This window comes from Echiichthys vipera, assembly GCF_963691815.1.
Source record: "Echiichthys vipera genome assembly, chromosome: 17".
Lineage (NCBI taxonomy): Eukaryota > Metazoa > Chordata > Actinopteri > Perciformes > Trachinidae > Echiichthys > Echiichthys vipera.
In genome coordinates this window covers 19,982,918-20,055,006 of record NC_139842.1, presented here as the reverse complement: position 1 = coordinate 20,055,006, position 72,089 = coordinate 19,982,918, and the positions used below count along the sequence as shown (strand labels likewise).

Genomic DNA, 72,089 nt, shown 5'->3' with positions numbered 1-72,089 from the left:
AATATTCGCAGGTGAGCATTTTGCATTTTTGTGTTGTTTATGTGTCAGCCCCATGGTGTAAAGAACTTTCCTGATAACAAAGAGGCCAAAAAAAGAGCTATAAGGAGAGTCCATGGTGGACTTGTATCAAAAAACATGAGTCCAGATGTATAGTTTTGCTAGTTTGAGCAGCTGGAGCAAGAGATCTTTATGTGTTTGCAATGAATCAATTACAAAAATTGCTGTTGGTTATTTTTCTGTCAATTATCTATTGATGAAATGAGTGTTTCATTGATTTAGTTGTTCCTTTCCCAGGACTTGTCTCAGTCTATTCTCTTTGTCTCGTTTGGGTTTTGATTAAACTGATAAGTACGCTCTGTGTTTTGTAACAACAATGCATGCACACTCAGCAATAATATAGACTTGCTTATGCAGGACTATAAGGCAGTGAGTGTGAATGAAACTGTACCTCACCAGGCACCAGGCTGTGAATTGTTTTGATTGCTGCTGTCCTGTACAGCACAGCCACTGACCGGTTCCTCACCCCCGTCCCCTGGGGGGATAATGAGAACTAATACCTGTAAGCGGCGCCTTGATGCCAGCCTGGGAGGAGGCGACGGGGGGCACCAGGCCTCTTAAACCAATTTCAAGCCCTTCAATTAGGCTGGTTATTTGTGTTGGACAGAAATGACTCTGACACTGCCATTCCAAGCCCACATCCCCTCTCTAGACACACACACACACACACACACACACACACACACACACACACACACACACACACACACACACACACACACACACACACACACACACTGTTCCCCCTCTATCCCACAATCCTTAGGGACCTCAAAGAGGCATTGATTGGTTGAGCTGTTCACCCCTCAGACAGATCGATAATCACTGTGTTCTCCCGGCGCTGTGCTGGAGGAGTGAGGGGGAGACGCTCATTTGCCAGTTCCCATGGGTACTGCACCGAGTCCCATCGGATGTGGCACTTTGAAAGACCTCCTTGACTTTTTCCTCAAAGTTTCTGTTTTGGGAAGTTTTACCAAATCAACCTTTGAGGAAAGTTAATATTGTGTCAAATGGTAAACGCTTTAATCGGAACAAAAAATTGGTGTCCGCGTTCGAGGCTATCTTGGTTATTATTGGTTCTTTTTCCTAAGACAGATGAGAGCGGCGTGTGCGTGTGTGTGTATGATACGGTAAAATAATGAATTTCTCTTGATTAAAAATTCTCTGGGAGAGCGAGCGCTGAAACCCTATTGATTTCCATTAAAAGTAATCAAACTTTTCATGCTACTAGATGGGTGTGGGAATCTTTTTTTTTCATTGTGAAAAAGTGTTTGACTTCTGCTTTTAAAATGACCACCAATCTCTCACAGAAGAGTTTGAATCTTCACCTTCATCAATCAGCTCTCTCCTGCCTCGCTCCAATATTAGCCGTTAATAGTCTGAACCCTGAACTTGGGAAAGTATTGGCAGGGTATCGCCGAAGCCGTGAAAAGCTTGCAAAGTTTAGGGCTACATCTTCTGATTCATCAATCTCTAAACCAATAGCTCGGAGTTGTCTCAGGCATGAATCTCCCCTCACTACCAGCACTGAATCGTTCGAACCATCAATTTCCCCTCTATTAGACTTGCACTGTCTGCTCCATGGCCATGTCTTCTCATTGGAGTTATGGGTGGATCGGAGATGAGGGGGGAGGACTGTCGGCGGATGATAGAGACATGCAGGGGAGGGGCGGTGTGGGCAGAGGTTGGAGCAGGCTGAGATATGCTTGGTATTTAAGCAGAGATACATGAGGAATGGCTGTATCTGTCACTTCCTGCCCTCCCGTCTCCGCCCGGTGGTCCCTGTCGCTCCGTCCGTCCATGCTCATAAAGAGTCCCGAGCAGCCCTATGTTCAGGTCGTAAAACCGAATTAAAATATTAAATCTGTCATGGCCTGTCCTCGTAAATAAAGCCATATATTACTCCTCCATCTATAAAAGTGAAAAAGGGTCGAGGCGTTTTATGGGGAGGAGGAGAGGAGCAGGGCTATTTCAGGTCTGATCACAAAAAGCCGTCTCATCACTGCCTTCACCTGTGAACTGAGCTAATTATTCACCTTGCAGAGTGATGGAAAGTAAAGGAGGGATCGATGGAGAGTACAAGGCGGGGCGGCAGAAAGAAAGACTCAGGGACAATGTAACTGTTTCTGTATCACTGACTTGGAGTGAAAAAAAACGGCCATAAAATCTCAGTGAAATATTTGCACGTCTGCGGCACATTTTTCACAAATAATAGCCCGCGTTTATGTGAAGAAATGTCCCCTTTTCTTGTGTCTGTCCTGACTGATATAACAACTTATAACCAGTTCATGAAAGGTTCCGCGTTTGCTCTACACAGTGTCTCAAAGAATAGTCTAACCACGGTGAACGTGATATTAACCTACCGGGCATTTACAACAATTATTTGTTTAGAAGGAATACATATACTGAAATACAGAAAAATATGGAGCTCCTTGAAAATTATGAAAAAACAAAATAACTAGGGCTTTCATTGTTTTTGCAGCAGAAAGTTAGGGCTTTTTTATTTTGCGTTGTACTCTCTTGATGATGTCATCACGATATCTGGCGGTGCAAAACCTCGGTTTCAGTTGCAACAATCATGAAACATTTTTCTCAAAAACTAAAAAATAGACCTTCATTATAAAGTCTTGATAAATATTTTGTTCATCGAGAAGTATTTTGGACCAGTATGTTTGTGTTTATTTAGTAACATTTGATAACAAAAGTGGCATAACTGACATACTTTTTTTTAGATTAGGTTTTACAGATTTTAAGGATATGAAGCATTTAAAGAAACTCCATACAATTACAAATTACGTAACAATAAGCAAAATGACATTACATATTACAAATATTATTAATGTAGGCACTAGACTAAAAGACTAAAAATGTGAAAATGTTCAAAGCATATTAGTACGAGTCTATAAGTATAATATTCAGGTGTGCATCAAATGTAAAACAGGATGTTTTCTGTTAGCAAACAGTTAACTAGTAAAAAAACACAAGGAAACACAAGTTCAAGTGCGTAAATGTGTCTTCTGCGTTATTTTCTGGTATTCTGATTAATGTCAAATTGTTTGATAAGTTAGGTATTAGTTAGTGTAAAAGGGGACAATGCAATTTCATAAAAACACATGATTACATGTGGTTAAAAAAGCCAGAATTAGCCAGAAGTCTGGTTTTCATATGTAGTCCCCTGGCCATGATGTGAGAAGGCAATAAAAGTTACAATTTAAAAAAGAAGAAAAAAGAACACAATACATGTACAATATAATTCAAAATACATATGCAAACACTTACTATACAATTAAGAAAAAATACAACATCACAACATAACATTTTATCATAACATCAAAACATCACATCAGTCTTATCAGTTGCATCAGTGATGTACAATATAAACTGAATTTTGGTCAGGTTCTTCTGCAACTTTAATAATCATTTTAACATTTCAGTTGCTATTGTGTTTACAGTGTGCATATTAAGTAAGTGTATGGTAATCACACTTTTGCAACTGGGGCCACCTGGTGGGTTCTTCCAGGGAATATACTGTACATCCAAACTATTTCCTTTTTCCAGAGTTATATGATAAAAAAATTGGAAAAACTAGTTAGGTTCTACCAAATACATACAAAATATATGTGTCACTACAGAAATCCGTAGGTCATTTAGTTCTTAATGCTAACAGACCCTCTCAGCTTTAAAGTATAAAGCCACATTGCTTGCTTTAACAAAGTTTAATTGTTTATACAATGAAAAATTGTAATTTTTTTGCCTCAGTAATTATTAATCTAGCTAAATATGACATTAACCCATTGGGAACCAATCGATTTATGCATATTTATACGGTAAAATGAGTTAATTTCACTTGATTCTGCTCCCGGGGACAGAAAATGTGTAATTTTTGGAAAATATAACAAAATGTCATGTTAGGTAACAGACACATAACAAACAATTACCAAACAGCATTGACAATACAAAGTGACAGCAGGCAGTTAAAATGACGGTACACGCTGTCTTATTAACATCCCCACTAGGAGGCTCTACTGTGCCTCAGAGATTTTAATCCACAGATGACCCGCCTCTCTTGGCGGTCCACTCCAGCGGGCCCTGAGATCATAGCCATTAGCATTAGCAAGTGGTCAGGATGTTGGAATGGACGTCCACCTGCTACCGGCCAGCTGCTTCTGCCCGCTCAGCTAATTGGCTGGCAGGTGGCCGGGGACAACGCAAGTGTGTCTCGGCCAGGAAGAAGAAGAAGAAGAAGAAGAGCGATGACATCAAGTCTCCTGGTATCCTGGACCAAAGATGAAAAGGCTTCTGCAGAATGAAAACAAGTCATGCCCACTCTCTCTCTTACACACACACACACAGACACACACACACACTGTACATACATCCTACTTCCAATTACAAACAAACTGTATACATATACTCACACGTCTTGCAGCATTTGCTCTCAACACACAAAGACCCAAAATAACCAGCATGCTCACAGTATTTCCCTCTCTACTATTTCATATTTCATTTTGTCTAATACACACACACACACACACACACACACACACACACACACAAACACACAAACACACACGCGCACACACACACACACACACAGTCTTTGAGCTTTGCAGAATAACCTTGGCACCAGCATGGTGCCTGCTTCGCCAGTCTGGTAGATAGATGGTCCTCGACGCAGGCTGGCACAGGCTTTTCATTATGTTCACAACCAAACCATAGGAACTGACTTTTGGATTTCTGCCCTCTTTCTTCTTTCTCATTTGCTCCTGGCTTCCAGTTTACTCGACTGTACCTGTGTTGCTCTTTTTCCGCATTCATTCTTTTCTTTTATCTATTGTGTTTTCTCCCCTCCTCTCCTCTCCTCTCCTCTCCTCTTCTGGCTTAATTAGGATGTGAGGGAGCTGGCTGTCGGTTGAGTAAGCTCAGTATCAGATGATTAATTGCTGGAGGGAGGTACAGCAGCCGAGGGGCAGCATGGCCGGGGGAAACACAAGGTTACAGGATGGTATAACCCCCACTTTTCTCCATCCCATCCTCCTTCCGTTTCCTCTCTCCTTCTCTCTCTTTCTGTCTCCTTCAGCAAATTCTCTTCATCTCTGTCTCATTTACCCTCTCCCGCTTCCCTCTCTCCTTGTTGATCTCTTGTAAAGCAAATTCCCAACGTCTCCCCGCCTGACCTACGCATGTTGCCGGTGAGTGCCGGCCGGGGCCGTCTCGGAGTTGGGAACATCACTGCACATATGTGTGCCGTTAATTAAGATAAAAGGGCCAACAGCAGACGAACGGCAAAACAAGCCAGCTGTTCATCGCAGCAATGATCATTAGCACCATGTATTTCATTAACGAGCCTGATTTCATTTGATTCAGGTGGTCAAAATATTCAGCCCAACACAATCTCCCACTGTTTTATGCAGGAATTCTTGCATCATGTCTGTGTACGGTGGTGAGGAGACCACTGACCTTGGCTGCCAGCAGGTTGAGAGTGTCAGACTGTGGCTATGATTAGTTTGCAGATAGTGGACCTTGTCTTCAGTCGGCCAGAGGGCAGAAAATCTATTATGTGATTGGTTGGTCGGCACAACACTCGGTAGCGGCAGCATCAAGCGGGAGTCTAGACTCTAAATTTAGATTAATGAAAGGGTAGCTAGCTAAGTTTGTAATTAATAGCAGTGACCTGCAGAGGCTACATGCATTACTAAAGCCTGAACAGAGCTGGACACCTCCCTGACCCACACACCTTGCACACTTTGTCACAGCAAATGGCGACCTCATCTATTTTTCTCTGAGTCCCTCTTTTTTTATTTATAGCTTGTTATGACTTCACTGCTACTCGCAAAAAATGTTGTTCGACAGCCAGTATGCGTTTGGTTTATTGTGCAGAGTCACAACAATTTCTGTAACGTTTCAGACTGTGCCTGCGAAAGGGATGGGATGGCAGCCCACCTTGAACAAAGCAGATTCAACAAGACAAAATGCTGCTTCAGCTCTTTGCACGTTGTACCAACGTTCTCTGGCCGTGACTGGATCTTTCTGCTGCATTCTGACCCTTTATTCTCATTCTCTCCTCCTTTATTTCTCTGCATTTTCACTTTCCCTCCCTCCCCTGCCTGACGCCAACTCTCTCTCTCCTTCCATCATATCGAGCTGTCCGTCAGTGTGGGGCCTCGTGTCTCTTGGTCTTTGATGGATGGGGAACACGTGGGAGGAGCAGCCCTCCTTAATAGACACGGCGGATTGAAACGCTGGGGAAGTAAATGTTAAGGGCCTCATAAAACATCCACTTCCCCGCCCTCGTCCTATGCTGCCTTTCCCCACATCACCCACACACCTCCCTCCCGCAATCTTCCTCCTTAAATCTCCACCCACACACCACAGCTGACTTTTCAGTCGCCTGCAAGTGTCTCTGATTATTGTGTCTCTCTCTTTCTTAACACCCAGATATCTTAATGGAGAGATGTGGAGGCATTTGTATTTATGGGCATCAAATTTGCCCCTCCACATCCCTCCTGTGGTGTAGTCGTGGTGATGGATGGGGTCAGAGGAGAAAGGACCACCTTCCACCTCAATCAGACGTCTGTGAGAGCCGTAGATCAGATTGCATGGCAGCTTCCAGCAGTGATATGTCACTGCGTGTATATACAGTGACCGTGACGGCCCTTTGCCCCTGACCCCGGGTAACCACCTGCTCCTACTGGCTTGTTGAGATGTAGGAGGGGATTAGGAAGACACTGGTATTGTTGATTTATTTCCTCACGCCCCAGGCAGGGACAAAAGAACCATGTTAAAGCGCCTCCATCAATAAGCCAGGGCCCTGGCTACCATGTTTGCGAGAGGCGGTAAGGTCAGCTTTTAAAGTTATGGCTGCAGGGCGATAGCTGAATAACTCAATTCTCCACAAGGTGGAAGGGTCAAGAGGAGTCAAGGACAGTGGCGAGGCGAGGGGTGGGTGGAAAGTGAATTTAGCAGGAGAGGGGAGACTTGCTGTTTCATCTGGAGCATTGACCCTGGTCATAATTCCAATTGCCTGACTTGTTTGATGCAGAAAGAAATCCCTCAGTGTGAAAGGAATTGCCTTCCCCCAGCAGCTCCATAGTGTGTGTATATATGTGTGTGTGTGTGTGTGTGTATGTGTGTGTGTGTGTGTGTGTGTGTGTGTGTGTGTGTGTGGGGGGGGGGGTTCTGACCGTGATTTAGATCTTCAAAAACAGACCCAGAATTGGAAGAATCTCGCTACAGAAAACATTTGAGGCAGTTTTATATGTATGTGTCTGAAAGAGACAACCTGAAGCCGATTCCAGGGCTCTGCAGATTCAGCCATTAATCATCATAATGCAGGAGGCATCCAGCGATGAATTAGAACCCCTGGCCCATGCAACCTCAATAATCCAATTATTTAAAAGCCAAAATAGAAGTTATATAAGTATGGTAAAATCTTTAAGGTGAAGGTCGACACATTACAGCATAGTAAGGCAAATGGCATCAGCTCCCCGGCGGGGCTGTTATTCCCCTGTGGCGGTAATTCATAGCTAATATCAAGACCTGCACAGCGAGCTCTCGACGAGGTCGTGTTTGGGGCTCAGGACGGCGCAGCGAATGAAGTCACGGGTATAACATCAAGAGACATTCAGGAGGATTTTAGGGCCGATTTGGGTTTAGAGTTGTAATCCTGTTTTACACTTAGATGGAGGTCTGAGGAGAAGGTGCATGCAAGCAGACACAAGCTGACGTTATTCTGCAGGTAATGAGCAGGAAACTGTTTGCTGAATAGAGATATGTCTCATTGAAGTGAGCAGGGTGTCAGCACATTACGGAGAACACTCTTAGGTGGACAGTGGTGAAAACTGCCTCAGCTGTAAATACTCCAAATAACAAGTGTTCATGCATGTAGAGGTAGTATCTGTGCACATTCTGCTGATTGAGTTCATTATTTACTCTTTGTAACTATGGATTCGTTCTTTTTACATAATGTCCTTCGGGATGAAACCAGACGGCTGGTATAATTAAAATATGAATTATCATTTAAACTGTTTTTGATCATGATCTGTTTAAAGACAGAACACACTAGTGGACATTATCAGACAAGGTAACAGTGGAGTATATGTGTGAGACAGTTGGAGGTCCACTTGAGCTGGTGCTCCCTCTGGGGCTCTCTCTCTCTCTCTCTCTCTCTCTCTCTCTCTCTCTCTCTCTCTCTCTCTCTCTCTCTCTCTCTCTCTCTCTCTCTCTCTCTATCTCTCTCTCTCTCTCTCTCTCTATCTGTCTCACCCTATTTATCACTTCTTGCTACTTGAAGAACAATGCAATATCTGCTGTCTTTCTCTACACCTATGCAAAGTGCAGAATATATCAATTGTAACATCATGATAAAGATTCCCAGCAAAGTTTACTAAATAAATATGTTTAGGAAAGTGTCTCTGTAGCCAATCCAAACAAGTTAGTAACAGTAATAGGTTTACATCTTGCAATAAATGAGTGTGTTTGTCATAACTCTGTTTTTCATTAAATTAAAACTGAATGCATTAACATACACTAATGAACAGTAAGGAAACACCCGCACTAACACTAGGTTGTGCAGAAATATTGTGTCCAATTTAGCTGATAAAAATTATTCAAAATATAATTTTAAACTTAAACTGATTCGACTCCTGAACATTTAACTTAGCTTTTGCATGACGCATAAACAAGTTAGCTCATGCTCACTGCCTTTGAATATTCTCATTTGTGCAGGTCACTGTCCAGGCTTTTGAATTAAATTTCTTTGGGGATACTCATGCTAACTGTAAGCTGTTTCTTTCTTCCTGGCATGCTAGGGGCTGTAAACCTACAGTCACGGATGGATCTTCCTTCTGATATTGTCAGCTTACCTGTAATCATTTGTGGGTTTACTTGACTTTAAATAGCGATGAACCGATTCTTTTCACAGAATCCTTCAGTGATGTATATGTAGTTCATGTAAATTTAGTTTTCCACTGCAGATAAATACCCTCTCATGGTGGTAATTCTTACCTGAATGCCATAGCGACTCTGGAAAACTGAAGAATGGCATACAGTAAGCCACCGTTTGCTAATGCCGCTAACGTTTGTGTGACAATATCAAAGTTGCAACTTGCTAATAATTGAATATTTTTGACATTTTGCTGCTTTGACTTCAGTAAAGAATCTAAATACTTCTCCCACAACAGTCTGCAGATCATTCACAGCTGTCTGAAGCCGCACAGGTGCCGTTAGGGTGTTGCCCTTTTTTTGGCCCAACATTTTCCTTTCAACACTATGTGTGAAATAATGAATCAACACCAGGCTGTGATCCTCTTATAATTTGCTAAAATGTAAGACTGAGACTTAGTGCATGACCGTCCATTGTCATTGAGCGGTCACATTAAAGTCTAGTTTTCCAATTACCTTCCTGCCGTGAACCTGTTTTCCGTCTGAGCTTTCCCATTTTATTGTGTTGTAAACGGGAAAGCCTATCCACTGTTTTCACTTCATTCAGAGCAATAAAAGGAGGTCTTTGCAGCACATTTATTCAGACCTTTTACACAGGGACCATGGCCAGACTTTTTCATTTCATATGAAGAAACTGTGATAGTATTTGTTGCTACGTCTGTGGAGGAAAAACTCCTGAGGTGAGTCAACTGTTTGTCCATCAAATGCATTTTAGTGTTATGCGAGGGGAGCATCCACTGATGTTCCATTTGCAGTGAGGGCCTGTAAGATGATGTGCTGCTGTTAGGTGACTGTTTTTCCACTGCCTGCGGCTGGTTTTTGGAGAACCTCTTGGCCCAGCATGACACAGGCTTCAGACATTTTTCACAATCATCTTTTTGAGCAAATTTGAACTGTTTGCTATGAGGGGAGAAGGAGCAAAATGAAGCTTCTCAACTGACAGATCTCTGCATGGATGGATTACTGAACGGGCATTCTGGGCCCAGGGGCACATGTATTTTTTCAGGAGCTTGCAATTGTTTGAGTCAAGCCCCCTGACCCACAAAATATTGCTGAGAAATACAGAAAAAGATCTAAAAGAGATGCTTAATGGCAAAAATAATACAAAAATGCCAACTAATGACCCAAAATGATTCACAAAGAGAAACTAAATGACTTAAAATAAACGCAAAACTGTAAAATAACTGTACACATAATGACTACAAAGGACCAGAAATTACTTCCAAGGGATACAAAACAGTAGAGGTAAAAAAAATTGAGACTGACAATTGACATAAAACTGTTTAAAAAAAATGAAGTGCACGTGATGACTACAAATGACCACTTAGAAAAGTAAAATGAGTAAAAATAGAAGAAAAATACAAGAAAACTAAAAAACAAAGCTACAAAACGTCTACAAAGGGACACAAATAGACTAAAAGTAGACTCTTTGCATTGTGGTGTCTTGTTCCTATGAAGACATGGTGGGGGGCCCATTAAATGTCTGTGCCCAGGGGCCTTTTGTCTTGTAATCTGCCTGTGGCTTTCTGTTTCTTCTTCCCCCAAATAAGCAGATAAGTGAGTAAATATGACACGGAAGAAGGGGCAAATGAAGACTGATTGAGGTGTTGTGCGAATGTCTGCAGCTGAGTCTGCACATTGTTGGGTTTTGATGAACTCATGCAGGAGTGCTGATAACGGCGTGAGCCCAACACGCTCCCATGACGAGCCTGGGGTGGGAAGATTGCTCTCACCAGTTCCCTGTGTACAGCCCCAAAGATAATGAGAAGCGCCAGGAACCTCAGACTCTGCCTTTGACTTATAAAGCAACAGCCCCACAGTACTGAGGACTGAACTGTCAGCAAAAACAAACCTGCAGAAATGTGTGTGTTTGTGTTTGTGTTTGTGTTTGTGCATGTGCGTGTGTTGGGGCTACTTGGTAACTTAGGGGCAATAGAGGGAGCTTGAGGGATGTGGAGCATTGCCAGGAGGAAAGCACTGGTGGGGAAAGATATAGAAGCAAAACAAGGGCCAAAAAAATCCATCAGGCTGCAGTTTTTGAAGGACAGTTTCCCGGTGAGAGTCTCATCCTGTCAGCCCCTGGGCTGGGCTTCAGTCTGGCCTCGGCAGGAGAGAGAGCTCCTCCCCCTGATATCACGCCGCTCCTGCTTGAAGGTTATGAAAGAGAAGAGGGAAAAAAATGGACAGGAGGAGAGAACAAACTGGCGAGAGACAGTGATGGAGAGGCGGAGAGCTAACCTTTAGCAGCTCTTGTTTTATGTCTTCCTCTCTCTTTCTTCTCACGTTTATCACCTGAGATGGGCCCTCGGCTGAGCTCCCTTTCTGTCCTCTGATGAGTTTGGCATAAACACTTCTCAGTTACATGAAAAGAGGAAAAACCGTAACATTTCACGCCTCTCTCGCTGCCTCCCGCTTCACTCATACACACACACCCACGCGCACACACACACACACACACACAGGTGCCAACACACTCACACATGATCACACATCCGCACCTGATCCTCTTCTGTGGGAGTGAATAATTACTTTGCCAAAGGCCACAACTGTGATCCCTGGCTGGTATTTAAAGCCTTGTCACTGAATTTAAATTACCCCTCCTCTCCATCGCTCCCTTTTGTTAAGTGGAAATGTCCTCTTTTTTTCGGGCTAATACAGAGATCACAACCTTAATGTCTTCATCATGGCCTCCAGCTAATAATGCCACGTTGCATGACACAGACACCCGGCTTGAATTTCCACAGTGGCGTCGACGTGTGAAGCTTTTTGCTATCGCCAGCCCGCCGCAATCCAAACTCCACTTTTTCCTGTTGTTGTGTTACAAGATGCACCGAAGCCTCAAACCCTGAGCAAAGTCTTGTTTTCTGTGAGTGAGAATGATTTATAGATAAAACATATTTTTCAAACCGAGGTAGGGGGTGCTGACTTGATGGAGGTGTATGAAATTCTGCCCCCCTAATTAGTTCATTCAGTTATTCTTTGCTCTTCCCACCATGTTGTAGCCCTAGGCCATCTGTGCTTTCTTTTGCAGCAAGCTCTCGCTGCTTCCACCGCCCTCCCGCTGTTTCCTCAACCTCTCCACTGCACTATAATTTCCCAGCCTCTCTCACGGCCTTCAGCGAGCATGTGTGCCCTGCGTCGTGTGTCCAGCCCGTGTAGAAATACAATGATAGGGGCTGGAGTGCTCCATCATGAAAGGAGCTGCGGGGGTTGCGAGGCTGATCCTGTATTTGTCCTTGTCTGATGTAACCCGTCTCCCATGATGCTCTGTGGCTTGAGACTTGGCCCACCTGCTTGTCCATTCTACGCCGGGGTACATGATTGGCATGGCGGGGCAGAGAGAGACTATTAGAATGCTGAAGCATGAAGCCACTTGTGTGTTTGTGCGTCTGCGTGTGCGTGTGCGTGTGCGTGTGTGTGTGTGTGTGTGTGTGTGTGTGTGCGCGTGAGTTTGAGTGTGTGTGTGTGTGTGTGTCTGTGTGTGTGTCTGTGTGTGTATGGGCAGTGAGTGCATGTATATTATATATTTGCTTTAACACGTTTGTGTCCATAGTGGGAGCGTGACCATGACCACCCTGACGCACAATCCAGAATATCAAAGAACATCAAGTGTATTTGAAGTCAACGAGAGTGCAGCGTGGTACGGTGGGATCATAGATTGCATCTGGATGGAGATGGTATCCAGGTAACAAAGGCTCTAATCGGCTTCTATAGGATCTGCATCCCTGTGTGCAACATGATGGAGAAAGATTACAGACACTCTTAGTTGTCGATGAAGTTTTGTTTTTTTTGTCACACAAATATAGTTTGTTTTTATTAAACATATGTAAGACTCATGGCAATATGCCTCTGAAACCGAATTTACACCGTAATGAGACACCCAAATCTCTGAAACCCCAGACTAATGAAATTTTCAATTGGGTTGGCAGGCTGACCCAACACCTATTTAATATAAAAAGAGATTTGGAGATATATTAGTCATTTGAATGAAGAAATCATTTACAAAAAATAGATTAAAAAACAGAATTATGCGACGAAGATTATCCTTATTTCAGGGTTTGCAGGCTGACAGAGAAACCTGTATCATATTAGTTACAGATGACTGATGAAATCTGATTTTTAATAAGAGCTCGGTATCACTGCGGTTCTGTATATCATCAAGCTGCTGTACCAGCCTAATCCTCGTCCGTGATTTCAAAGTGTGAAGAAATGAGAGCGCCGCAGTTGAGCTTTGACTTTGTCAACACTGTTAGCGAGGGGATGACGCTGCAGAGTGCAATATCCATCGCCAGAGCAATATTACACTTTTGGGTGAAACATGTGGTGGAGGAAAGTGACGCATAACTCTTATCCTGCAGGATAAAATTGCAAATCTGATATAATATTAATAATAATAATAAGAGCTTTATTAAAGGTGCCATATTCTGCTCATTTTCAGGTTCATTCCTGTATTTTGGTTTTCTACTACAACATGTTTAATGTTTTAAAAACCAGTTATTTTCCTCATCCTGTCCGTCTGAAATGCTCCATTTTAGCGCCTGTACCTTTAAGACGAGCCTGCTCTGATTCGTCAGCTTTTCCAGGTCTTCTGCATCTGCGCTCTCTGTATCTCTGTGTCGTCTTTGAAGTCGAGGAATGACTGTAACAGCACTGTAGCAACTCTTTCTACTCATACAGTATATGGTATAGTTGTGACATCACACCGTACAGGAAGTCCTAACGGCTCGTTTAAAGACAGTTTCTGAATACGGGCTGTGTGCGTTTCTCTGTGGATTGAATGTTTTGATACTTTCACATTATTTATTTAACACCTCCCCCTGCTTTATAATTAAATAGTAAAAAGACATCTCCGTTTTTACACTAAGGGTCCTTTAAGGGCACATAAATGTCCATATGATAGCCTTGTTATCGAAAACAAAGTGCTAACAATCAGTATTCTCCATCCCGTCTGTCTACTCTCACTCTCCTTGTTTCTTGTTAAACATTTTGTGTAGTTTTCCCAGACACACGTTTTCATACCTCAAGGTTATTTTTCTGAATGTCTATTTGTCATTTTAAGCTTTGCATGCCTTCTCCCGCCTCTTCATGCCATGACTAGTTATTTTCTCAATTGACTATCGTCCAGCTTCCCATTACTCATGCTGAAATGCCCTTTCCTGGCTGAGAAGCTCACACTCTTGAATTGTTTTCCCTGTTCCTGGACCACCAAAAGCCTCTGCACTTCTTGTAAACCCTTATCTCCATTATCAATGATTGCTACTGATTGTGATTGTGCATGTGTTGCAGTATGTGTGTCCATGTGCATGTTTGACCCATTATGCTGCTCTCACAGATTCTCACATTAACCTCAATCCTGCTTTCTTCCAAATTAGATTTCTATTCTTCAGTCTCAGTGTTGACTTATTTGCCTCCCTTTCATCATCTCCGGCAAGGTTATCCTGAGGCAAGCAGCACTTTTTATGGGAACAAGGGGGCGTAGAGGAGGGGTGGAGGGCCTGGCTTCGCCGCCAGCCATGCCTTAATCGATTTTGTTTAAAGGGATTTTGTGAGCTGAATGTTTGAACCCATCCCCTCGTTAACAGTTTTCTGGGATTTAATTAAGAAGTAGAATGAATTTAATGTCAATTACGTCTCAAAATGAATGGGGAGTGTGAAGATGCACAACAAAGAAACAAAGAAGTGAGGGAGAGAGAGGAGGCTAATTAGGGGATGGAGTTGTGTTCATGCATCATTCCAGTCGAAACATTTCCTCCCTCTCCATCTCAACCCCATTTCCCTCTCTGCTCCTTATTCCCCTTCTACTTCTCTTTCTCTCTCTCTCTCTCTCTCTCTCTCTCTCTCTCTGCATGTATATCTGCAAGAGCCCTCAGCAAAAAACTGTTGTCACATCTTTTCTTTGCCGTCGGCACACAGTATGGGTATGCAAATATGAGAAAATAGAGACTTCAGCATTGTTGACACACTCTTCCTACACATGAAGCACAGAAGATATAATACCGGAGTCTGTCTCTCTACAACTGAAGTGGTTTAAGTACTTCTGTGTACTTCTTTATTGATTTTAAGAATGTTGAAAAGCACAATAGATGCCATCATATCATCCATACAGTATATCATCCACATGACAGAGAAACAAAAGCATGAGGAACAAAAAAAGATAAAACAGACGACCTCCACTGCATGACCCACATTTAAATACAACTTTATTCAGATCTGTGGACTCTTAGCTTTTATATATATATTTAAATATATATATGTATATGTATATTTATGTTTTTGACAGTCTGTTACTATTCTTTGCTGAGTGGACAAGTGTTGTCCTGCAGTCTCTAAGGCCAAATATCCACGTCTGCTGGCATTAGATGGGTCAACAGTAAGGCTGCTGCTGTAACAACACCATCCGTCTCACAGCAATGAATGTGTCTTAATCTTCTTCTTCAACCCGCCCCTGGAGACAGGCGGAGAGGGTGGAGTCTCTGTGAGAGTATTGCTGTAGATCTGAGAGGATTGGAAAGGAGCAGAGTGAGGGGCTTCTTCCACAGCATGTCACCCAAGTTGTGTCCTCCACGTGAGTTCAGTGTTGTGGGCTCCAGTTGCCCAGCTTTGATTCCAACGTGTGTGTGTGTGTGTGTGTGTGTGTGTGTGTGTGTGTGTGTGTGTGTGTGTGTGTGTGTGTGTGTGTGTGTGTGTGTGTGTGTGTGTGTGTGTGTGTGTGTGTGTGTCCAGCTTCTCTCCGGACGCACTGCAGGAGGTGGGGGAGAGGAGTGTTGAGGTTACTAGGGCGTATCTGTGTCGGGGCACTCCGTTGGCATGCTCTCGAGGAGATATCATGTCCTCACAATCCAGGGGGCTTATGTAAGATGCTTTGAACGGGAGAGAGGAAAATACCTAAACCAGCACATCTTAAGACTGTGCGCACACGCATTTGTTTGATGGGATATAGATATAGAGAGAAATAGATAGATAGAGAAGGAGAGAGGGGAGTTCTCACTGCTGATGTTCCGTTAGCTCGGCATTAAGCTCACAGAGATTAGCCAGCTCAGCTCAACGCTGTGCTCAGGAGGGCGGGTGGGGCAGCATTGAGAAACTACCCACAGCAGGGTTCAACGCCAGGGTAAGGGAGGTAGAGAGGGAATGGAGGCTTGGGCCAGTCAGATGGGTCACACACAAGGAGAGAACGACAGCGTGAAAACGGCAGGGCACATAGAGAAGTAACATGGGACGTCTGGAGGGGAAAGGGGGCGGAGAGAGAGATGGAGGAAATGAATGAACGGAGCAAGATGCAGTGATTCATTCACACTGGTTCGTATGCATTTTACAAGCGTATCTCATCCAGCAGACAGGACCTACATCTATATTGCATGTTCCACTGAGACTCTTTATGTATGCTTTCAAATAAATACTGCATTACTGTGTGTGATGTGGGAAGAATCCGAATCTGCTTACAGGCTTTCTTATAACTGGCTCCCTGATTGATGGTAGTGTCTCATCTGTGAGGATTCTTGATTGTGACACACTTCCAGTAAGAGACACGGATAGATTTGTCAGCGCATATGTGAAATATCTGTTCCGATTAAACAATCACACGCAAGAGGACACAGGGGTTTGACTTATGTATCACTCCCGTGATCTCGATCATTTGGTGGAAGGTGGTCATATAACTCTAAGCTGTTTTAAGTCGTTTTCTCATCCTCACGTTCCAATAAAATCAAGCGTATTTAATATTATCATGCATTTTTAGGCTGGGGCCGTGTGAATAGAAAGTTCAACGACATGAACAGTGTCATCAACCAACAGGTGTGAACACTCCACCACTAAACAGGAAGCGGCCAACCGGGTAGCAGTCAACGTGGAGGGAACAAGTCTGAAAATGATGGAAAAGGAGGAGAAACTAGTGGAGTTATGAAACTGTGTTTAACTTGTGTATCTGATCCACAAACCAGCACCTCCTCCATCACCAAGCTCCTCCACGCTCTCCACGAGTGCTCGTCAGTGCCCGTCTCTTCTCTCATCAATTAACGCCACGGAGTACATGCTACACAGAGGTAGGCTGGCTAACTTGCAACTGTTAATGTAATTTAGCGTATGCCTGGCTTGAGGCGTGTGCCTGCGATATTGTAACATGCGCGAACAAGAAGGGGAGATCTGTGGCGTGTGCACGAACTGTGACTGACCTGCAATGAGTGGACAGGATGACACGGGCGCTGTGGATTTTTGCCAAACAAACAACAGGCTCTAAGTGCAGTAAGAGGAACCTTTTTTCTAAAACCGGATGATATCATTAAGCAATTGTTGCCGACTGCACGTTTAGGTGAGAAATCTTCAATTTTGAAATAGCTTGCCTCTCATTGGTTTCCTGGTCTGATCTCACAGTAGCAAGTTGAGGTAAAAATTTCCAAAAGAGTTCTAAAGTTATGTGTTTTTTGAAGCCACATAAAGAATGGTTAATACTTCATATATTTTAAAGAGAGTTTGGCGTAATATTTTCCACCGGGAGCAGGATGTGAAATAATCTCAGAAGGAATCAAAATGTAGTCACTGCAGGGTCACTATCTGCAGAATCGAATAATCTGTAACTAAAAACTCACATTTAGATGTAAAATGGGGTTTTAAAAGTCTTCTTCCAAGTCTTCTGGTGTACGGTAGTCATTAGCCAGATGAACAGCCTTTATCACTGCAGCGGGTGGTGTAGCTGTCTGTCCCCTGCAGACCTCCTCGTGCACTGCTGCCATTTGCTCTGAGCCACAAGTTGATGAGGTCGCATACAGAAGTAGCTACCCCCCTCTTTAAGAGCGAATTAAAAAACCCAGAGCTTTGATGTGGCAGATTAACAGGTCTTTGTCACTATCTTTAGATCTATCTGTGTTTCCCCTCCTCCTCCTCCTCCTCCTGCTCCTCATTCTCATACAGAGCAGCCAAGACGATACATTTACGTCTGCTCCCTCCACACAGGAGGATGGCTTCATGGTGTCCGCTCACAGCTGCGCGGGCCCACCTGGGATTTGGCTCCGCAGTTCCAGCCAAGCGTACGCAGATCTGGGCTAAATCCTTAACATCACAGCACATTAGCATCAAAGCCATTCACCCGATCTCACCGTTTAATGACTTTTCACATCTTTCTTTGTGACAGTTCACCGTAAAAAGTCCTTGTGCACTCTCACCAACTAAATGTCAGGCTACCACTGCTCCACAGTGCACTTCTCTCCGCTGATATTGTTTGTAAGAGAAACATGAGATGGGCCAGCCAGTGGCCATTTATCTTAATGAGAGCAGTTAACTCTGGGCTGCGCTTTGGCTGCCGGCTCCACGCTTAAAACATCCCCACAGCCGTCCTCTTGTCCTCCTACTACCTCGACTTGATTTTTAGGAATACATTTCACCCTCTCGTTGAAACCTTAATTAGTTCTAAAGGAGATTCAATTATATGTAATTATTATGATAATATTTTCATTTATTCAAGATAACGGGACAACTTTAGAGAACACAGTATTCGTCGGGAGAGAGCAGTCTGCCTCACACTGTCAAAGTTATCAAGGCGTGAAATCAGGAATCCTGACGGCAACAAAATGTAATCTTTTTCATACAGAGGGGACAATAGAAGGAGCTGCACACTCTTAGTCTCCTTCTCCACTTTAATTAAAACAGCTCACAGAAAATCTCCCTCTCTCACTCCCCCCTCCTCTCTCTCTCTCTCTCTCTCTGTTAAGTGTGGAGGACCAATTCTATCTCTATACAGAATCTAGTTATTTCCTTTGCACTGAACTTGTCTTAAGCCCTAGCCCTGAATCTTTATGGAGCAATTGTATTTTCTTTAGCAAATTGTATTATGCCCCCCCACATTCACACACACACACACACACACATTAATTGAAATGAAGGTGACATTACTGAGAATTAGGGCACACTCACACTGCCCATCCGTACCGTGCCCCGTGCTTTAGGGTACTTGTCCCCCCGACCCCCTCTCCCCGCTCCCCAGGCCCGTTTGTACTCATACTACCTGGACCTTGCGCGAATGTTTCTTGCCTGCCTATACGTCATCACGCCATAACACGTCACATGCATTGATGACGTCATCGCGGCGCGTCACTTTGTTTACAAATCTTTCCATAGACCTCGGAGTTTTTGTGCGTCTTGTCCGACTGTTTTTGAATATTTTCATCCGACCAAATCTGCAGTAAACACTCCACCTCCGCATCACACCAACGTGAACCTTTCGCCACCATTGTTTTAAATGTCTGCGCATGGTCCGTGGATCTAGACCTTAGCCGTAAAACGTGCTTGGGCACGATACGGATGGACAGTGTCAGTGCGCCCTTACATTGTGGTTAGATCTGGCAGGTTGTAAACTACACAGTGACAATGCCATGGTGGGCTGCCTATACAGAGGGTGTGGACACCGGGGTGAGAAGATGAGTTAGAAGGGGAACGGATGGAGGGAACGTTCGCCCCAAAATCAAAAATAAATGTTTTAATATGAAGTGTATTAGTCTGGCTGTCCACTAGTGTCTAGAGTTCCCTAGACTCCCACATTGGCTGCTTTTGTTTGGGTTGTCTGTATTGTTTGTTCCTGTATTGTGTCTATGTATTGTTTGATTTCCTGCTTTGTAATGCCAAAAGTCTGTTTTGTTTTTCTTGTTTTTTTAAAAACACATTTTCCCTCTTATCGGAAGTGCTTTTTATCAGTTTTGATTAATTTGGAGATGTCTCGTGAATATAATGAAACTAGATGGTACTAAATAAAAACATTTGAAAACATCAACAAGCATGTCTCTTTCCAAAAATCATGACCGGTTACTCAAGACAATTCACAGACTTGACTGTGAGCAGTTAGGAACTAAACATTAATGGCGTCCTCCTTGGCTGAGCAGTAACATTATCTAGCTCAAGTGAGTATCAAACTATTAGTTACGAGCCACGAGTAAATGTACGCTTTCTTCTGTGCAGGTGAGACGGTCGTTGGGTGTAGTTCGGGAGAAAGAAAATAGTTCCCACATGAAACTGCCTTTCAACTGTTTTGTGGTTTATCTTGAGTAAGCAGGTCATGATTTCTGGAAAAAGACATTGCTGTTGAGTTGTTCAATTTTTTAGGACCACAAACATCTCCATTGTATTCGAGAGAAGGCAGACATCTCTGCGGCCGATATCCCCTAGACTTGGTAACGCACACCAAAACTATAATAAATAGCACTGCAGTTAAGAGTTAAAAATACGTACTTTTGATTTTGGGATTAGCTGTCCCTTTAAAGTTGCCCTTTGAAAAAGACTCAGAGTGTAACCTAATTGTCCTGTAGTTGGTTACACTTTACATTTATCTGCTTTTTGTGAAAAAAACAATGCTTTGCATTCCCTCTGGTAAATAATTCACAGTGTGCGATGTTAAACACTGCATGTAATAAAGCCTGCATTTGTAATCGACTCTCCAGTCAATCGTATCACAGCATTTAAATGCTTTCACAGAAAAAATGCTATCTTGTGACTTTGCAAATATATATATATATATATATATATATATATATATATATATATATATATATATATATATATATATATAGTAAGGGGTGATGAAAAGGACATTCAGACAACATTCACAAATGACTTAATGGAAGAGAGAATTAGCTGGCGAGGAGTTGGCATTTGGAAACTGGATTGAGGTAAGAATGTGCATGTTTGATTTTCACTTCCAGTCCAGTTAATGAATGCTGCAGTTATGCATCTCAAATGCCTCATTATCTGCATACTGTAGTTTTTGCTTTGCATATATGTCTTTACATCTTACAATAGTCAGGCTACCGAGAGGTTTTTTTTAAGGTGCCGTAATGACATTGAGGACAATTCACAGCCCTGGTTTCCTCCTTATGTGCTCCAGTCACTCCTACTCACCCCCTTTCTTCCTCTCCCCTCCCACCTCTCCTCCCCTCTACAAGTCTTCTAGCCCGAGGGCAGGTAGGGCATCTCGTTATGGTAGTTGTAGTCCGGGCATACCTTCTGGACCAGACGGTAGTCCGTACTGTAGAAGGAAATGTAGATACAGATGACCTTGAAAGGCTTGGAGCAAATCCAGGACACGTGGCTCTGAATCTGCTCCTGGAAGCAGGTCTTGGACGGGTCGTAGTTGCACAGCGAGGTGCGCTTGCTGCGATCCACCTTCTCATAGTCCACGCGGCAGTTGAAGATCTTTGAGTCCTTGGGGTAGACCACGCTCTGGCGCTCCAGGTCAAACTCCACCGCTTTGACAGGTGGCACCAGGCTGACGGAGATGTTGCCCTGGCCCGTGGAGTTGTGGCGGAAGTAGACGCTGAATGTGCCGTTACCGTGGTCCACAATCTTTCCGGTGATCAGCAGGTTAAGCCTCACCGTCTTTATGTTGGAATAGAAGTCTCCCCAGCCAAACATCTTCTTGAACTTGCCGGTCTTGACGATGGGCCGCCTTTTGACCCTGGAGCTTGAGGCGTCGGGTTTGAGCAGGTCGCTACCCAACATCTCCCAGAACTCCTGTTTAGAAAACTCCTGCTTTGAGAAAGGGACCGGGGAGCGGTAGGGCAGCTCCAGAGAGGTGGTGTTAGCAGCTCGGCTCTTACTGTGAAGCATCCAGCGGCTCAGGGGCGAGAGGGGTGCCTGACCGCTCAGGAGGCCCACCGTCTTGGAGGAGACGTCTGAAGAGCTCTTGGGGCTGGAGGAGTCGTCTTCTTGACTCAGGACCACCTAGAGAGATGAGGTTGAGATGGGGATCGAAGAAGAAAATGGAGAGAAGAAAATAGACAGTTATCAGCTAGAAATAAACGTGAACAGAAAACAAATTAAAGGCTTAATCAATACTTAATTTACCGTTCATACCTCTAGTGGTAGTAACTGTGACATTCTATCAATGTTATATATATAAATATCTGCTTGAAATTTCGCAGGTATTGCTGTTATTACATTCTGTTGTTTACCCCAGCCCTGAGAGAGAATGCTCCTTTATGTGTAGTTTTTGCAGAGCTGATGTAATTCCCTAAGCTCCCTCGTAATGGGCTCATATGCCTCCTTCGAGCTACTGCAGGCCAGAGGGATCAAAACACTGATTCACAGAGAACATTCACACCAAAAGTGAATTCACATAAAGTGTATTAGCCCTGTGGGAAGTTTAATCAATATTGTGAGGGTGGACAACATTAAAGTGATGTCATTAAGAAATTCTGTTTCTCTGACAAAAGAGGAGGGGGGTTGATGTATGTACTTATAAAGTGTCTGGACGCACCAAGAGAAGGAGGACAGCGTCACGTACGGACTTTGTCAGGACCCCCTTGGTGTCAGTTGTCGATGCACTGGGTAGCCCTGTGCGTCAAACTGCAGGTTAGCGTTGTGAATTCAAACAAAACTACTTGGTAATGTTAAGGCATCAAAAAAAACAATTGGGGGCTTGGGACAAGTTTGCATGTGAGGTTAAAACAATAAGTCTCCTGGGTGAAAGTCCCGTTATGTCTTTGTTCTTTTTTCTTCTGGAGCACTAGCTCTGAGCATCTAATACTGCTGCAGATTTGTTTACAGTCGAAAGACCAATTAGTTTCATACAGATGCTCAAGGGTGCCTTGTGCGGCAACATCAGACGCAGAGGGCGAGTGACAAAGCGTTGGTATTTGACACCCTGGGAGTGTGACTGGACTGGCAGGATTCATGCCGGTTTCACAGTATACTGTGGTATTAAACTGTGATGCTTAAAATATTGTGTACATGTGCTTATGTATGGTATTGAAGAAAAAAATCTGACCGGATCGTACATGTTTTCAGATGTGCCGACCTTTTTTTTACAGAACATATCATGCAGAAAACAATGCTTGATGTGATTTAGAAATGTTGTCATGCAGCTATTTATAAGCTTGTGTTATTTCTAGAACTGCTTGACAATTGAAATATTCTTTATAAGAGTTATTTGTGTAAGAAAGCAGCCATCTGATAAACTTAGCAGAGTCATATCGGTGCACAATCCACATAAAAAAGGTCTATTTTCACTCCAGCTCGCAGTGCACAGCTGCCGTATCAGTAATCTGTGAACTTCCCCCTCCGAAATCTCTATCAGTATTTGCACATACGTATACCTCTGTTCAAAAATGGTTTCAAGCTTTGTTTATTATAAGGCATTTGTTCAACAAAGTGCCATTGTAACTATAATAATAATTGTGCGATGCCCTATACTGTGAGACCGTGATGTAGTCTGAGAAAGCAACCCTCATTCATGCTAAAACACTCAGTTAAGCATTGCCAACACATCATCTACGCTGCTTTCTTAATGTTTCATCTCATTTTCACACTGCACTGAGTCAGAAAAGGTCACTTGAAGATCATCTAATTGGAGAGAAACTGTTCACATATACAAACTCAAAAGTAAAGACTGAGCCCTGTTTCCTGTTTTAAAGTGAGCTTTTTGCTTCTTAAGCACTGCGGTGTGAGTCTGAGAACAGGGGAAACTATTATTGCCTCGAAAGATTTGGTCGGAGGATCAAAGTGTTTGAGGAAGGGGAGCTGGGCAAAGAATAAAGTGTAATGTCCAATTAAGACTTCCAGTGTTTTAATTAAAGAAAAAAAATCTGTATCGACACACACACACACAAAGCTTTCAGATGTTAACATCAACTGAGGGGAGGGGAGGGGAGGGGAGGGGAGTGAGGGAGATAAGATGGTGCTGCTGCGCTCAGCAGTAGCTTTGTGAAGACTGTGTGACTGTGAGAGCAAAGTAATGGGTAATTATTCAACGATAATGATCTATTAACAGGTAGCTTCTGTCTAATGCACCATAGAAGTCCCCAGCATTATTGTGTCAGTTGAATTTAATAGCGGAGAACACACACACACACACACACACACACGTTATTTGTGAATTTTTAGCTGTAAACGTGAACAATAAGTGATGCAAATGCAGGATAAATTTGTGTATGAGCGCTCTAACCCGGAGAGATTTTACAATTATGCATAATGCATGCATCCCTGTCTGTGCTCTGATCCATCTAGTGTCTTGACTGCCAGCGCTTCCTTATACAGGCTTAGTCAGGATTATTAAGTCTGACTCATTTTTATTCCATTTTATACAGGTTTTCTAAGCTCGCTCGCATTTGTTCACTTGGGCCGCAGTCAGTCAGCGATATTGATTCTCTGTGTCTCTGAAAACATGTATTTCCTTTCATAACAATGTGGATCACATTTCAACTGCCTTGCGAGGATTCCCGCTGATGTGGTTGTGGTTTTGTGTTTGGTCTCAGATGAAAGGGCTCCCCCTCTTCCTCTAATCTGGTCCCATTACCACGGGGATGTAAGAGGCCAGATGCCCTCTCCTCTGGTTACCTGTCTGCTTCTACGCTACACTGCCGCTCACACCCTTCAGCCTCCCCCACGGGGGCCCAAATCTTGTCAAGGCAAGGACTCCTTCCTCTTGAATCAGACAGTTCTGATAGTGTCTTTGAGAATCTCAAACTCATTAATAATGAACAAAAAAAAATGGAAGAGCTGAAGACATGTTGATTTTAATCTTTTCAGATGTATCTTTGTATTTTTTCAGAGGCCGGGCATGACTTTGATGACAAACGCACCGTTCCCCATGGTTCCTATTGAACGACTAGTTTGTGTTTGATTTCTCTTCTTCAATGGGCTGGTGGCTGCCGGGCACAGAGGGTAGCACTCTGAACTGCCTCCCCAGATAGTGCTGTAGAGCCCCCACGGTGTCCCTACAAAAACTTTCCCATTCTTAAAAAATATGTCATTCTTGATTTCTGTTAAACTGCCCCTTTCTTTTAAGAGCCGGATCATTTTGCCAGCTTGTCCAGAGTGACTCTCAGATGGTGCCAACTCTCGTATCTGAGAAAAAACATATTGCAGCAATGCTTTGTTGTACCTTACATACTGAGCAAGGCATCCCTCCCTCTCTCTCTCTTGCCTGGTTTTCATTAGAGACAGAGAGGCCAGGCTGCAGGAGCAGGGAGATGAAGTGAGCATTGTGCTATTGTTGAACAGAAGATTTAAGTGTCTGGCACTGGTGGAGGTGTCAGAATCGGTTTGCAGCGTCATTGTCAGAGACAAATGTAAAAATGAGCTTAATATATTACTGTAAAAAAGAAAAAAAACTGTGCCAGAGCTGCAATTACCTCCGCAGTGAGGGAACACACCCTGTGTTCATCCCACCATGATGCTTTTAATTGCAGTTGTGGTTTATTTTCTGCAGGTAAGCGTAAATTTAGTATTTAGTATTGTTTTGTTACATGTTTTCAAACCCAAGCCTTTGGCATTACTTTTCTGTTTTAAATCCCTGGGCTGTTTTGAACCCAGGGAACACGTGGTTAATGTTGACAATTTACACAAAACTACTTGCTGAGGTTCAGGCAAAAAATGCCATTCTTAATCCTGGAGCACTTCTATCACTATCACTGTGGACGGTATTACAGCTCAAAGCCCTGAGCGTTTGGTACCAAACACCCAAGGACCATGACGGTATTTGACAAATGTCATCTCTAAGGTCACAGCGGTCACATTATACTGCAACATGTAACTTAATTTTCATCATTAAATATTACAACACTCACAATCACTCCATTCTTAAAAACTGCACACTGCTACAACTGTCTCGCCACTCTGCGTTTAACCAGGAGAGTATATGAGGTGTAAGATTTAACTACCAGCGTAGCGCTTCATACTTTGACTTGTGCAATGTAAGCAAGTTGAGATGCTGCAGGAATCGTCACTTTTGGTTTCACAATGCTGAAAGATGAATGCATTGACTCACTTTAGTAGAATAATTTTCACGTTTTAGCATGCACACCCAAACATTGTTTTCGTTGTCTGCTTTGGGTATTCACACCATTCATTTGCTTATATATTTAAAACACAGTCCAAGGGTCATCCTTTGATGATGCAACGTGAATAATATCTAATTTTTCTGTGTTTTGAGTGTAAAAGATGGTGTATTTCCAGGCTGTAGCTTAAATGTAAAGGCTTATTAAGGACACTAAAATATTCACCATCTACACAGTGTAACAGTAACTTTCATACCTTGTAGGTTTTGTTTCATGAAGCTTGGCGAGATGTATCCCAGCTTTAACTACTGTAGGCAAAGTGTGGGCGATGGGCAATCAGGTCTTAGTGAGGGGGCGGAAGTTCAGGGTGATTCTGTCATTTGTCATGTGCGCTAAGTGAGTCAGTGAAACGGCTGGAGAGGATGGGAGGTGGCTGCAGGCTCTGTCACTGTGGTAATTGTGAGTCATTCAGCCTCAGTGAGCACAGGCCCCAGGCCTCTCTCACAGCAGGGAGTATAGGGGAGGAGAGCGATCCTCACAAGCCTGCCAGCTCCACAGGCAATAATCAGCCTGTTACAGTGACAGGTACACCGTTTTAACCCCTTTTCCCCTGCTGACAGAAGCACACTATAACCATAATGCAGCTCTGAGATCAGGGAACCACTTTACTGGAATCTGTGCCATAACTCTGACTGAAGCAGGGGACTGGTGACAGACCAGCGTGTCAACCAAACGATATTGTTCCAAAATTAGACTCCATTAGATGTTTGCACATTCAGCCTTAACTGGTTACCGGCCGCGACCAACGCTGTTTTCGTCTTTTTTGTGTGTGTCATCATGGCTAAATGAGGTCCTGGAGACACCTGCTGTAATGGGAACTACCACAGAGGAGGTTTTGAGCATTTTTACCAGTTGGTTATACGGTATGTCCGTCTGTCCGTCTGTCCGTCTGTCAGTCTTTCTGTCCATCTGTCTGTCTGTGGACAAATTTTGTACTGCGCAACTGTGCACGATACAGTCACCAAACTTTATAGGTGCGTAGTTGAGATCAAAATAAAGACAGAATTACTCTATTTGGTTTCATTGTACCTTACTTATCTACTTATATTTATTATATTATATTTATTATTATAGTTATTTCATTACTTAGTTGGTTAATTTGACCACGTCTGACATGGGTTGTTGGGAGGGATAGTGGAATTTATGTTTGGGTTTTTGTTTTTGTTCCTGTTTTTCACTTTAAGGCAGACACGTTGATACACTGTGCAACTGTTATACTTGCTCCTGTTTGATTGTCTGCAAAATTCAATTAATAAAAAAAATTGGGAAAAAAATTTAACACCAAAGTAGTGGGGTACTTTACGCCCCAGGCCTGATTTGGCTGGTGCAGGCTAAAATCAGGTGTAGGGAGGAGGGTCAGGGTGGTGGATGGGTGGATTTTCACCCGGTGGTCCGGTTTTCCTATTCCAGACGTACTAAATCAAACCACAACCCCTTTTCTAATCTTAACCGAGTCGGTTTGGTGCCTTAAGTTCCCCGTAACAGTGTTAAAAAGAATAACACAGAACATGAGATATAGATATCATACAAAACTGCCTTACAGCATTACATAGAAGGTTCATAAGATGCAGTATCATACAAACACAAGTTGGCCGGTGTAATCCCATCACAAGATTGACTGTAGTTTAGTTCCTGAAAGTGAACAAGGGTGTGCAGATATCCTACCAACAGATTACAGCTTCTTTACTATATCTATAGTTGTGGAGCTAAAACAATAATATTGAGTGATTCAGCATTAAAGTTATTTAAAAATGTTCAATATTCTCTGGTTCCCACTCCTTTAATGTGAGGATTTGCGGTTTTCACCCTGTTTAATATGTGGATCAATGTGTTTTCTATTGTGTGCCAGACAAAACAATCATTTAAAGACGTCACTTTGGGCATTAGGAAATTTAAATTAAGTAGACCAAATAATGAATTAATTCCAGCAGCTATACACAGTATGTGTTTTCTAATAACAATGGATAAAATGATTAATGTCAAAGGGGTCATTCATTAATTTCCCCTCAGCTCGACAGATCTTCAGAGCTCATTGTTTTGATATCATGGCCTGCAACTTTGCCGTTTTTTGTTCACTCACGTCTCTGTTAAAGTCGCTTTTGGCTGCAGACAGAAAAGAAAGTGAGTGACTGGTGAACACAGTGGAGCATTTAGCATTTGAAGAGCAACATATTTCCCTCTGGAGCTAGTGGAGTCCAAACTAGAGCATGTTTACTTTGCGTAAATGTTTGCTATATCAGCGAAACCACTACAACTCATATCCGCTGCCCCCAAGTGGTCAAAAAGTCAGCTTTGAAATCCCATTTTGATTCATATCTAATGATATTTTATGTTGTTGTATTGCCACATCTTTCTGCGTAATGGACTGATTCCCCACTGTACAGTACACATTTAAATGTGCAGTATTTACATTGCTTCTTCCCGATTATTGCACATTTAAATAATCAAGAAAGAAACCAGATTAACAAATACTGATAATAATTACTGCGGCTCTAACGGGAACTGTGGTGCAGGGTTCAATTTTGTTAATTCTTTTTTTTATTGCTATTGCTATAATAAAAGCTATTTTTATCGCTTTCATAACGTTTTTACTGTGATCTGTGTATCCCGGTAAGCACTGAACAAGTCAGTGGCAGTGAAAAGACCTCTAGGAATCTGCCACGTATTATATTTTCTTTAAGATGTGTACTGTAATCCACCATTCACTATATAGTATTTGTATGGATGCATAATCTGGATTAAAGTAAATTGAACGACTGATACAGAGAAACTCCCTGCAGAGCCTGATTGGAAGATGGAAACATGTGCTTGTCCTGGGGGAGCTGACAAGTTGAATAAGCACTCCATTTTCCTCTGGCTGTTGAGCTGAAATCTTCATCTCTAATATGACATCAATTTTTAATTAAAGGCAGCTCGGATTTCTTAAGTGTTCGTCAATGCTTTCTTCTTTTCTTTTTTTCTCTCGGTCTGCTCTCCCCATCTCCAGATCTAATATGCTCACTGCAGGAGACTTCTCTGTTACATGATTAAAGTCTGAAAATGGCTATGCCCTTATAACTAATTATTCTTCTGGCTAGTGTAGCTCAGAGAGGAGGTGAGGGAGGGAAAGGTAATTTCACTAGAAACAAGCCATTTGACTCTTAATGAATAATTTACTCCTGCTTCTTGGGGGTCACTGGAGCTTAGATCTGCAGTGGGTGAACAAACTCAACACACTGAATTCTTTTTTTTTTTATTCTAAACAATTTTCCTCATCTATTCTTTCTTTCTGAATCCTCCACCTGCTTTCCCAGTTCAATTTCTCAGGTTCGGTTGTGTGATCCCACTGGAGTTGGGCTCCTTTTGTATGCTCAGGGAGAAGCTGGACTCTGAATTGGCTATCAATTTTTTTTTTTTTTTTTTTTACATTATAAGATATTGACAGAAGTTGGCGGTGCAGAGGGAGGATGAGAGGGGACTATTTGGCCCCAGTTTGTCCCACAGGGAGCGCTGAGACAGGCATGCAGCGATGAGGCAGAGCTGATTAAAGCACTGCTTCAGTATTCACACCTGTCTGGTAAGCCTGGGAACCAGATGAATATGGAAGTTCATGTTTCATTTGATCTGGAAGATACAGCTGGACCCATATTCACAAAAAATGTCGTCTTTCCACTATAGACCCCTAAATAGCACTAAAAGTTAAATTCACAAAGCTGCTTTTAGGGAATTGGGCGAAGTCTTAAAGTGTAACTCCGGCGAAAATTGGACCCCACGGTGTTTTTCGTTATGAATATACATCAAATAAGCCATTGGAATAGTTTTTTTCATTGATCACCTATTAACAGAGAAATACGAGGGAGTCACTAACAGCCAGACATGGCTAACACTGATTAACTCGGGGCGGACCACTGAACCATCCCAAAAGGCTTTTGTTAACCACTAATACTGCTCAAAATAACTCAAAACCTCTGCAGTAGCATAACAGTCCCTACACATAAAATGAAGCACCAACAATGTAGTTAGAGATCCCGGAGGTATCAAAAAAAGACTTTTACAATGAGAATAATAGCAAAACAATAAAAGTTTTACAATGCTACAAGCCGTAGCAGCCGGCCAAATCTAATTGATAGCCAGCAAACAAGTCGATTACTGAATATCACTGGAGTTCAGTTCAAGGAGGAAAGTATTACTGAACTCCAGCGCATTTGGTTTGAGTTGATGTATATTCATGTCAAAAAAGACCATGGGGTCCATTTTTTCCAGAGTTACTCGTTAAGCTAAGAGAAAGTGCAGTGTTGACCCCGTTGCTATGGATGATGTCCTGTTGCATGAAACGTGATTGGCTGTTTTGGGTCTCTGTCAGTGAATTCTTAATATAAAACCTGCAGGGGGATACACCGCCACATATCCAAAGAAATAGTTTTACATCAAATGTAGGCTAAGAGTCACTGATTTAACATGAAACAAAGAGTAATACAGGCTGCTAGTTAGCTAATTGTCAGCCTCTTACGTCACGGTCAGACATTCATTCATTCATTCATTCATCTTCAACCGCTTGTCCCCATCGGGGTCGCAGGGGGGCTAGAGCCGATCCCGGCTGACATCGGGCGTGAGGCGGGGTACACCCTGGACAGGACGCCTGTCTATCGCAGGGCACATAGAGACGAACAGAGACAGACAACCATTCACACCAACGGGCAATTTAGGGTCTTCAATTAACCTAACATGAGCATATCTTTGGACTGTGGGAGGAAACCGGAGAACCCGAAGAAAACCCACGCAGAACCCTCTCGCTGTGAGAATCATTGAGAAACATTCGCCTCCCATTCACTTCCATCCTGTGTGAACAAAGGTTCGAATCAAACATTGCAGTAAATTTGATTGGAGTTCCACTTTGGTGAAGTTGGATCAGCATGTGATTTCTCTATCGCCAGCATTTACTTATGTGTGATCGCACCTTCATGTCTGGCAGCTCGTTAACAATCAGCAGGTGTTAATGTAAGAAGCCTCTTAATTATCCCACTAAAATTAAACCCCTGGCTGATAGTGTGAGGTGCAAACATTAAGAGCTTTTACTTCTTGCTCAACTTGTGCATGAAAGGAAGGACTTTATTTAAGGAAAATTCAGAGTCAGGATAACTCCAAAAGCCCCAAAATAAGTGTGTGAAATAAATGCAGCCAAGGATGGTAGGTTGAGCATAAACTTAGTTTAGAAAAGAGGAGCGCTGCTGAGGCGTTGTTGAAAACAACCAAGATGGCTGCAGCTGATGTGAAACTTTAATTCTGATGGCAAACACATTAAGACTCGTTCACAGGCATATTGATGCTATATCATCACAGCTCTTCTCTGCACGCTGTAGTCGGTTTTATGTGTCTGACATAGTGTCTTTTAAACTGCATGCAGAGGCATGTTGGTCTACTGCAGTGGATAAGACCCTGTGGAAATGAACTGAGAGGTTTGATTTGGTCTAGCGATGTCAGACTAGTAAAAGCTGCAAGTCTGAAAGGCTGTCTAATGGAGATTCACGTATAAAAATCTTATGTTGTCTGACTTATTGTTCCAGTGTTTCTGTTTCTGTGCACACCGAGCAAATCAATTATGCTTTCTTGTTTATTAAACTGCCTCTGTGTGGGCCAAGTCCAAAGACAATATAACTTTGCAGCTGCCACCGGGGAATGTGTGTAGCAGTGTGAACAGTCACATTTACAGCAGCACTTAGGCCATTAGTGGATAGCTCTAAATACAGATGTGGCCGCAGAGATGGGCCGGATGTGTCCACATCTGTACGGTGAACATGAATGCAATGAATCCCTGAGTGTTAAAGCTCTGCCTGCATGTGCTACAACACCTTGGACCACAGCGAAGCACCAAACTGCCGCAGCAATCCGCTTCTAGTGGAAGAGGAACTTATTTTCTGTTTAGCAGTCAGTCTTTAATGGATGAAACCAAAAGTGGGCCGGGAAGTGAAATCTGATCACAAGTGCTTACTTGTAAAACATTTGAGACGCATCCTGACTAAAGATGTGAAGTGCTGTCCATCTCAGCTGCATTAGAACGTCCTCAGAGGAGAGAATACTGTTCAAACAACATAAGTGTTGAGTGACAAGTGACCTCTCTCCAGCAGTCGGGCGAATAATAACGACCCTCTCCAGAATGATGACAGCATTTTTTTTTGACATACTAAGGGGGTCCAGACCTCTATCATTCTGTGTAGGAGACTGCTTGTTCAACAGTGGAAGTCAGCTCACACACCATGTGTATGAAGGGGTCTCCTTTTCTGTGCTCTGCGGGATACATTTCTTTACTACATTAATGACCCTTAAAGACAATCCCAGGGCTTAGCTCCCTTCCATGTAAACACACACACACACACACACACACACACACACACACACACACACACACACACACACACACACACACACACACGCAAACATGTATTTGCTCACCTGGACCCAGTAATGATGCAACCTTTCTCCTTTTTTTCAAATATAGTTTACTTGCATTGTAATTGTTCCTTTTTTGCTACTTAAGTGTCTTGGTATATTGTCGTACTGTGTTTATCGTAAATGCTGGGTGCAGTTGTTATCCTGCTACAAAAGTGAAAAAATCTGTGTGAAAGAACATGACTTTGACACCGCTGCAAACTGTGGTCTGTCTCCTACCAAAAGTTTATGTTGCTTTCTTTTAACTATCAATGCAATCTTTCCTTAACTTAAGTTGCCTAAACATAGCCAGACCTTATCTACACAGAAAGAATTTCAGTATTTATACACTACTGTTAAAAAGTTTTAGGCTACTCAGGTGAGGGTGTGGAAGACAGTTTCATGTCACAGGTCACCATGGCAACACAGCAACAAGACACAAAGTAGTTATACCGCATCAGCAAAGTCTCTCCAAACACAGATTTCAAAGCAGACTGGGGCTTCAAAATGTGCTGCTTAAAGAAACTGGCATCGTTGAGGATTGTAGTCGCAGTGATCGGCCAAGGAACCTTAGTGCAGCAGAGGAAGGACACATGAAGCTTATTTCCCTTCAAAATGGGATGATGTCCAGCAGTGCCATCAGCTCAGAACTGTCAGAAACCAGTGGGACCCAGGTCCACCCATCTACTGTCCTGAGACGTCTGGACAAAAGTGGTCTTTATGGAAGAGTTGTGGCCAAAAAGCCAAACCTCCGACGTGGAAACAATGCCAAGCGACTCAACTATGCACGAAAATTTAGGAACTGGATCACAGAAAAATGGCAGCAGGGTCTCTGAGCTGATAAGTCAAAATTTGAAATATGTGGCTGTAGTGCAAGTTAGTTTTTTGCCGAAGGGCTGGAGAGCGGTACAGTAATGAGTGTCTGCATTAAACCGTAAAGCATGGTGGAGGTTCCTTGCAAGTTTGGGGCTGCATTTCTGCAAATGGAGTTGGAGATTTAATGGTGTCCTCAATGCTGAGAAATACAGGAAGATACTTATCCATCAGGCAAAACCATCAGGGAGGCCCCGAATGTATACTGCAGCAGGACAATGACCCCAAACATACAGCCAATGTCATTAAGAACTGTCTTCAGCGTAAAGAAGAACACAATATGTCCTGTAAGTGATGGTATGGCCCCCCAGAGCCCTGATCTCAACACCATCCAGTGTGTCTGGGATTACATGAAAAGACAGAAGGATTTGAAGGATTTGAAGCCTACATCCACACAAAATCTGTGGTTAGTTCTCCAAGATGCTTGGAACAACCCACGAGCTGAGTTCCTTCAAAACCTGTGTGCAAGTGTACCTAGAAGAATTGATGCTGTTTTGAAGGCGAAGGGTGCTCACACCAAATATTGATTTGATTTAGGGTTCTCTTCTGTTCAGTCACTGCATGTTGATCATTGATGAAAATAAACTGCCTAGAACTTTTGAACAGTAGTGTATATCCCTTTTAACGAACTGACAAAAAATACATTTGTGTTTTAGGTCAGCAAAACCTTTCCCCTAACAGAAAACACTCCAGCTCTACAGGGTCAGTGGGTAGTGGGGCAGGGATAAGTGCATGATGCTCAAACTGGAGAAATAAAGGTTCAAATAATTGCTGCATTCTCAATTCAATTCAGAAATCCCTGTACTGTAAAGAAAGAAAAAAAAGATGTTCCTATTCTTCTTTCAAGCTCAGCCAAAGTCCCTGATCCCTGTGGCTGCGCACTGCTTTAATTGGAAACCCCCGTTAAGACCCTCAGCGGGCCGTGTCTGGACATGTGCACCACTCTGACCCTGAAAATCACTGTACCGTCACTGGGCAGCACACTGGTGAACTGCACACTACATGTTCATTCACGCAGAACAGACTGTTTACAGATTGTGAGAGAATATAAATGGGCTTTTTTCTCCCCGGTCTCATCCTGGTATCCAGCGGCACCAGTCGCACCTCAATGGGATCAGCATGAACCTCAGAGCCTGCACCAGCCAAGAGTTTAGCTTCAGTGTTAAACTGCGCTGACAGCATGATCTTCCCCCTTCAAATAAACCCACGTCCCCTGGTCCCACATCACCTTCTCTAATATTGTTTAGATGCTCACTTGAAACCATGAAAATCTCATTCCATATTGACACTTTCCATAACATTTTCATAACACAGTAAAACAGCTTTTACTATTGTCAGTTCCAGTAGAAGCTCTCTAAAATTAAAACGTCTGTAATGGATTCCCTACCCTTAGTTGCTCCTCTGCGAGAGTCAAGCGCATCCTTATCAGGATCTCCCTGGGAGTTATTCCCACTCATTCTACCCAAGGCTACGAGTCATTTTTCTTTAAGCTGTGCACTGTAATCCACCCTTCACTTTCCACAAAGCAGCACACAAACCTACAGATATTCTTCCAGGATCTGCTCTGTCTCGCCTGCAGTCTCCCAGAGAGCAATGCCACAGTAAATTGTGCTGGTTTTGAGCAGACAACGTATTCTGTCTCAGGACAGCTCTGCGCTTCACTATGAAGGGCTGTCAGAGTGTCAGGGAGCGTGCTTTCTCTCTGTCCGTCTCTCTCAGTCTATCTCTCTCTCTGTCTGACTGTGCTGTGGGGCTGCTGGGATCTTGGGGGGGAAGAGGGGAGATGGGGGTGGGGGGGGGGTGGGTCTCTCACTGGCTTCCTCAACAGGTGGTCAGAGATGGGGTGCACCTCTGGGGTCACCCTTGCTGTGATTGTGCATAACTCAAGCTGTTTTACACCACAGGCAGGAAGCCACAGAGGTTGTACATTATGACACAGGCAGCTCCGCTCATTTGTGCTTATATACATGTTTTTGTGATTGCTCATTGTTTGCCTATTTATTTGATCAATGCAAACATACATGTGAGTAAGACAGTTATAGCACATGTGATGCAGAGCCAAAAAAAGAAGCCAAGAGGCCAATTATGTGGTGGAGTACACATCAAATTTAAGGAGCAAAACAGAAATATGCAACTATCTGTGCAGACCAACTAAAAATGTAGATCCACAGTAAAAGCTTGCTGACTGCTGGGCATGAGTCCTGATCGTACACAAGATGAAGTTATAAGAAAACTCTTCTGTAAACGAACACCTTTTTGCAGTTATGTATAGTGTGTGCTCCCCCAAGTTTCAGTGCAATCATTCTACCAAAGGCTAACAAGAGGAGTGCATAATATTGCACTGCTGTTGATGAAGATGCCACGACCTCCTAGTTGTTCCTCTCAAATCAGCCCCTCGTGGTTCTTTATGTCATCAGCACAATAAACGGTTCTGTCTGCTTCCACCGTGGTTCGGCAGCCAAACCCTCCCTCATGATAGAAATTTGACAATTATGAATGAGCTGTGCGTTTCCTTTCTGCGTCTGTGTGGGGTGTGAGGTGGAGAGCAGCAGCTTATGAGCTCTGACATGCAGATTGCAACAGTGATGGCAAAGAGGAGGACTCGAGAGAGAGCGAGAAGGCCCCAAACCAAAAGAAAAAAAATTAGTATTCACTCAGCTGCTGTCTCACATTTGTTATCGGCATGCAATATATGCTTTATCAGACAGTGAGTTTGTTTCTGTTTGTATTCCCCAGGATTAAGGTGGTATTTCTGCTTAGCCAGGGATGTATCTGGGTGGACAAGGTCAACGACCCTGCAAGGAGGACAGGTTTCTAAGAAATGTGAATCTAAGGCTTTGTGACAGGACAAAACAAAGAGAGGAGTCTGATGTGGTTAGAATTGGTGCCAGGCAGCCTGTGCTTTTTGATCGTACACATAAATATTCAGGTTTGCACAGTGTGTTGCAGTCTGGTTGAGTTCTGTGCCTTTTACTGTTTCAGTTGTTGTACTGCCATGTTGTGATTCAAGCGTCCCTTTGCTGTGATGCTCTCTGTACAAGTTAATCACAAAGGGATTTCATTGCGTTCAATGTAAGGACATACTATGTTTGAAGGAATATGTGGTTCCTTGCTGATGGCAAAGTCAAATAGAGGCTGATGGTTAGGAAGTGGAAAACTTTAGCACTTTAACAGCACTAGATCCTTGTTTACAGTAGGCTTCATGTTTTCTTTCCCTTTCTTAAATTACCTCCATGCACAGAAACCTTGGACCATTTAATCTGCCAACAGTGACATTCTGTGCAGGGCTACAGAGGTGAAATTCAGCTGTCGAGCACGATGGTCAGCATCTGCAGCGACACTGAAAGCAATCATAGTTAGTATAAAGCCGTCCTGTCTCTCATGGCCACAGAGAGGCTACCTGAAGCTCATCTCTTCCAGAAAAATTCTTGTGTGAAAGTGCAGCCATGAGCTCAGCGCGAGGAATATGTGAGGAGCCGAGTGTCCCCAGCAGTCTCTATCACATGAAGGTTGTAGCACATGCGAGGTCAGAATTCCTTAATTCATAGCCTCTTTAGAGCACAAACACATATTTGTCTCCTTGTTGAGTCCTAAGTGGGTGAAATTATACTTATGTTTACATTTAACCTGTTTTAAATGATTCATATTGTATGAGATACTTATCCATAGTCAGTGTGTTATCTACAGTAAATGGCGGTCGCCCCGCCCCCAGTTTGGAGAAGCAGGTAGGAGGACAGGCATGGAGGCTAAGAAATGTACTGATGTGGGCGGGGGCAGCAGCTAAACATATTTTTGCCACCTTAAATAAATTATCTCAGTTTAAGTGTACGCTATATTTAGAACATTTTCCCCACTTTATCTCAAATTAACGCGGAGGGAACTGATCTGTTCTCTGTTATCATCAAAGCCACTGAAAGACACCGCAATTTAACCGCACAGGACACTGGTCTCAATCTGTTAATTTATTCTAATTTAGTCACACAATAACACAAACAAACTGACCTATCAAGGCAGCGACTGAAACCACTTCCGTTTTCTGTGAGGTAAAATTACTGTTTTTGTCAGTGGAGTCTGGTGGCTTTTACTGTACGAGAGTGTAGGACAGCTTCAGTTCCCTGCACGTCACCTTAAACAGGGTTGTTTGATGGCAATGTAAAGCAGTGCAAATATTCCAAAAATAGCGTACACTTAAACTGACACATTTAGCTGCTGCCCCCGTCCACATCAGTACATTTCTTAGCTTCCAAACTGGTGGCGTGCCAACCGCCACTTACTGTAGGTGGCACACTGACACTGATAATTCCCTCATACAACTGCAAAAACTCTGCACTATGCCATTTTCCTTTGAGGTAAAGTGGAGTGATTTGTGATAATTGCCTTCAGTGCCCTGTTCCCTTGCACTTCTTTCTTCTACTGGTAGTTATTCAGATCGCTGACCCCACCCCTCCTAGATTTCCCCGCCTGCTCTGAGGATTCAGACTACCGTGTGCTGTGCAGCGGTTCAACAACGCTGCTGCAGTTGTAATTATATGTGGATTATTTTCTTGGATGCTTTTGTGCAACGAGAAGAAAGAATCTGTGATGACTGTCAATGAGGTGTATAAACCTCTGAGACAGATGTTTAACTTATTCCTGCTTTAGCATTACATCCACACCTCCTCTCACTTCCTCTCATTTTCCCTCCGTCGCCACTGTACTGTGTCTGCCCTGTCTGTTTCAATGTGTCAACTTATCTTCCATAGCCACCTGTCCTTCCTTTTTTATCCTATTGTGTGAGCTTAGCTCTCCTCGCACCCACTGCATCTGTTATGATGAATTATGTCCTTACAAAGACTGTGGCTTTCACATTACAACTGAAAGTCAGTTAATCGATTTGTCGATTGACAGGAATGTAATCAGCAGCTATTTTGACAATGGATTAACTGGCAAAAAAATCAAACATTTGATGGTTCCAGCTTCTTAAACGTTGTGTTTTATAGACCAAATTATCAATCTATTAATCGTGAAATTAAAAAGCACATTGATCGCTAATAAAATAATCGTAAGTTGCAGCTATATTTAACATCTTGGCTCTGCCCTGATCACAAGGACAGTGAAAGGACACTAAGTATCAAACTATCCTCCTAAATATCCCACCGATTATTCTCTTGATGTATGCATATTAGCCACTTAGTTCACTGAGACGAATGCAGTCATCTTGCTGAGCGTCACAGAAGAAGAATAACTCTAACCGCTGCCAAAAATAAACACAATTTCTCAAGCATTCAATTATACAACTGAGACGGTTTGTATTATAAATAACCCTCCATTCAAACACAGAGAATAATTAACATTTGAAACACATCATTCATCTCGTAAACAGCAAGCAGAGAGGCACCTTGTGTTAATAGTCCTCTATATTAGCAGTCATTTGGGGGGGAAAGGCCCCTCGAGACCTCAGCCCTCTCTGAGAATTGCAGAGCTATTACAACAGAAAATCATCCAAATCGAATTTTAATGCATAGTAGGCTTATACGATTATTAATCACGACTCCATTGCATTATAAAAAAGTTACTTCATTTATTAATTGCTCTATAATTTATCAATGTCACAGAGCTAATGAATAGCTCTCCCACTGAGGGGTGTCATGTACGTTTTTTTCATAGATACGTGGTCTGGAAAGGGAGGGAAAAGACCCAATTAATTTCATTATCATTAGACCTTTTTGGGTTACAGTGGGGCTGCAGCCCCGCAGCTCACAAAATGCTCCCAGTACCAACGCAAGAGTGAGTGTTAAGCCTATTATCCCGTACTCTTGTATCTAGTTACACAACGGCTGAAAAGGCGCTCATCCCCCCATATTTTAAGTCAGCGGGTGGTCTTCTCTCTGTTGAAACAGCTCAGCTAAATAAATCTGAACGTGTTTAGTCTTCTACACACTCTCCACCTCAAATCACCGAAGGGGCCATTACTTCCCTGTGACCACCTGAATAATACTTTAATATGAAAATCCACAAGGTCAACCTTGAAGGGAAGCCAACACAAATGGGAGCATCCAACACGCTCTCTACCTTACTCTCTTATATCATATATGAATGTATTTCCACTGCACTGATGTGGGTTCTTTTAGGGGGGCTTGCTCATTTCCTTGGCCCTGAGATACTCAGCACAGGGGTTTTCTGAGCAAGAAGGGTGTTCGAGTTTTCTCATGTGAATCCAGGGCCGATTTCTCATTAAAGGCTGCTTTTTAATAAATCTGTGAGCGTTACATGAAAGAGGAGTGGGTGATCCAAATTTGATAGTGTGGTTATGTAACGTTGGAGGTGTTCATTAAGGCTGCGGAAACAGTTCATGTTTACACATCTGGTGTTGTAGGTCGGTGATGGTCCTAAGGGAAGGTATCCCAGTTTACTTATGCAAAATATGTACTGGAGGTTTTTAATGTTGCTTCATTTATTATTAGTAAGCTCAATTAGAGAACAGAGATTTTTTATCAAAGGTGTCTCACCACATAGTGTATAAATTCTCTATTTTATTATATCTGACATTAAAGATTTAATAAGAGATGCTTGTCTCATCTTTCTTTGTGCACTCCATCCTCTTACAGATCGTAGAGTGAGTCTCCCACAGTATAGCCACATGCTCAGCACCCATGAATGTCATAGCAGAACAAATCCGATGGTGTGTCTGGTCTAGATCTTAAATAAAAAATAAAACAAGACAGGTGTGTGTGTGTGTGTATGTGTGTGTGTGTGTGTGTGTGTGTGTGTGTGTGTGTGTATGTGTGTGTGTGTGTGTGTGTGTGTGCGTGTGTGTGTGTGTGTGCGTGGGGGGGGGGGGTGCATGGTAAACCCACTTTCCCCGGTTTACATCTATATTTTCTTTGCAGTTTTGGTTTGCTGACACACGCTGTGATGAAGTGTACTTTGTAAGTGCATTCACATTCTTTTGTTTTCTTGCTTTGGCTAAAAGTGGAAGGTTACATCCCCCTGCAGTTGATTTAGGACGCAGGCTTTGCACTTTTTGTGTAATTATATTTGGTGAAATCGCAACTTCCATATACAGTTACATACTTTCAAGTGACCCAAATATGTAGATTGAATGCTGGGTTAAAATACTGATGTGTCTCCATACAGTATACGCACACTGGTCCTGGCACCGGCGGCACTGCGCTCCGCACGCTGCCAGCACCAGTGTCCGCTGGAAACAGAAATAATGCACCCGCCGTTCCTAAGCCGAGAAGGGTCAAGTGAATATTATTTATCTGGTAATTATAAGTTAAGGCTGAAATATCACAGATATGAACAAGAATGCGTTTGGAAGCAGCGGGCGAGAATTGTCTCTGCATCTCTGCTTGAAGCACAAATGACCTGCACGTCTGGTAATGCATCCCTGTGACCAGCATCATCTCCGCTCTCAGTTACCGTTCCCACATGTTTGTCCGCGCATTTTTAGTCTACTTATATTCACGACTTTGCAAGTTTTGGTGTGAATAGAGTGCGGACGCCTCGACGTATCTCATGACGCAGGTACGAGGTGCTGATGAAAGGTAATTTGGAGGAAGATGCGTAAAAACTACACTGTGACTTTTCTCCCACTCCCACTCTTTTCTTACCCAACAAGCGGTTCCGTTGAGGAGGAGCAGGATGAAGCCGCGGTTGGGACGCATCATTCCGGCGCGTAAAACCCACAGCTCCCCCTCCCCGGCAGCAAAATAACAAAAATGAAGAAAAATCAAACTCCCGCACACGGGCTTTTCCTCCTTCAGGAAGATGTTCTTCCTCCGGCACCGGATCCCTCTCGGCTGACGCACGGTCCCATGTCCTAGGCAGGCTGAACTGCAGCTTCCACCAATAAAACCCCGTCGGAAACCACTTGGAGTTCCCCTCTTTTGTGTCAATCCAGGGTTTGAGTCAAATTAATTGTGGTATGAGATATCCCCGAATATGTGGTAGGCTGTTATCATCCATGCAAACAAATAAAAAAAAGATCCCAGAGTCAGAGTGAAATGGGTTGACTGGGAAGTGAGTAGATCATATCTGGAACCAGTGGAGATCCTGGAGCTACAGCCTCCTGCAGAAACTGAGCGATGCTGACACTGGCAAGAGCGAACACACGTTTTAACAGTTTCTACTCTCTCTCCCTCTCTGTGCCTTTCCCCTCTTCTCTCGCCACGAATCTCTTTTCTCTCTCCTCCATTCCTCCCCACCCTCCCTCCCTTATCTATCTCTCTCCACCCATCCAGCATCTCCCTCCTTTCTCTCTGTCAGCCACTTCATTTGATCACATCCACTCAATCCATTCTGCATACAATCAAATACAAAAACTACAAATGAATAACCAATAGCTGCACAACAATACACATCTTTTTCACCTGTATAAGTGCATCTGCGTCTATTTTCCAATCCCTAACAAATATAACAGCCTCACTAATACACTGAGAACACTGTGGGCATCTCTCATCACTGAGCCTGTCATTAAGTGTAATCATCGCTGTGGGTGGGTAAAAATCATTGATTGCAAGACCGGGTCTGTTTCACACTGGGCTTGTCACAACAAAGAAGAACTCCTGTGTCACACGTGTAAAAGAAGGATGTCAAAGCTGCAGGAATTTGTCACAAAGCCTAATCCCGAGGCACTCCGTCTCCTCATGCATGTCTCCCCACAGGTCAGCCAGTGATCCCCTGCTGAAGAGTATCGACATACTCTGTGAGCACCGATGAACCAGTGACCATAACCTCAGCGGGGTGCGATTTATAAAGACTTTCCCCAATAAAGCACAGTTCATTAGGAGCGGGTTAATGGACTGAAATTTAAGATATCACTACGCAGGTCCCCTGGCTCCCAGCAGCTCCATTTCTGCTTATTTAGACTCAAAGATGAGTTTCTCTTGCTCCGTCCATCTTCTTTCTCTGCGGCTCTCTTCAATCTGACAAGCGCCAGGAAGAACTGGTCTGTATCTCTCTGTCACAAGGTCACAACCTTTTCTATCTGTGTTATTTTGTCTTGGATCAGCCCATCTTAACCCCTTCAGTCTGGTGGTTTTCTCTTGCACCTGCTAATAATGCATGGGGTGTTATCTGCGTGCGCTGGTGTAAAGGGTTAATTGATCTCAGCACTGGGGTTAATTGGCTCGGCAGGCCTAATGCTGAGGGAGCCGACCGCTGGAGGTGCAAGGTCAGAGCTGAGGGGAGTCACCAGAAGAGATGAGGCCCCGTCAATCCAGTGTGACTGAGACATCAAAGAGTTTGGCTGCAGGGAAGTCTTGGAGACGACTGCTCTCTTCCACCCACCTGACTGTGTGCACACATACAAATTCACTGCTCATTATGATGCAGGAGATGCTGATGAAAGATGGGAATGAGCTCATCGACTTAGGGGGTTGCTTGATGTGTCTCTATATCTCTCTCCTCCTTTCTTTTTTATTAGATTATTTCAGAAGCTAAACGTGTCTCTGTATAATGCGAGCCAGCCTCTTCAGTTGCCCAGGGTAGCAGGGAGGAAACAGCTAACCTATAAAGGGAGATCCGCTCCCCAGCCCACAATCTGAAGAAACAACAACCGTAATAAAACGCCTTTTAAAACGGAGCACGTTCATTCATTCATACACACACTTTCACTCCTGCACATAATTATAGGGCCATAACTCAGTCTGTATACTCTCTTGGGAACAGCCAGACAAGCTGCTGCTATTTTTTACTCCCCTAAAAAAATCAAAAAAAAACAGTGTGGCTGCTTAGATACCCATCATCTGACACCAAGGATCGACTTATCTTAATGTTGTTTCACAGACGACTCACATCGGCGTGACAAATAGGAATGTGTGTTTGTATATTTTCTTTTTATTCTGCTTTCCTGCCAAACTCCCAACAATTGTGCTCAATCATTGCATTGCTTGACACGTAATCCTATTTCACAGTGTAATTCAGTTTGAATGAGGAGCTGCAGGCAACAGACACCCTGGTGAGATGTCAGAGACCCGGGCTGCAGGGTTTATACGTGAGTATTGGCTGCCCTCTAGTGTCTATTGTCTCTTCTGCATCCCTAGGATGGGGGTAAAGCTTCAGCGGTGGTGGTACTACAGGCTGATTCAGCTCATTTAAAGGAGCAATTCACCCAAAACTCAAAATTCCTCAAGTGGTATTTAAGCATGCAGACAGTTTTGGTTTCTATTGTCCTGGTTTTGAGATATCCATCTCAGAGATTTTTTCTGCCCTTCACCCTGAAACGAAGTAAGTGAAGCTCTGTTTAGTTTGTGGTGTTTGCACATTTAAAATTGAATGGCAGCATCCCATTTCAAAGACAGTGTCCCTATAATCTCTATAAAGAGATTCGGCATATGAATGCAGAATCTGTCAACGACAGGACAAGGTTTGGGCAGCAGATGTGTTTCTTGTGTTGTTTGTAGCCAGAGTCATATTGACCAATCATATTTGAGCAAGCTTGAGCATGCGGAAAGCAAAAGAGACAGAAAGCATTGGGCAAAATGCAATCATGTAACCCGTCCGCTATCATCTGACAACCATTAAGCTTTTATTACCTTATTGTTATTCATTTATGCATATATTTGTTTATAGAGATGTTGTCTCTCAACTCCAACTGGTCATTCTTGCGTCTCAAGTTGCTAATCAGATTGACCGCTGCTTGGAAGAGGAAATCTTGGCCCAGATGTCCGCTGGCTGCATTAGAAAAGCCTGAAATATTAGTCGTTTTTCCCAGAGGCTAAATCATCAGACAGACAAGTGATGTGTTCTGAGATTGTTGTCCCTGTTACTCTGAAGTTTCCACAAAAAATGGCATTTAAAATGCAACTTTTAGTGCATTTTCAAACTTTAATCAAGTCCACAACTCTGTAGACTTTGTTCTGGAATAACCCACATGTACATATCGCTGTGATATATGTGTTGTCTGCTGCTTAGGGCTCTCTCAATCAGCAATAAGGAAAGATTCAGCTTGGTGATGTCATGAAGGAGTGTGGGATCATGGGAGTTGTTGTCTTCACCTCCATTGCACTCAGCTTCTCCCGGTTAGGATTCGATTCCTTCAGTCAAGAAAAAAACACTGAATAAAGCAGTTTCACATGAAAAATAATTGTTGCTTCAGCCGGATAAAATAAACACTTAAAACAACCAAGATCTAAAAAAAAATGTGTCATAAAAATGTGGCTTAAAATTGGATTAAAAAAAAAAGACAATCACAATGCGAGCACATTTACAAACCTTCAATAAAATGACAGATTTCGGGTTCATGTAAGAACACCACCCAACAGAACACAGGTCTAGTCGTTTAAGTCATTTTATTTGTAATCTGGCCTGGTTCCCATGCCCGAGGGCTCTGGGCCGCCCCGCTGTGAAATGGCCAAGTGTTTGAGTGCCCTCTGGTTGACCCTGTGAGTACTTTAGACACACTTTCAACCATTCCCTCACTCTGTAGACTTTGTTCTAGCGAATATCCCACAATACACAGCACTTTGGAAAAAGGAACAAAACATGAAAGGAATCAGAAAGAGGACATACTTTTAAAATGAGGAATAATTCCGTGCAACACTAGTTGTCTCTTATGGCAGGAAGAGAGCAACAAACACTTTAGATCATTGCATTACTGGTGAAATATCAGCCTCAAGCATTAGCGTTCGTGTGTGTGTGTGTGTGTGTGTGTGTGTTCAGATAACATAATATCAGAAAATGCTCAATGTTTGAAGGCCTCACATCTCACTAATGCTGATGACACAGATGACGTCAGTTTAAATCTGTGAGGCTTTAGGGCTCAGTGGGACATTGGGACTGGGCCTGTGTATTCTGTAAAAAAGTAGTTTGAATAAAAAAGGTTCACAGGATTATTGAGAGTAACTGGAAAGTCACTCTGCATATTTTTTTTATGGTGTAGTTTTTAAATGTTTTAACGGTTTCATTCACCTTTATTTTTATGGGGGGACTGCAGAAATTCCACAGACTATTATCTCGAAACCTGGTAAGATAAAACCAGAAGTATGCAGAGAAAATGACTGAATGGAAATGTAATTTGGGTGAACTGCCCCTTTACATACCCCCAAATGCTCACGTTTCATGGGCCCAATGAATCCGACTTATCTGCATTCTTAATATTCTTTTTACGTTCTTCTCATGTTGCAGATTATCTTTATGTGTGCAAATTGATCTTGCGGTGCCAATTCAAATGTGATGCAGATGTGCTCGTTGAACATGTATCCAGATGTGATTGAAGAGTGAGGATTATGATTCTGAGCTCTTGCAGCCACCAGGTGGTGCTGTGCTAAAAGGAAAGGGTTTGGAGTTAACGAGCGCCTCTGGCTATGACTCCTCCTGCATTGATACCAATAACCATCCGTCAAACATGGGAGACTGATGTCTGACAGCGTGAACGGTGTTTGTGTGCTGCGACTGTTCCCTCCGTTGTGAGGAACACATTCTCTGAAAGGAAAGAAATGTGTCTATTTCTGGCTGGTGTTCCTGGTTTAGGAGGACATATAGATCGTATCAAGCTTCAAGTCTGGAACATATCTATCTTGTTTCAGTGTGACTCAATCGGATGTTCTGCACCATCATTTTATAGTAGGAGAGGGGGAATTTACTGTAAAGAAATGTCAGAATAACAGTTACTTTCTCTCTATGTCCCAGCTTTCCCCTCCCCACCACTCCCCTTCTTCGTCTTCATCTTTAATCTCCAGAGATATAAATATATGAGGCACTTTGAGCTAACAATGGGCTGATTGAATCTCCATGGGCTGCTCTGTGACAGGGCAGTCAATCACTGTGGCCTCTGCTAATCAATGTCTTTCTTGAAAAGAGGACAATAAGAGAACAGTTCAGGAGGGAAGTAGGAGTGATGACAGACGCTGGCACTAGAAATATAGAGGACAGAGGGATGAAGGGAGGTTTAAATGCGGATTGAGGGATGAAAAGAGGTCTAGATGAATGAAGGAAAATCAAATCTCCAGCTCTGGGGAGGTCTACACACCCAAGAGCCATTAATCCTGCACAGATCCCCTTTTCTTTATGTTTCATTTCCTCCTTCTTCCTTGAGAAAAAGAAAAGAAAGTCTTTGGTTTGTTTGACTTTCTGCTTAATCATTAAGTTTTTAATATGGCTTCTGCCTTTTAATGCCTGTCTGTTGATATTTTCTCTCCCTTGTTCCCACTAAAACATTTTCAGAAGTTGAGTATTCTTCTAGCTCTGCCTTGGGATCTGATGTGAACTGTAAATGTACCACAGGGGGTTAACTGAGTTGCAAGAGGGAAAGGATTCACATTTGGGACTTGTCAGTTTCATAATTTTCCTGTCCTCTTTCTTTCCTTATTGAAGAGGAGTGGATTACTTTAAGACCTTGACAGGGAGACTCAGACACACGGAGGCTGGTTCCATCCAAATGTTCCTCCAAATCTTGTTTAGCAACGCTCGGCTGCAGAGAAGGATTGTTGGCCAGTCTGTGGGCCAAACATTTTAATATCTTTACAACAAATGGGTTGTTTTAAAAATTGGTTAAAACATTCATGGTCCCCAGATGATGAAGAATATTTCCCCCCTCTATTTTTCATGATGTTTCATATCAGCCTCATGTAGATGAGGCTGACAAAGTTCAGTGGGAAAGACAAACTGTGCTGCATTCACTTGCTCCTCGGATGGTCCCATTTCCCAAGTTAGGAAGTCATTCTTCACGGATCCTTCAAAGAGGATCTATTGCATTTTAGTGCTCAGCCCGTTTAAACAATACATCTGTTTCCAGACATATAGGCATTGATATGCAATACGTGAATTAATAAAAACTTTACCACCATCAGACCAACATTTACTTTCGTCTGCCATGTTTCTGCATAAAATGACGCCAAAATCGGCAAGTCGTGTAGCTACCAAACTTTCTCCAACTTTCAAAGTTGTTGTTCTGACTTACAGTTAGGCCATTGAAAAGTGAAGAGTCACCAAAAAAAAACATCTGACCTTTAGGGTATGACCATAGACTGTATAAAATCTATAAAATAGACTGTATACAGTCTATGGGTATGACACATTCTATGTAAAATCTGGCGCACTATCACAGAACATTGGGGTGATTCATTTCACTGAGGCTTCTGCAGTCGGTGTTGGGTCAGAATATATTGTATTGAAAAAAAATAGATATGTATGTATCCACTATCCACTTTAAAGTTCTGTCGGACTGAGTGAAACCAACAAGCACCTGAGCAGAAATTATAACTTTATTACTAGTGCCATCTGCTGTAACCCTCCAACAGCGCATCTCAGTGTTGTGTGTGTCTGTTTATGTGTTTTCACCCTAAGCCAAGATGTTGTATTTTTTTTGGTGAGTCAGACTCTTTTTAAAGGCCTTGACTTTTGGGGGCGCTACATCAAAAATGACTTCCCAACTGGGGATATTGACAATATGGTTTGAATTTTTTTTCCCGATTATTCTGATAGCACTTGAATGTAGCAGCTGACCCCTGAAGAACGGTGATAGGAATCCGACAAAAGGGCACAATTTTCCTCTAATTGAAAAAAAGAAATATATATATAAGTCAATCTAACAACATTAATTCAAATTAAAATATGAATACATTTTTTTTTTCAAGTAAAACTCGGTCCCAGTTGACCCGTCTTTTGATTGGCTGCTCGTAGCTCATGCGTCACAGAGACGTTGCTAGCTAGCTGAGCTATACGTTAGCCAGGAGGTCTGGCTGTGTGTTATGCACCTATTTGTTCTTCCTGTGAAACGAGACAGGGTGTAAATTGACTGTGAAGCAGTAAAAATGTCACAACATTACGGAGTAAGTGACGATAGTCTGTGTGCTGAACCTCACCTGGTCATAGCGCCATGTTGGACGTGAAAACACTATGGGGTTACTGCATTAAGGCCATATCTGAATGCTTTACTTTAGTTTATTCAAGCTGATGTGTCTCTCTGACTGTACCAGTCACATCGGCTGCATATGAGCGGAGATTGTAGTGCTTTTTGTCGGCAAAAGACACCTGAGGAACAGGTGTGGAGATGCCAGGACCAACTACTAACACACTGATGATGCCATGGGCCGGCGAGTACATACTTAGTCAATACGTAGTCAATTAAGGAATTAATTGTTTGTGTATTGGTTAATCCTTATGTCTGTGTGTGCCAGAACAGCGTTTCTTCTTGACCATTTGATGATAATAAACCTTGTCAGTGCAGTTGCAGTGATAAAAACATATTGATGTTGTAATAAATAGTGAGCTGGCTGTTCACCTATGAAAGCTTAGCTAGTTATGTGGCTAAAAGCCCTGGGAACAAGCTATTTATCACTCACTGTTGCTATGTAGCAGCTCTTTTCAGTGTACATTTGAAATGTGCCATTTGAAAGATTGTTGTGGTACTTTATGATGTGTTAATGTACATTATTTTATAATTTATTTTTGGCACTTTGTGTGTGTGCAAAAGTGGTGGTGTCTTGTGATCCCATGTGAGATGGGCCAGATGTTTTCCATGACACAGAAATAAACTAACTATAGTCCAGTACTGCCCAGTGTGCATTCTTGTCAGTGTGTAGTGATGGTTGTTGGGTGCTGGCTACACATTTTTTCAGCACATAGAGTTGATGATTGTATTTCTGTAATGTTTTGAGTCTTAACTATTGTGCTTGTGACTGTTATTTCTGTAACTGTGCATGGCTGCACAGTGTTGTGATTGCAGTTGTGTGGTACTGCTGTCTGTACAATCACAGTAAGGCGTGAATACAGTCTTTAGCTCACTGATGCACGTACATGCATGGTTTAATCAAATGGTTCTCAGAAGAAAAACGCCAGACCCTCATTTGATGTCACTAAAAGGCTCCTTGCAGAACACTGACCATTATTTATCGCTAGTCATTTGTTTTACAGGACAAAATGTTTAGGGCCTGCTGTTACCAATAAAGCTCCACCACCTGCAGTTATGCCCCCAGCAGTCTACTGTAGTTGTAGGTGGACATTCATCTGAATCTCCCAGAGCGTCCTGGACAATTGTGGTGATGGGCAGGTGGTGGGCTGCACGTTAGTACGTCTCAAAGATTGCAATATGATTCAAAGAGCAGCAGATCTATTGACTCGAGAAATGCGGAAAGATCGACATGTGGTCTGCATTTGTAAATGCTAGAAATTTTAACATTGTGACAAAGAAGATTAAAGCAGCATGAAATAACATCAATGTAGCTTTTCCAAAGCTTCATTCATGGGGTGAAGCCAGATTGAGAAAGTCGAGCTGAGGCTGACAAACTGCGGGTGAGATTTCTGAAAATGCTCAGAATATAGATTTACATCTAGACAGGTTTGTAACATGGCGGGCTTTACATTTTTTACATATACTGTATATTTCTAAACCCACTAATGGTAACAATCTAACAGACAGTGTGTAATGAGTATCACTGCTTCATATGTCTGCTACCATTGCTATACTCTATTAGGTCGCACTCACACTGTCCATCCGTACCGTGCCCAAACAGGTTTTACGGGTAAAGCCTAGTTCGTTTGACCAGTGTGAGTGCAACCGCACCGCGCCTAGTTGCGGCCCGGTTGCCGGCCAGGGACTGTTTGGGAGAGGTGGGCTTTTGTAGAGCGTGTTTGCACATGTACGAGCATGAGCGTGCGCACGTGTACGAGCAGGAGCACGAGGCCTACGGTGGCTCTGACGTCATTTTATGTGAGCCTGTTTGGACATAGAAAAAAAAAAGACGGACCAGCGCGGACATTTAAAACAATGGCGGTGAAAGGTACACGCTGGTGTGATGCGGAGGTGTAGTGTTTACTGCAGATTTGGTCGGATGAAAATATTCAAAAACAGTTGGGGGCAAGGTACGGACGGACAGTGTGAGTGCGCCCTTAGTCTACTGGTTCCCTTTTGTCAGAGACGTTTCTTTCTGGGAAAGGACAGACTGACACACAAGAAAGTGTTAAAAGTTACATGTTTCTCTCTCTCTCCCTCTCAATGGATGGAGAAGATTCCTAAAACCATTTAGGCTAATGCAACTTTTTGAAAACCCATTAGAAAATGTCAAAGATGCTTTTTTTTTTACCAAACAAAACATTTGTGTGACAGAAAGACAACTTCCAACTGCAATCAGACTTTTAAAGTGTTCTGAAATAAAATCAGAATGGCAGGGAAGTGGTTTTAATCAGAGGAGACAGTACAGTACGCCAAGCTTACATGGGATGACACTTGATCTCTGTAATAATCTGTGATTTATTTTCATAGTTTCAGCCAGAATAAGTCGTCTGCTCATGTCCTTTTTTTATTTTTTATGCTTTTTATTTTCAGTACAGCTGAAAATTGCCAAGACATGGGGGAGAGAGAGAGGGGATGAAATGCAGCAAAGGGCCATACCTGGGGCACTGCGGTGAGGACTTTTAGCCTCTGTATATGGGGCGCCCAGTGGCTCAGCGTACAGTCTGTCCACAGCTCATGTTTGGGTCCAGGCATGTCTAAAGGTGTTAGTGACTCAGTGTGGCTGTTTGTTTGGGTTTTGACAACATGGGGGGCGAGAGTGACTCAGTCTTAACACCAGTGGATGTCAGCTTTGGCACCTTCCTTCCCACTGACTATAATATTGTTTAACCTCCCTCTAATACTAAAAATAAATACCACAGGGAGCCAGTTTAGGACTTCCCACTGTGATGCATGATGGGAGCCTTCAAACTCGCTCTAGTGTCAATTGAATGACACAGTTTAACCAATCTAGCTTTTTATGTAACCTTTGACCTTAAACAAGCCCGTTGGTCCACTCGTAAACATTTCCTGGACCGATACTGGAGCCATGTATCGGGGCACAGCGCCCCCGGGGCTCAGCTTGAATACATTTGTTCTTTTGTCAGAAGCCTTTCCAAAGGAAATCTATTAACACCAGGGTTTACTTCATCAGCATGAGTGATGGCAATCACTATTGGTTAAGCAATGGAGAAAAATAGAAGCTGTGTCACGAGGTCATGCTCCAGTATTCCTTAATGAATGCGCTTTCAGGTGGTTTGGCCTGCTTAAATTATCCATCAAGTGTGAGAAGAATGAGAGCTGTATTTAGGGTTATGGCTCATTAACGTGTAAGCATGGTTTACATTTTCCTCAGTTATCATGCAATGCTGTCTAAGGGGGCCGTAAAATAGCAATAAAACCAACTTTGACGTAGTAAAATGAAGACACTAATTTGTAATGATGGCTCGTCTTCTGTGGAAGTTGTTTTTCATTGTATACAATGGTGCAGGACATTAGGGAAATGAAAATAAGAGAGGGAAATATATACTTAAAACACACACAAAAGAAACGCACAAGTGACTATTAAAAGTCATCACATAATGAAAATCTTTCATCTCACCTTTTTAAAGGCTCATCCGTCACCAGGCCTTCGTACATGCATAACCCAGAACAGGTGAGGCTTTGTTGTGGACTTTGTAGCTTCTCCTCTTTTGTCCTCCACCCTGATAACAGAGAGGCCTGCAATATGTCTCAACGTGTACTAACATAAGAGCTTCCTTTTAAAGATAGTGGAGCCACAGCAGGTTGTTCCATATGGTCTATATGGTGATACAGGAGGGAGTCTTGTGGTCCTGATGTGGCGTCCTCGAGTTACACTGTTTTTTTAATAGGGTAGATCAAAGTGGAGCCACCATCAGCTGGGATGCTCTGAGCATCACACACACAGGGAAGGTCATGAGGCGGGACTGCAGAGGAGGTGTCCGACTTCAAGGCCTTTGAGCAGGGTCCGTGTATCATCCGCCATTGTGAGCTGGGCTGGTTGGGGGTGCCACAGAGAGAAAACAGCAGGGTACCCTCAGGGATACGAAGGACAGGGACCCTTTGAAGTGGGTAGAGTTGCAACTCTACTGCATGGCCCTCCCAGAGCCCCACCCTACTTCACATATGGACACCTCTGTAAACTACCCCTGGGAGCTCTGTGGCTCCCAGACCCAGGCAGTGTAACCTGAGAGTGGCTGTAGCAGCCTGTCAGATCACTGACGGAGTCCCCCCCATTGGTCCAAACAGGAAGCGACCGTGACCCTGTGAAGCCCTGGGGTCGAATACATCTCTCAGAACAGTGACAATTGGATTAGTGTATTATGTAGACCAGACGGCCTTGAGATCCCTTGAACACAGACACATTCACACAGGTAGAAGTGGCCTAGGAGCTCTTGCACTTGCACTTGCACAGCGTAAACACACATTTTAATCCAGCTGCCTGGCTCTGAAGCTTACTTCAGGTTTCCTTGTTATGTTCAATCAACAGCATTGCAGCGTATCAAGCGCATGATGTCACCATTTTCATTTCTGTTTTATGACAGACAATCGATTATTGAAAGTGTACTTATCTGTTTTCAATGGATGAGTCATTGAGGCCGCCGTGCTGCCCTTTCTATATTTAGCCCCGCATTTATTTTTCAGCAGAGTTTCTTTATGTGAACATTTTAGCAGCAGACAGACACCGTCTCTTTCGAGAGACACATGGAAACAGTGTTTTATAACTCTGCTCCCCAGTGCCCTTTTTCCTCCTCTGTCTTCCTCCCTATCTCGCTACCGCTCACTTGCTCTTTTCTTGCCGTCCTGAGTAGATGATGGCACACCATCACTTTTGCAGTCTTAAAAAAACAGGATTAGGCAAATTTAATGTCAGTGGAGCCAGTTTGGTTGTCTGGTCAGACCATTTTGCATTCGAAAGTGCATTTAGCTATATGTGTACATTTGTATGTGCTCTACACTTGTGTGTGTGGTCATATAAATGCATGTAAGCATGTGGCAGGCTCAGAGGAGCAGTGGTGCATATACTACCATCAGTCAGAGCCAGGAGCCAGCCCTGCTTTAATGGCTGCCATAATTAAAAAAGCTTTTAGAGGAGGGTGTGTCACTAAAGGGGGGCGCGGTGGGGGGTGATGCTGGGCTGGTTTGGAGGCACAGAGAGCAGGACAACCGCCTGCCAAAAACAATAGGCCAGCTTTGCGTTGAGTTAATCCTGTAAAGCGTGTGACCAAAAGGTCATCGTGTCGTCCACTGGCCACTAGAGTGAGTCGAAATTTTTAACTTTGCATTAATGAACCAAATTATTCTACTACTGTAAACCGTCCTGATGTAATTAAACCCCTGCTGAACCATCCTTGTTGCCATTAGCTGCTCTGTTTACATGTGTAGAAAACATTTATTTTGCTGGCAAAGCTCTGAAACATAAACACCATGAACGTGGATGGAAACAATTACACGTCTCGGACATGCCCCCAGTGATAACGGTGCTCCACTCCAACCTAAACACATCGGAAAGCATAAATATTCATTACAGGCCGGATTAGATGCTCTTATAAATGGGATTCAGGAGTTTTCTTTAGGTTTGAGTCATGATGGAGGAAATGCACGGACCTTTGTTCAGCTGTTGGTAGGTATACTGTACAGACTTATATATTACATTACTGGCTCCAGCGGGGAAATTCAAGTTTTGACTTTTATTCATCGAAACCAGATTTGTGAACGAAAAAGTTCTGCACTGGCGAGCTATGGTTTCACAAAGTCCAGGTTATACTGTTATCCAGTGTGAAGGTGTATATCCATTAGCTGTGTCAAAATAGGTTTTGGACGTCTGGTTGTGATTAGCAAGGTTCTTAAACTCCCCCAGGTTGTGAAAACATTTGAAAACACTTTTCATTTCCTTAGCATGAACCTTAGAGCATCCCTCTCTACCTCTCTCTGTCTGTCACACAAACACACACACACACACACACACACACACACACACACACACACACACACACACACACACACAGAGAGAGAGAGAGCGCTCTCTCTATGCTATGAAGGTAAAGGATCCTGCTCTCTCACAGAAGTCCAGTGGAGCAGACCTGCTTAACTTTGACCCCCTGGGGTCATATAAAGGAGGCCTGAGCCTGGTGTGTCCAACTACTGTGCCCCACAGTTTATCTCCACTGAAGATATTGAATGTCTCTGACGAGGGGAAACATCCCTCTGTGTACTGCTGCACTCAGAGGTACAAGCAGCAACTTGGGGGAGTACGTGTGAGTTTTTGGGTTCAGGCGCAGGTCAGAGTTAAACAAAGATGTTGAGGTTAAAGGTCAGTGTGCTGCAGCTTTTGCCTCCACACTGAGTGTCTTTACTTGCATTTATTTACTCCAGCTGACAGGCTGGTAAATGCACCCATGATGCCAATCTGCACAATCTGTATGAACAAATGATATATATTTGTGAAGTGTATGAGGTGTAATTGTTTTTTTTGTTTTTTTAAACTTGTATGTTTTGTACATGTGTATTATTTGGCTTGCTTCATATATTCTGATGGGTTTTATACTATTATTATTATAATTTAAATCTTGCCACTGCTGCTATTGCCATTTAACATTGCTATCAGAAAATGCCTCTGATACTGGTAGAGGTATCAGTGAGTATGCGAGTCTATGCACCGATCCAATACCACGTAATTAAGCCCCCCAAATAAATCTAATTTAACATATTTTATTTATCTTTTTGTGCTATGACTGACTGCCAAACTAGATAATGAAAGAAAGTTCTGTTGCATTCATTCTCTGGTTGTATAACCTGAGCCAGGCCATACAACAATGATAGCAATCATGTCACATTCATACAGGGTAAGTGGTATCCAGCTATATATATATATATATAATAATAATATGTTTTTTTAATGCACTATTATCATCTCAGTATCAGTAAGAATCTTCTCTATTACTTGTTGCATCATATTTTACGTCATGAATCCGTTTAATCTGTGTAGTTATATTTACTGTATTTGTCACAGTTTCAATCACTGGTTGTGAAATGTTTAATCCCGCTTGTTGCTCTGCTGTTATTTATGTTTATTATTATTATCTGCTGCTAGAGTGACCCTTTTAATACCCTTTGGGGATCATTCAATTTTCATTTGAACTGATGGCACAGTCACGTGTTACGTAGTTGGTGGGGTGTAAGGGTGAAGTGGACCCCCTTGTCTTGCTCCTGAAGTGGGTGGGCGGAGGTGGAGGTGGAGGTGTTAAAGTGCTCGGGGCAGACCAAGTCTCAAGTTCTCAGGCCCAGGTGGGGGCAGAGGGAGTTTCTGGGCTGGTTCTTATGTTCAGGAAGAGAGCAGGCAGGGGCGCAGGATCTGAGCAATTACACTATTTGGGTTACAGGGGAGCTATTTATTTGCGCGGTTTGACATATTTCTGTGGACTCGGGGAGCTGTGCTGTATGGAAAACCGATAGCACTGAAGTGTATTTATTTGTTCTGCAGGCCAAGCAGCCAAACAGAGCAAGGCTGGGGAGAGGAACTGGAAAAGGGAAAGTTAAAAAATCACAGAGAAAGACAATTTACAAAGAGTCTGGCCTTTTTAGTTTTTTATCCCAGCATGCTGTGCTCTGAGTCCTGCGGAGTTATGGGTAATAGAGAGGACACGTCCTCCATCTGCCTGTAACTACAACTTCCCGTACCACAACATGATGCTGGCTAATGACCAGTGGAGAGATGAGCTATGTTTTTATTTGTGGTTCAGTACGCGATGCTAGCCATCTGACAGGATATGTCCTTCATTTAAAATAAGCCTGAATTATCAACGTAAATCAATAATAATCAAAAAAGACATTATTCTGGTCCTTTCAGTCAGTCTGCTGTGCCCCGCCCCCCTAGCTACCCTCCTTGTTGCTACGACTGTACAGTTTTTCCATTCTTGCAGAATACAGTTTAACAGTCACAGGCTTACTCAAAATTCTATGATGAGCATGTGATCTCCATATACCAGAGACTGAACAGCATTTTCTTCCATTTTTGCATAAAAAATGTTTAAACGATTAATCAGAATTGTTGGTGACTAGTTGTTTAGTCGACTAATTGTTGCAGCTCTAATGAAATGCTGCTGGGCCTTGATTGTAACACTGTTATTGTTACTTCTGCAGGAAGTAAGCTACTTATCTAGACATGCTAACGCTTACATTAAAACAAACACACTGTTTAGTCCATTCCTTGTACTTTTTGTCATGTATTTTTAGTTTTGAAGGAGGTCAGCTGTGATAATATAACTTCCCTCTGTAAAAGTTTTCTTATTGCTGGTGGCAGGAAATCAAATAGTGAGGAAATATAAATGTGGCTCCCCAGCGTCTTTAATCCATCATGGGAAACATTCGTCGGCCTGCTATTGGCAGTTTACTGACACAACACATGAGTTCTGGGAGTGTTCAAACCTCTTTTGAGACTGTTGCATGTCACTGACACTCGCAGCTGCTGACATGTAAAGTTTCCCAGTACAGTTTTCAATATCATGTTGTTGGTTTTACGGTCAGAACAACATCCTTTTACAATCCCCAGCCTCTCTTTGGCACTGCCGGGTTGTATGTAAGTATGTTTGCGTTTTCACTCTGCACAAATTCCATGTTCCCCACTACACTGTGATACAACCTCAGAAATAAAAGAATAAATCAGGAACAAAAATACACATAAAAAACATAATTGTCATCATTATCTCCTTTTTCTTCTCTCTTAAGATCACATTTTCTTTTCTCCTTTTATGTTAGTCTCTCTTAAACACATACACACTTCTCTCACAGTGCTAATGTTGACCATCTGCATGTGCGGCAGCAAATTTAACCCTTGCGTGCATAACTTAATGTACAATATTGTAATAAGCAAACATTTTGTTCGTGTGTTTTTGCTTGTTGAAAAGATAAGAAAAGATTTCAAGCAATATGATTTTAATATATGGCTAAATCTTAATATACGTACCAGATCACTAAAGACCTGAGGTATGTAGGAGAGTTTGGAAAAATGTATTTAAGGGTTAAACCTTTTGCCCTTGACTTATACTCGGCCCATTCCTGGGTAAACACAGCTAATCCAGCACTCATGCAGCCACAGAGGATGTGGAATCAATATATCAAAGAGAGGGTATTATTCTCCAATATTATGAGCTTTTATATTCACAATTCACACTATTTATAGCGTGGTCGGATGAACAGGTCATGCCTCTCACGGTGGGAACGGCGGGCTGCTCTGCATTCCATGGCGCGTTAGTCATGATTGTAGCTCAGAGGATAAAATCATGCATGACGACTGCGTTCAGATACTGCAGAGATGCCCTCGTGATGGCTCTCAACCACTGGATTACAGCTGGATTACCTGCTGAGCAACATGACAGGGCATGAAAATGTCTTGTACCACACGTGTCAGTACAGGGATATTGATTCTTCTTCTACTCATGATGGAGTAGAAGTTTGAGGAGAGGAAGAGCCTTGCCCCTTTTATTACTCTGCCAAGGAGGTTGTTTTCAGATCGGTTTGCATGTTTGTCTGCAGGTTTATGGAAATACTACTGGCCCGATTTTCGTGAAACTTGGTGGAATGGTGTAGCCAAGGAAGAAACCATTACATTTGAAAGAGGATCTAAATAGAGCTTGCCGATAAAAGTCATCATATCTCGATAACGATGTATATCACGATATAGCGTGTTTTCTGGTAATTCAATAAATGGTCTATATGAAATTATTTCGTATTTTCCTGTGCAATGTTGTTCATTTTATTAAGAACATAACATGCAAGGATCAGAACATAGAAGGTTGTCCAAATGATGTAAATATTGTTGTAACACCTGTCGTAACAGGTGTTTTTTGATGTTGCGATAGAAACTACAGTGCAAATACACAAATTGTTTTTCACTTTGTCAACATGGCAAGATAGGGCATTTGTGCTGCATTCATGTGGTGTGGGAATAATCCCCAAAAAATAGTTTCTCCATCATATTTTACGGCTCACCTGATCTGTTTCCATTGCTCTTCGTTGTGACGTAAATACTTAGCTAATACTAATTACTTAGTAAACAGCTATCAGCGTGTTGTCTAAACATTCGTGTGCAACACTTCTTCTCTGTTGCATCCATTGTTCCCACATTACCAATAAGATTGTGAGATTGCATGGTTGTGCGGTTGTACGGTGGTCGGTGTCACTTAAATGGCCCATTTGTGTAACGTCCTGTTGTGTTCTTTAACCACTTAATGTAGCACAATGGCCTTTATATTTTACAATTATTAGGAGACGAAGGGACTAAGCTTGTTGCAGGAAACAGTCAGCTGTTACACAAGCTCAGAGGAAGTTAAGTGCTTTTGTTCAGCACACTCCTGTGCAGCCTAAAATACACTACTCTCATTTAAAATGAATGGAGGGAGTTTTTGGCCAGACCACCTTATCTGGTCTCAATGCATGTGTAAAGCTAATGAACACATCAAAACCGGAAGAACGACATCCCAGCTCTGGAAATGGCACCATCAGAGGAGACGTGAATGGAGGTCTGCGCTCTCAGTGCCATTCTAGTATTATTGCCTATTTTAGACTGTTTAGAGACTGTGTGTGTGTGTGTCTGAACTCCTGCCTGTGTGTGTCTCTGCTGATTAAACCGGTCCTACGTGGTGACTAATGACACAGCCGTACGTGTCGAGCTGGTAGATGGGAGCTGAAGTTGTTGTCGAGCCACTTTGTCACCCTGAGACTCATTAGGTGCTCATGATGTTGATAGTGACTCACAAGTATGATTGATTATTCCTCATGTGGAAAATCAACTGCAGTCTGACTGTGTTTAAAGAATATGTAGTGGCTTTAGAGTCATTGTTTGATTGCATTGGGGGCCGCCGCAGGCCAACCTTATCTCGACATAATTCTTCAGCTCTGGCAGGAGATGCGTCACATGCACCACGGTGCACCAGCTTTTGTCACGACCTTGTCAAAGCTCTCTCTTAAAGATTACTTTTTACTCTATTCTTGTTTGATCGAGCTGCCAGTCTACAGAGCACATCTTACCCCGTAGCATTCACACTGTCACTTCTGTTGACATCCTTCAAATCTACACTGTCCGTCCCTTTTTTAGGAGTGTTTAGGATGAATCCTTTATTTACATTCCAGCTCTCATTTGACTAATGATCCTTAACTTTTTCAGGCACAAACAACATTATTAATTGTGTAACCAGCTCGACAGATGTGTTTAAATTTCAAGTAAGTACGTGTTTTTTTCTGGTACGATCATAACAATAGTGGAGCGCTATGACATCTGTTAGGTTCAAGATTTATATCTTTATTGTATTACATATTTTGCTGGAAATGTTGTACTAGGTGTACAAGTACTGATGTATCCTTATTAGTTTGGTTTCATAGAGATAGTTTAGTCGAAACCAGTGCTTTATTTGTGTAAGACTTGAACACAAGCTGTCTGGTTGCTTCATTGTAGTTTGCACCTGTGTGTAATTAAGAATTTACTCAAATTTCTCAAAATTATAATTTCTCACCTCAAGTTTGTTTAAATTCTTGAAGAATTCAAGTCAACATAGAGTGACTCATTCATATACACATGGTCATCCTAAGGGTGAAGTATTCCTTTAAGTTTAACATTCTTTTGTGTCGTGACATTCTGCCGCTGTCAGACTTTTTGTATTCGATGCAAATGGATGGCAAGGTGACACAGATGTTTTCTAATGGAGAAAAAGTGTCATTCGCTCCTACACAGTATTTCCAATTCTCATCTGGACCACATGGGATTATTCCGCAAGATTGCCACCTGAGGCATGGAGCAGACAGTCACGTGTCTGACAGTGTCATGTCATGTAAGGTTTCACTTTAGACATTTGTCCTTCTTTGAGTAAGGTGGAAAGAATGGAAAATACTTTTATTGGCATGTGAGGAGAAGCTTAGACAATTGGAAAACATTAACAGACGATAGTTGCCGGTAAATGAGGTCATATTCAACGATTGCAATGGCCGATGTTTATCTGTTGTGTTGCTTCAATTTTGCGCCGACTAAATGCTGTGCTAACAGGTTTTTGAAGCAGTTATTTTGCACAACAAACGGTTATAGTTTACGTTATTTGTTTGATTTAATATGTGTTCCTTCAGAGATAGTGTAATGAAGGGGTGAATGACTGGTATTCAGGTATTTTTTATTAGGAAAATTTATTTTAATTTAATATTCACAAAAACAAAATAAACCACAGCAAAAAAAAACATCCACATTCGGCTCAGAATTTTGATGCATTCCTAACATATCCTACTGAATATATCTGTGTCCTGATCTCTGTCACCGCACCCTGTTGTTCCCGATCTTGGTTTCTGAGTGTTGAAGATGCCAGTTCAGTTTATAATTGCCTCCCCATTCTGGTAGTGTTTTTCCATCCAGATCCAATTTCATTTACATAAACAACATTAAAAAAAAGAAGTTATTTCAGTCAATTGTGATGTGTCATCTTGAGTTCACGTACATTTGAAACAATCAAAAAAAATCACACCTAAAACATACACTTCTTTTAACACCATTGCCAAGTTAATATTGGCATCAGACTGGAGCATGCAAGTGGAGTGGAGCAGTCCTCACTGTTCGTTTCCTCCTGCTCTGTGGCTCTGAGCCGCTCTGCTCAATATTGAGCCACACTCAACTAGATTTAACCCCGCTCCTCTCAAAATCGCTCACCAGTCGCCCCAAAAAACCCAAGAAAGCGTATGTATCCATCCATTTTTATGTATTGCTGCGCTGCAATAATAACAGAAACGAGCTGTTTCACAGTCATGGTGTGAGCGTTACTGAAGTTCAATTGGAGCGGAATATAGGTGATGCTCCAAAATTTAGATAATCCACTCTGCGCTCCATTGGAAATCCTCCCGGCATGCTCACGCTCCGCTCGCATGGTCTGGATTAGACATGAGTTACATACTGGAATAACTCTGATAAGATATCAAAAATGTGAACAACAATTTAAAATGAACCTGACTGGGGTAGAGCAGGTCCTGTGCTTATATTAACAGTGTTAGCACAAAGTGTCAATATTTGACAAATGAGCTGAAGGAACTGAGGCATGTTGGTTAAACCAGTCGTGAGGTTTTATTTACGGCACCACCTCCTCTCTTCCCCTCCTGTAGGTGGAGGGGAAGATTTTCATCAAGGTGATTCATCACGGGTGACTCTCCCTCTACTTTCTTATCAGATGTTCTTTGGGTCGAGGCCTCTGTCCCGCTCTGGTGGCCCCCGAGCCCTGGCCCATGATGGATAGTGCGGAGGTGGTTGTGCTCCACGGCCACACAGCCTCTCTGAAACAAACCTCCTGCTTCTCCGGCCCCAGAATATCTACTCTGAGATGTGGCATTAGCCATGTTCTTTGATACGCGGTGTAACACAACCTCTCATCGCTCAAAGAGACGTTTTACTGCAAATGTAAATGAGACTGACCCTGAGCTTTAAACTTATCAATGACACATCTGTGAAGGCTGACGGATAAAGAAAATAACGCTGCAAGAGTGCAGTTTGGATACAAAAGAAGCACTATCCTTCATGGCTTGTTGACGTTTATTTTCACACCCATTTTTGTTCAATACACTTGTGCTCACCTATTTGTTTTTCCATCACTTGAAATAGGTGCACACGGCCTTGACTCCAGCGGGGGGTGTTAAGGGCATGCTGAACACGGTTGGCCTACCGAGTGGGATAGCAGTTAGATTAACAACTTGGGGAGATTTGTTTATGAATGTCAGGTAGTTTCTCTCTTGGCTTTGTGTAGAAGAAGAGGCCCTAATTTGTCTGGTTAATACTGCTAATCCTGCTCCTGGAGATCCTCTGCCTGCCTCCCCTGCCTGCTCTAATGCCTTCCAGGCTGCTGTCAGAGGGAGGAGAAAATTATTTTTATTAATCTGTTTTTAAAGGCTCACAGGGTTCTGCTGTTGAGGGCTATCAGAGTGAACGATGATAGGTTTGAGACAATAGGTTTAGGACGCGCATTAGACCACCTAATGGTCCTCTCCATCTCCCGCACACGCACACACTCACACACACATATACGCGTCATGCTCATAATGTCACCATCTAAACCAATAGGGCTGTTCCCCAAACCAAGTCTGACTCTTGAATACCAAGATTCACCCATTTGTTCCTTTTTGGGTTTTTTTCATGGACACTATCTGGCAGAAGATCATTTGGCATGAGTTTCAAAGATGAGTGCGACCACATTAGCATCGATAAATCTGGTCAAATGTGGCCCGCCAGAGTTTCATAATGAGACAGCACTATCTTTACACTTTTAGACGGGTGACAGTCCGCCGTATTTCCTCTCAGGCAACCAACGCAACTGCTATGTTCACATTTTTTTTGCTTTTTTACACGAGGCGAGGCCCTTGTTGTTTTACACTTCTATGCATTTGTATTGAATGTTAAATAAAGGCATAATGAAAACAAGACTAAGAGTGTAATTAACCAACCAAGGTAAAGAGTAAATAAAAGCAGCATTTAACAAGAAAATCAATCTCTCTGGGGATAAGGAGCTGGGCGATGCTGTCGGATGTGCGTTAGCATGTTCGATGTGTTTCCATTCACATCTTATACAATGCCGTGAAAACGTATGTGCACCCTGTCACTTTTTCCAAACTTTGTTGCATTTTTGACTCAATTTAAAATAGATAAAATCCATTTTATTCCTCTTTAATCTCCACACAATACATCATAATGACAAAGCAAAAACAGATTTTTAAAAAACTGAAATATCACGTACGCTGTTGAAGCACTTTCAGAAGTAATTCCAGCATGGACTCCTCTTGTGTATGAAGCCTGTACACCAATACACACATGCACAGACAAAAATCCACATACTCACAGCTGAGACTAAAAATGTTCTTGTCAGCATTTTATCACAAATGATGAAAAATAGTGAAAAAGAAAAGACATTAGACTATTTTAAGTTCGTGCCTTTGTCTCGCAGAAAGCATCCAGTTTCCATTACAGTCTTCTGTTTCTGTTTAAACTGAGCAAGGCGGCCGTCCAAGACTCAACAATATGGGGGGAAAAAAGAAAGAAAGAAACAAAAGCCTCGGCTGGCAGCACCATCTATTGTGCAGCCATTTGTCTTTGTGAAAAATCATCACTGTATACTTCCTTCTCTGTAATCCATACAAGGAACTCACTTTGGGTCTAAATACCTGATGCTGCACTGTAGCAGAGTTCTGCTTGAGATGGTTGTAATTGTCTGCAGGTGTGTTTATTGCCGTCGCTCTCAGCATGACGTTCAGCTTGTAGTCAATCATAGTTTGCTACGAAATTATAGATTTTATGACTTCTGTTGTCTAATTCCCCGGGTCTCTGCGCTGATTGTAACACACTGCTGTCGGTGCTCTGGATGGAGTAGTGGTATTACGACACGGGCAACTGCTTGATGGACGTACATACAAAGAGAAATTCTGCTGAACACTAATGACAGCTGATTACCTCAAATGAAACCGCTGCATCATGGCAACATTATCATGTTTCTGTGTATATAGACTGCTTGCTTTACAGCCTACCTTGCACATTTGTCTAGTGAACAATCAAAATATGTTTCTGATTTGCTCAGCCTCCCCCCTCTTCCTCCCAGCTGTCTCTCTCTCCTTATGCTTTCACTTTTCCTCACAGGAAGTGATTTACTGTCAAACACATTCCAACAGCCAACCCCAGCTACACGCGCTGATCTATCCCAACAGACGCTGCACTTTTATTTTTCCAATTTTCTCACCTCCTTTCGTCCTGTGCCATGGTGGAACATCATGGCTTCAACCTCTGTTGTTTTTTTTAGGCTCATTTCTTCATCAGGGTGTCTGTGATGAGCAGTCTCATCTGTTCTGGCCTCTCTGTGGCTTTGAGGAATGTTTGTTATTCCATTGTGTGTCTGTCGCCATGTGTTGGCTTGTTGGTGCTTTTGTTTGTTTGTTCTGAAACGAGTTGCACTGATTGGATGTTGAGAAAACCTGGGGAGATTATTATGAATCTCACAAACAAATCATTTTAAATATCTGGGTCACTTTTTTGTACCTTTGTTCTGCAGATATCTAACAGTTGTGTCAAAGAAATCACCTTTTTGATTTTGACAACATGTAGAAATGTTATGCCGTTTTCTAATATATGCTAATTGTTCAAAAACTTTTGTCTTTTCTCTCTGTAACTTCCCCCTTGTCTTCATTCTCTCTTTTTTTGTCCTCCGTTTCTCCCAACATGTTTTCCTCCTCTTCTTCCTCCTCTTCCCTCCTGTCTCTGCATCCAAGTCGGAAACATCCTGCTGCACGGTTCCATATCCACAAAGACACAGCTGGTCTGGGTCTGCATGTGGGCAGGCTGCTCCAGCTTTATTTATGCCTCATTCCTGGTTAGGCAGCCGAGTTCTGGAGCAGATGGCTGCAGTGTTCTATTGGACTCTGCCATTGTACCTCTCATAATTGGTACTTCTAACCAAGTGCCTCATTAATTATGCAAAAGGGACTTTTTTTTTTTAATGCGTGGTGAGCGCGTCTTACTGAAGTGTAATACTAATCAAGTAAATGCTTTGTTTCATTATGCATTCCAGAATTTGATTTATTCCAATTGTGGGCTTGTAAAGGGATGTTTCGAGTCTGAAGCTCTGAATCTCAAAGCTAGAGGTCGGGGGGGGGGGGGGGGGGGGGGGGGGGGGGATGAGTGAGTAATGTTGCATCGTTCCTTATCTGCCGCCCTAATGGTGCCCTTGAGAAAAGTGTTTTAGGATGTTTTCCACATGAGAGCCTGTAGGTTTGTAGGAGCAAAAAACTGTTTCTGATCAATGCAGCCCGGAAAAGTAGATTGGGATTAGGGCTTGGCGACATGGCCCATAAATATCGCAATATATACCTTTTACTTTGAAATTTTAATTTAAATAATCAAAACAGCATGATGATTTTAGTAGCCCCTGCAACATATGTCAGTATTAAAACATCCTGTTTATATTCATTAGTGGTTTCTATTGAAACCATTTTAAAAGTGCGCGCACAAAGGGAGAAATCACCACAAGTTAAATTTAATAAAATAGTCAGCTATTTTTTTTGAACCAGACAATTACACACACATGGTTTTAACTGCTGTTAAATGAAAAGAAGTCTGTAGTTATCTGCCTCTTTGTTTCAAGTCTGTTCAATCAGAATAGTCTTGCATACATATTATCCAACTGACAGGAACTTTTGGACATTAGATCTTGCAATCCTTTTAATATTATGGTGATCTCTGACTCACTCTTGCCAAGACAGCATGGGCTACCAATCCGGCTCTGCCACCCGAAAAATGCTTTGAGGCCGGGTTGGGACTATAAACATCACTACCCAGCATTTTCCTCGCCAATGTACGGCCTCTGGCCAACAGAGTGGATGAACTACAACTGCTGATCACCACTCATATATGATTATGATCTGCAACATCATGATTTTCATGATGGCAACATTGAGCTAACGGGACACTTGTGTCCTCAGGCAGATAGAGGAGCTGATGACTGCAGTATGACCAGACTGTGCGTGTAGGTAAACAAGGCTTGATGTACGGACACCTGCACAACCACTAGTAGCCATGTATAAACTTGCTTTGGCACTTATTCAGCCAAATCCAATCCGATCTCTTGTGCCTGCTGCCTTACATATGGAGAGCAGCAGGAAAGAGCATCTATTTTCACTTATCTTCAAACAACTTGCTCTTGCTTCTAATTATACTTTAATTGTGGAAATAATGTATCCTTATTTGTGTAGATGCATGTAAATGTATGCATATAGCACTGTACGGGTATGTGCACAATTATCTACTGTATGTCATTTTCCTTTTTAAGGGGGGTCGATGTGTATTGGAGTGATTAGACCTTTGGAGAGCTTTTATCTGTGAATGTGTAAGTGTATTTGTGTTGTTTTGCATCATGTACTGTATCATTTTATGTATATTTGTTAGTCATTTCATACATCCCACGTAGAACAAGCTGCGATATATAGTATATTTGATATATCTTCCTCCCATAATTGAGATTCACATTGGGGGTTCATGTTAATGGGAAAGATGGTGAAGTCTGCAGCAGGTTTTTAATGCAATTCATCCCATAATCTTTTTGTAGATGTTCCGCTGTTGTTACATAATGTTTTCACAAAGTGTACAGTTTTGCAGCTTGCAAGTCCATCACTCTGAGAAGAGATATCCCATCTGACTGCAGCTGTTTCTGGTGATAAACTCACCTTTGTGTGCATGCATAGAGGGAAAAGTGGAAAACTATGTGCCATTTCATTGGATTGTAAACAGTAATCGACACTCTAGAACAAAATCAACTGTGGCAAAAACAACCTTTCTTCTTTGTTTGCTATTTCAAATTAACAAAAAAAGTGTCTTTGTTGAGATGGATTGATGCACAAAAACACTGTGGTTTGGAATTTTTTTCTTGTGTATGGAAGCAATTTTGCGAAGGGTGAAAAACACCTCTGAAGTGATTTTAAATTCACAACCGGCTAATCAGCTCAAGTGTGAAAACACCTTCAAAACCTCAGCCGCTCCAGTGGAGCTGATAAATGATCAACTGAAGTCTGAGGAAGCTCTGTGTGTTTTTGTGTGAGTGTGAAGCAAGTTTTGTTGGAAGGTAAGCTGACTCAACCTCCCCTGCATGAGTGAAGTAAAAAGGAGGTCAGACACACAATTCAGTTTGCGAAAGTCAAATCCTGCCTCCTATTTCAACTTAAATCCATAGTCCTGCACTGTAACCCGCAGCCGTTTTTCTATACAATACATCTGCTGGGTGTCACAACAACCGGCCATCCAGTTTCAACATGTGCGTCTAGTATGGCGGCTGATTTGCTTGGTATGTAAACGGTTGTCACTGGTGGTTCGACCACAATTCAGACCACTGCAGTTTCAGGCCGGAACCTTACACCCCAGGCCTGTAGATTTACTGGAGCTACCAGGTCTGAGCAGTTGGCAGTGTTGGGTGGTTGTCTCCTGAGGTTCGGCTGGTATTTCAACTCTGTGTTAATCTGCGGTAATTGGAAAAATCCATCTGGGACGAAGTGAGCCAGTGGACTGGTACACATACATGTTCATGCAGGAGCTTTATGTGGCTTTATAATCCCATCAGGTGTACAGTATGTGGTATAGGGTGGCATGTTATCTCTAAGGCTGTTACTAAATTCATTTAGTCAATACTGAGTGGCAATCAAAGTTGTTCTGTGTGTTCTATGTGCGCATGCAGATTATATATTGAATATTTACAGTCATTTACAATTTCTGATTTAGCTGATTCTAGTACGTCACAATAGTCAACAATTTCGACTCAGTTTCCTTGCCTGCACTCTTTTTGATTTTCCCTATCCAATCACAAGAGACCAAAGCAGTCTAAATTCAAGTTAAACGCTATGCTATCTTGAATAGGGGTAGAATAATTAAATCGTGCAGTTCTTCTCCACTTTCCAAAATGTTTTCAGACCGAATCGATCTAATTCTGACAGTGAAACAAGTCATTTTGCGGAGGTTGCAACTCTGATTATCCACTGTTTTACAGCCACAACGGTAGCAACCATAGACTGAATGGTAGCAGCAGAGTAGGCTATGGAGGAGGATGGCAGGGCCTATGACGCAAGTATGTTTTACAAACTTGGTTGTGATTGGACAGGGATTCTGTCTATGTAAACACACAGCTTGACAACGGTGTTAGTCCTGACTATGGTGCTGATTTGCTAATCATTAGTCCTCCCTGTAGCGCTCATTGGCTCACCTGTGTTTTTAACGTATACACCGCAGTTACATGTCACGATACCAGACAAATCTATGGAGTGTGTGCTTCTAAGGTCTGGACCCAGGCAAATTTCATACTGTAATATCTTAGGAATTAACATTTTCTGAACATTATATCATAGGCGGTACAACATCAATCCCAAATATACTCAAAGTTAAAAGCAATGATTTGATTAGTTGATGAAATTCAAATCCTTTCAGATGTCTCGATGCTCTTAATGTCTCCTACATCATTTAGCAGTCCTATCCACTTCTATTAATGAAGAAAATATCAACATAACTGCAGAGTCCATCGTATCACATTAATGTTTAATGTAATATCATACTGTATTGATTCCCAAGAAATGGCTGTTGTGTGAATGTGTCTGTCCATTGCAGTATAAGTTTATCCTTACTGTATGTGGATGAGTGGGTGAGTTTATGTACTTTTTAGTGTATGTGTGCAGTGGGCACTGATGGGGAGCGGAGGGTGGGAGGATTTGTTGGAGCATAACCTTGTTAAGGCGTGTGCCAGGCACAATTAGATCATCGCAGGGGCTAATGTGAAAAGCAGCATTTAGTACACATAGCTCTGCCTCAAGTAAAAGCATTGTTAACTTTAAAGACTGTATGTATTTATGAGTGGGTCACTGTTTTGTGTGTCTTGATCTTGTGGGAAAGGCTCGAAAGATCGGTTCACAAAGTTTCAAGTCTGTCTTAACACGATAGCGAAATTTCCTTATGACCGCTGTTTTTACTCTCTGTAACCATTCCTCCTGTTCCTACTGGGCATTAAAAGTAGCGATGGGAATTGGGAACCAGTTATTCCATAATGTCCAATCCATCGGAATCGTCAGCCTCCGTGCGTCTCACTTCCCTTCGTTGATGTTTTGTTACAGTTGAGCATTGAAAAACAGTGCTGGAAACTTACAACAGCAGGGAGTTTGGAAGAAACAGTGAGTGTGGCTTCATTTCTCAAGGAAACATGACAACAGTGCAGCTTGTAATGTCTATAAAATGGTCGTTTCGGATAAGAGAAAACACCAACAATATACTGAAACATCTTTTTATGCTTGGATAAAAAAAAAAAAAAAACATTTATTGATCAGTGGTCACAGAATTGTTAGTACTTGGGGAAATTTGACCTCTGCTTTTAACCCATCCTAAGGAGCAGCGGGCAGCTGAAAAGCACAACTAGGGGTTTCAATGCCTGGCTCAAGGACACTTCAACATGTAGAGTGATTTAATGGTAGACTGAAAAATGCAGAAAATACAGTCTGAAAGAATCTGTGTTGCCCTATAACTTTTGCTAGGGAAGAAGAAACTCCTCCATACAAACCTGATTCACTAGATATGATCTGAAATATGTGCAAAATTAAATACTTAATGGTAGAACATCATCCGTGCATTAAAGAGAGGGGATACATTTTGTGTCAGGCTGAAAAATGCAGAAAATACAGCCTGAAAGAATTCGTGTCCCCCTATAACTTTTGCTAAGAAGGAAGAAACTTCTCCATATTTACCAATGTTACCAGTTGTGATCTGTAACATGTGCACAATTAAACTGTTGATGGTAGGATCAACTATGTGCATTATAGAGAGGGGATACATTTTGTGGTAATGAGGGTTTTGGCAAAATCAGTTAATCCCATCATCCCTAATTGCGATACGTATTGTGTTGTGGTCTTTGTATCATGATACGTATTGTATTGGGAGCTTGTAGGCAATACCAAGCCCTTCTGTGAACTGACAGTCTGCACATCAGTTTGTGGCCCAAAGCCAATTTTGAAATGATTTCCATTGACAAAACAATTTGTTGGACTGATTGTGCTCAGCCTTCATCATGCAGTGTATTTACTCGTAATTTCCTTAACAATAAAAACATTTTCTCCCTCATTTACATTTTTAATGTTATTTCGAGTTTGCGGCTCCCATTCAGCTTGTCTAATTTAATGCACCATCATTTGCATGAAAATACAAAGGTGGAAACCCCAAGCGTCTGTCTGCGGCTCTCCCTTCACTTCTCCCTTCAGTTCTTCTTTCTCTCCTCCAGTGATTACAGGCAGTGACTCATCACTGTGTCTGCCATGATGTCCTCTCACAAGACATACAGGGATGATTATAGCTTTGGATCAGGTACCATCATATCTTCTTTGTGCAGCATTCTAACTTTCTGAGTCCCTCTGACAAAGATAGAAATGGGTTGGTGTCATGTCGCTGAATGAAGCTGTCTATCTTCTTCTTTTTTTTTACCTGTTGGGCTGACAGACATGCCAATTTCACCTGCTCCCAGTCTGTGTAATAGCAAGGTTTTGTCATTCTTAGTCAGATGAGAAACTAAAATCTCTAATGATGATTACTGTAATTGCTGCTCAATTTGTCTGCCTCCACCTCCCCTATCACCTCCAAAACATCTCTCCTCCCTCCCCCCATTCCCAATAATCTACCATCAGTAGACTTTTCCTGCGTTTTCTCATGCAATTATGCTGAGCTGCATGTTATTGGTTTCCATGGTGAGTTTCTAAGATAAACATCAAAGTATGTGATACGAAAGTGGCTTATTGATTTAAGCGATCTCAGGGTTGCTCTCATAATGTGTCCACATTTGACCTTTGATCCGTCTTTATGTTCTTTGACAACACGGCAGACTGTGGTTGTGATCGTGGTCGAACTGGGGAGACTGCGTGTCTTTCCACCACCGCTTACAGATTGTCCCTTCATCCTTCCAACCCCTCAATTCACAGTCTCAGACTACCTCAGACCTCACCGACATGAAACATATTCCCAGCGCGCATTGATGGTGATGACATTTAACATTTTCGGTATATGAGGATAATATTTTGGCAGATGCTTGAAAATTCATAGCAAAGCTCCTACTTTATATGAGTCAGCCTTGATTTAAGAAGTGCAGACAGGCCTCTAGAAATTGCTGTACTCTAAGTATAGATTTAATTATATAGAACTTTTCAAAACAATTGTGACAAAGTGCTAAACAATCAGAGCCTGTTTATTACGACTTGGGGCTTATTTCTATGGGTTTGGCCATTATTGATATTGGTTATCCACTCACCAAAATCATTTCTGAGATTTGGCGACATCACTACAACAAAGTCTGGTCGAGAGGAAACTGCATTCAAACTGTCAGACTGGTTGTAAATAAACCAACAGTTTATCCAGATAGAACTACTGTATTTGGAGTAGAGATGTGCGGATCAGCCATTCGAATACACATGTACTCAAATAACTTAAATGTACTTAAATAATCCACCCACCACCCACCCAAAGTAATTATTTTCTCTGCTTTAGAGGCCCACACCCCCATGGACATTTCACTCCCCCTCTACCAGTCCCTGTATGACTGTTTTAATGCAGTTCAATTCAATTCATCTCATCTCATCACATCTCATCTCATCTTCAACTGCTTATCCGGGGTCGGGTCGCGGGGGCAGCAGCTTTAGCAGGGGACCCCAAACTTCCCTTTCCAGGGCCAAATTAACCAGCTCTAACTGGGGGATCCTGAGTAGGTGGATATAATCTTTCAACCTAGTCCTGGGTCTTCCCCGGGGCCTCCTCCCAGCTGGACGTGCCTAGAACACCTCCCTAGGGAGGCGTCCAGGGGGCATCCTTACTAGATGCCCGAACCACCTTAACTGGCTCCTTTCAACGCGAAGGAGCAGCAGCTCTCCTCAAAGTTCCTCACGGATGGCTGAACTTCTCCCCCTCTCTCTAAGAGAGACTCCAGCCACCCTCCTGAGAAAACCCATTTCGGCCACTTGTACACGCGACCTTGTTCTTTCAGTCATGACCCAGCTTTCATGACCATAGGTGAGGGTAGGAACAAAGATTGACCGGTAGATCGAGAGCTTTGCCTTCCGGCTCAGCTCTCTTTTCGTCACGGTGCGGTAGAACGACTGCAACACCGCCCCCGCTGCTCCAATTCTCCGGCCAAACTCACGCTCCATCGTCCCCTCACTCGTGAACATGATCCCGAGGTACTTGAACTCCTTCACTTGGAGTAAGGACTCAATTCAGTTTTTTTTTATAGTGCCAAATCATAACAAAAGTTATCTCAGGACACTTTACAGAGTAGGTATAGACAACATATATTTCAATTCAACATTTATTATTGTACTACATTGCACATCTAGGTCAACTACATTGCTTTGACAAAAAAGATACATGTAAACATTTATTTTAACAGCTATGACAATACTACTGTTAAATACAAAATAAATGTATAGCGAACAAGTCAAATAATCACTAATGCTGATGAAAGGTTAAAGGGATACCACACTTTTTGCCACTGCATGGAGAACACTTTTCAGAGTCAACCCCGTAATATACTTTTGGAGTGATTGCATTTCTGGCGGGGTTTGAGAGGACTCAAAGAGCTGCTCGAATGGACCTCCTCATCCTGGACGTGTCCCTCACATTACTGTTCATCCGTGCAAAGTATCCCTTAGCAAAACTAAAGACTGTAGCCACAAACTTAAGGAAGCATCAACCTTATGAAGTAGTCAATTAAAGCTGCTGT

General features: G+C 42.5%; 1 protein-coding gene across 1 annotated transcript; it reads right to left on the bottom strand.

Moving 5' to 3' along the window:
* Window positions 1-20,928: 20,928 nt before the first annotated feature.
* LOC310959304 (neurexophilin-1) lies at window positions 20,929-40,747 on the bottom strand (the record flags this gene model as incomplete). The annotated part of the gene is made up of 2 exons (XM_083930605.1): window positions 20,929-21,702; window positions 40,691-40,747. The coding sequence occupies 2 exons, from the start codon at window positions 40,745-40,747 to the stop codon at window positions 20,929-20,931; spliced, it is 831 nt and encodes a 276-aa protein (XP_083786731.1).
* Between the last annotated feature and the right edge of the window lie 31,342 nt (window positions 40,748-72,089).